Source organism: Rutidosis leptorrhynchoides, chromosome 11 (assembly GCF_046630445.1).
Source record: "Rutidosis leptorrhynchoides isolate AG116_Rl617_1_P2 chromosome 11, CSIRO_AGI_Rlap_v1, whole genome shotgun sequence".
Lineage (NCBI taxonomy): Eukaryota > Viridiplantae > Streptophyta > Magnoliopsida > Asterales > Asteraceae > Rutidosis > Rutidosis leptorrhynchoides.
Genome location: NC_092343.1, coordinates 302,793,450 through 302,865,538, shown reverse-complemented (window position 1 = coordinate 302,865,538; position 72,089 = coordinate 302,793,450). Strand labels below are relative to the sequence as shown.

General features: G+C 33.2%; 3 protein-coding genes and 1 long non-coding RNA gene across 4 annotated transcripts; 1 reads left to right on the top strand and 3 right to left on the bottom strand.

Annotated features, from left to right (window-relative positions):
- Positions 1 to 6,080: 6,080 nt before the first annotated feature.
- On the bottom strand, positions 6,081 to 8,123 carry LOC139875617 (uncharacterized). Its single transcript, XM_071862942.1, has 4 exons — positions 7,977 to 8,123; positions 7,327 to 7,726; positions 6,453 to 6,546; positions 6,081 to 6,225 (listed from the first exon to the last, which is right to left on the bottom strand). The coding sequence occupies exons 1-4, from the start codon at positions 8,121 to 8,123 to the stop codon at positions 6,081 to 6,083; spliced, it is 786 nt and encodes a 261-aa protein (XP_071719043.1).
- A 1,572-nt stretch (positions 8,124 to 9,695) lies between these two features.
- Positions 9,696 to 11,658, top strand: LOC139875616 (transcription factor TGA2.1-like). The gene is made up of 6 exons (XM_071862941.1): positions 9,696 to 9,707; positions 9,816 to 9,875; positions 9,965 to 10,045; positions 10,952 to 11,059; positions 11,173 to 11,421; positions 11,512 to 11,658. Exons 1-6 carry the CDS (start codon positions 9,696 to 9,698, stop codon positions 11,656 to 11,658), a joined length of 657 nt encoding a protein of 218 aa, XP_071719042.1.
- Positions 11,659 to 58,139: 46,481 nt separating this feature from the next.
- On the bottom strand, positions 58,140 to 66,020 carry LOC139877765 (uncharacterized). The gene is made up of 3 exons (XR_011768766.1): positions 65,782 to 66,020; positions 59,304 to 59,361; positions 58,140 to 58,427 (listed from the first exon to the last, which is right to left on the bottom strand). It is a non-coding gene; the product is annotated as an uncharacterized lncRNA (long non-coding RNA).
- A 2,875-nt stretch (positions 66,021 to 68,895) lies between these two features.
- Positions 68,896 to 71,187, bottom strand: LOC139875615 (uncharacterized). The gene is made up of 2 exons (XM_071862940.1): positions 71,119 to 71,187; positions 68,896 to 71,037 (listed from the first exon to the last, which is right to left on the bottom strand). The coding sequence occupies exons 1-2, from the start codon at positions 71,185 to 71,187 to the stop codon at positions 68,896 to 68,898; spliced, it is 2,211 nt and encodes a 736-aa protein (XP_071719041.1).
- Positions 71,188 to 72,089: the final 902 nt, after the last annotated feature.

The window sequence follows — 72,089 nt, the reverse complement described above, 5'->3', positions numbered from 1 at the left end:
GCTGTAGATGGAATGTGGAGTGACTCACTCTAGTGAGAGAGTATATATATATATATATATATATATATATATATATATATATATATATATATATATATATTGGTAGGATCAAGAGGTAAGTAACCAATTGGAGAGCGGGGGGAAGCAAATTTTTTTTTTTAAAAAAAAAAACTTTGTTCACGGATGTTATATATTGTATGAAAATATGAACATTTAATAAAGAAACTTTGTGATAAATGTTTTTATTTTGGCGGAAAAACGCTCGAAGAATTAATATATAACAATTATCGTGTTTTTCGAGCGTATTTTAAGGTTTTAGATATTAGGGTTTAGATATTAGGGTTTAGATATTTAGGGTTTAGGGTTTAGATTTAGGGTTTAAATGTAGGATTTTAATTGAGTTTTTAACACGAACGGTTTAGAGTTTAGGGTTTAGAGTTTAGAGTTGTGGGTTTTGGGTTTAAGGACTAAACCCAAAACACTAAACCCTAAACCCTAAACTCTAAATCAGGCTAAATTTTGACAAAAAATACTTCACAAAACATGGAGAAAAAAAAACGTTAACATTCTTCCTGATCAATATTATCTTGAATGTTATTTTTGTCGATCGTTTTTTCGCCTAAATAATAACATTCATCACGAAGTGTCTTTATTAAATGTTCATATTTGCGTGTGATCTTATTGCCTGAAAAAATTCCGTAAAAAAGAAAAAAAAAATTTTGCTTCCCCCAAATTGAGTTTCTAACGAAATTAGATATATATATATATATATATATATGTGTGTGTGTGTGTGTGTGTGTGTGTGTGTGTGTGTGTGTGAACGTTCTCATTTTTATTTTTTTTGTGAGAACAGATCTAGACTACATATCTAATTTTGTTAACTTTCAATTGAATTATAATTGTAAACAAATGGTATAGGTGTAATAGCCAACAGTATTAATGATCCGCTACGAAAACGATACACGACGGCTTCCTAAGGATATGAGTTGTATTTGGGGTTTGCGGTTGGTACGTGACACGATATAGATACGTAAAGAAACAAAAAGTTATATGAAACATATTTGTACGTAGGGTATGCAGTGAAACAAGAAGGTATGGAAACTTTTATTTGTCTCTCAACAAACGTTGGCTACTTTAGGCACATGCTTTCTTTTCTTATTTTGATTCTCTCTACGATTACAAACGGAAGAGTAAAAGCAGAGGCATATGAATTCCCTATTTGATTACGTACCTATCTCTATTTATATAGAACCAAAACAACTAATGCTATGACTCCTAAATTATTGGGACTCCTAAATTATTAGGACTCTTAATATGGTTATGACTCTTAAAACGAATAGAAGTAAGCTTGAATTTGAATCAAATCCTTATTCCTTGTTTCTCGGATTTGGTTACGGATCATTTCTCTCCTTCTCCGCCGAAAACGACTCGCTCCTACTAGTCCTTTATTTTTGTTGATGAATACTCTCTCCAATTGCAACAACCATACGTTGTAATTCTTGTTAAAACATTCTGGTTGCTTATTTGAGGCTTGCTTAGCTTTTTTCTGTTGAAAAAATTTGTTGAGAAAAGTGTGTTTTTACTAACTTTGGACAAAATTTAATATATGATAGATTGTTATACATTAATGTCTAGTTAGTGGGTTTTGTAGCCTTTGACGAGGGCTTTACAATGAACCAACGTGTGTCCAAAATGAAATAAAGGTGAATGAGATATCGAATATCAAAGTTGCTAGTTTAGTGCAAAATCTGAAATGTTTAGCACTTGTCCCACATCGGTAGTGAGAGCAAACCTAAGGTCTTTGTTTTCATTATAAATAGATAGCTTTAGGTTTTGTAGAAGACACGCCAAACATCATATAAGCATTCTTATATGATTAGAGTTTCCTCCCAGCCGCAACAAGATCTCCCCGTTTCGGTTTCCTTTCAGGCAAGTGTTCAAGTCTGGCAGTACGTTGCTTCGGACCGGTGTACCCTAGGAACGGACGTCGAATCTGTTAAAGAGAATTGTATCAAACACAAGCCCGGTTCGACCTAATATCGGTTAGATCATTTTTAATCTTCTCTTTTTGATTATTTATTAGTAATCTGATTATTATTTTTGTGATAACATGTTTAGTTATTTCAGTTTCGTATAGTATATTTCTACAAATTTAAACAGATCTTTGTTCTGACATACGAAACTGATTTTACATCTACAGTTATGTGCTGTTGTGATTTAGATTAATAGATTAAACTGCGATTAAATCTTCTGAGATTATCTTAATTGCAATATGATTAATTTGTAATCGTATGATACATCGTGTTTAAACTGCTGCTATAGTTTGTTAAATAATTTGGTTAATATGTTCAAATCTATTTTAGTATATTATAATATACATCCATGGTGGACTTTTGGGAATATTATATACGGAGTATCTACTGTGATTATTATAACACCACTTTTCTTCAAATCAAATATTTGAATCGCAAACTTCGTATAATGCTGTTCGATGTGTAAACCAACAAGGTGTGTTGCACGAATGGGATTGAATTTAAGAACGAAAAAACGGTACCTGTTTATACTTGCTCTTATTAGTTTGGGTTTGAGTCCAAATTTAGTTGGGTTTTATGTTGGTGGATTGGACCAAAAAATGGGCCATTAGATTTATATTAGATTTATAGTGAAAGGGATATACAAATAAAAAAAGGGTCGATCACCAAAATACCCATTTTTTTGGTCTTTTCTGAGCTGGTACCCAAAAAAAAAAACCTTGACAAAATGTCCGCGCAAGGCGCAAGAGACCTTGCGACCTTGCGACTTGCGTCCTTGCGCCTTGCGTCCTTGTGTTAAAAAATTAGGTCAAATATAGAAATCAGACACCACATACACACACACACCCCGACACTCAGCTCTTGCGACCGACGGCGATTACAAAGAACCTTGCACTTGCGACCCCCTTGCGACCCGTCTACCCTTGCGACCTTTCTTCTGAGACTCACCACATCACCACCACCACCACCACCATCGCCAGCACCACCGCCATCAGTACATCTCACCACCATTACCATCACCGCCTCCATTAGCATCACCATCACCACCACGATTGAGAAAAAGGAAGAGAAAAAAAACCGACAAAAAACGTGATCAAGATGTCACAAGAACAGGTAAGTGTTTCCTTTCAACTATCTCCGTTCGATTACTCCATTTCTATGTCGAAAATGATATATAATTTTTGTTGCACACCAAGTGTTCGATGAAATGCTTCAACGAGCTTGGTGATGCAAAACTCACTTATAGTGTTGCTAGATTTGTTAAAGTTACAGTATTTGGAAGCTAACATTTTATAAAAACTGGAACACGATTGTTTTAGGGCTTAAAACTAGAATCTGGTATAGGCGCAAGGAAAGTCTTGCGTCCTTGCGTTTGTCCGTAGTAGCTGGCGCAAGGCACGTCTTGCGTCCTTGCGCCTGTGTGATAAACGAGACGCAAGGTGCGACTTGCGTCCTTGCGCCTGTATTTTTCTTCTGAAAAACTGTCTGTTTCAGGGATATGTTGAGGCGAAGTTGACGATGAAGAATATGCTGAATGTTATACCTCAACTAAAGGCATCAATGACTGAGAATCAACAAAAATTTTTTAGGGGAACTTGTTTTGGTCCTTGGCTAGATCTTTCTTACACCGGCAATGATCCGGGCCTTGTACATGCAATGCTCCAAAGAAAGAGTGAGCGACCGATAGGAATAGATGAAAAGTACCCTGCTGATGATGAGGAAATATGGTTTAGTTTCCGTCCGAATTTCAAAATTAGATTTAGTAGGCGGGAATTTTGTCTCATCACGGGGTTTAAGTTTAGTCGTCGCACGGACATGGCACATTACATTCCCAGAAGTTATGATGTAGAAACACCACCGATTAGACGACGTTGTTTCCCAAATCGTAAAGATAATTCAAACATTACAATTACCGATATCCAAAAGCTTTTATATGATGGTGCTGATTTTGTGGTTAGTGATGATGATGTCGTGCGACTAGCCATTATTTTGATTGTGGAGAGAGCGTTTATGGGTAAGCAAGGGATTCATGTGGTGAGCAAAAAATACCTATGGCTAGTCGAAGACTTTGCTAAATTGAATGACTACCCGTGGGGTAATCGTATTTGGGATGCCACTTACCCCGTAGTTAAAGATGGATTTCAAGCTCGGGAAAGTCAGTTAGAGGTGGGAAAGGGTTATACTTTGGTCGGTTTTATGTGGTCATTTAAGGTAAAAATAAACAAGTTTGGTAGATTTGGTTAATACCTCTACATTTGAATCGTATATTATTTTTTTATGCGTCCTTATTTATTTAACTAATTTTGTAGATTTGGATTCTCGAGGCATATCGACGAACAATTAAAAGTTTTGCCCACAAGACAGACAAAAATGGAGTACCGAGGGCCTTATTTTGGAAACGTTCATCGGCTGAGACTTTTTCAGTCACTGATTACCTGCATCTACTAAACGTTATGGTAAGTGTTGTTTTTAACATAAAAGTTTTGTTGGTGCTGGAAGAATACAGAGTAAGGATTTAGGATAAAATGGGTTCTGTGATGGGCGCAAGATATATCTTGCGTCCTTGCGTGACCAAGGCGCAAGGTTCGTTCTTGTGACCTTGCGCCTGCACCTTACATCATATGGCCAACGCAAGAGTAGTCTTGCGTCATCAGTAATTAGGCGCAAGGACGCAAGACCAACCTTGCGCTTGGTTACTGATGACGCAACACGCAAGGTTCACGGCTTGCGTGTTTGTTTACGGGACGCAAGGTTTGTCCTTGGGTCCTTGCGCCTTCAGCTAACGTCTTATGGTCAACGCAAGAGTAGTCTTGCGTCATCATTTACGAGGCGCAAGGTTGGTCTTGCGTCCTTGTGCCTCGATGTGATGAAGACGCAAGATTTATCTTGCGTCCTTGCGCCTTTGGATTTAACTTTTGCTGCTGTTGTACAGGATGATTGTCCGAAGAATAAACGACCTTTTCGTACTCTGCATCCTACTGATGTTGAGAGTGGATGTCAATGGTGGTTAAAAAGTTGCCAATACTTTGATGGGACGGAAGTGGATGAGGAAGTTGAAGAACCTGTTGAAGATGAACCTGTCAATGAGGAACATGGTGGTGGAGAACAGTCTCAATCTCAATCTCAATCTCAGTCTCAATCTCAGACTCAATCAAACTTATCTACTGATGCAAAGGAATTATACATGTCTTTGGTGAAACGGATGGATAGGCAAGAGAAGGAGCTGCAAGAGTGTAGAACGCAAATAAATGATCACGAGAGACGTATATCTGAACAAGAGAAACGAATATCAGAACAAGAGCAAAATCAAGATGAGGAGTTACTTGGTCGATCCTTCTCAGACAATGAAAACGACAAATCAGCTCAACGGATTAGACGTGGAATGAGAGATCGACGACCAACGCGTGTCTTGCGTCCTTGCGCCTATTACAGTTTAGCTAATATTGTGTATGTTTTTTGCAGATTTTGATCCCCGTTCACTTTTACGATGCTCAACACTTTATTCTGATTGTGTTGAACTTGGAGGAACAGAAGATATTGGTGTACGATAGTTTGCCCGGTCATGTTGATCAAGAAATTGTCAAGCTCACCAAAGATCTGGGAGATCAATTGCCTGTATACTTAAGAGCAATTGATTACTTTAACCAAAAGCAAGACTCCCAGATTGTTGACTACTTGGAAAACAAGGAGAGCATCGAGTTCATGACCGAGGCAGCACCAGTCGTGCCGGTGCAAGGTGGAAGTAATGGGGACTGTGGTGTTTGGGTCTGCATCCATATGGAGAGGGTGATCTTTGGGTGGGATGAAATCCCAAACATTGGAGATCCTAAAAAGGCCGCAGAAGACTACAGAGTGAGAATGGCCAAGACCTTCTTTCGTGCACGCTTTGATACCCAGGAACCCCCACCAAAAGAGAAAGCAAAAGTTGGTAACTGAGGTTTTATTTTGAAAACTGTAGTTAATTATGTAATTTGTGTATAAAACTGTAAATGTTGTAAACTGTGAACAGGTCCGTAACTGTATTTTTGAAGGCGCAAAGGTGTGTAATCAGACCTTGCGTCCCGTAATAGCCGTAGACGCAAGGTCCTTCTTGCGGCCTTGCGCCTCGTATTTAGCAGCAGGCGCAAGGTGATTCTTGCGTCTTTGCGCCTTTTTATTAAGCAGGCGCAAGGTGCTTCTTGCGTCCTTGCGCCTATTTTTGAAACATACGCAAGGTTCATCTTGCGACCTTGCGCCACAACATTTTTATTATTCTTGTAACACTAGCTTGTGCATTCAATATTATAACATATGAAGTAACACACGAAACCACATCATAAAATACTAATTAAAAAATATTACAACAATGGAAGACATCACACCTTAATTTGTTCCTGAAAATAAACGTATTCTAGGAACTAATTACTACCTAAATTGTACGTTGGATAAAACTGAGATTGATAAGCTTGAGATGGTTCGACTGTCTCTTTCGCCTTTGAGGTTGTGTTTCTTGCCCGTTGAGAAGTTGATTCACCTGTTCGGTCATAAGTAGCTGGGCATGTTGATCGAGAATGACCTGGTTCTTTGCAACGACTACAAGTTCTTACTTTTTTTGAAGTTTCTTCACCTTTTGAAGGAATGCGTTTTTTACCTTTAGGACGTCCAGGTTGTCTTTTCTTTAGAACTGGGGGGTGTACAAGTTGCAAAATCCCGGGACCCGGATCCGACCATTCAGACCGATGGGGGAGAGGAAGAATGTATTCGGAATACGTATTTATGTATGTTTGAGTGCTGAACCAATGTGATACATAACAACTAATATCCTCCACTCTGAAGTGTCGTGCTGATGCAATCACATGACCGCAGGGTATGCCTGATAATTGCCATTGACCACATGAACAAGTTCTATCTTTTAGATTAACCAACCCATTTTTTCGTCCATCATGTACCTCTATTAGATCATTTGTCGATGGAAATGCTCGCCATCTTCTTGATTTGTCCGTCCTCTTAGCTAGCTTACGTTCAACATATGGAGTAACCGGTGAAGTAAGACTAACTGATTTGTTGCGATGTTTGAAATACCAATCCTGTATTGAACAACGAAAAAATTCGAACAACATGCAAACGGGTAGTTTACGAGCATGTCTTGATAGAGAGTTTATAGACTCTACACTGTTGCTTGTAAGGTATGAATACCTAATATGAGTAGATTGACTTCTGGACCATCTATTGATACCATCCTCACATAGAACTTTATAAGACGCTTTCAATCTCCTTCGAAATACATCTAGATGATCATGAAAATCCGACGCACGGTACGCCTTAACCATTTTCCAAAAGTGCCATTCGAAGAATTTCATCTTGTTAGATTTAGTTTTGATGTTCATGAATAAATGACGTGCACAATGAGCGTGAAACGCTTCCGGAAACACGTTTGCAATGCCGTGTGCTATTGAAGCAGCACGATCAGAAATAAAAGTAATCTCTGACATACGATCAACCATACCATAACTCATTAAATGATCTCTTAGGTTACCAAAAAACCATGACCAAACACTGTTTGTCTCGCCTTCACCAATTCCATAAGCCAATGGCAAAATTCCATTATTGCCATCCATCGCAACAGCAACTAAATTAGTACCCAGGTACCCACCCTTTAAATGTGCAGCATCGACGATGATTATCGGGCGGACATGTTGCACAAATGATCGAATCTGCATGAAATTTTCACAGTAAATCAAATATTATTAATAAAGACCTCATACACCATACGCAAGGCGCAAGGAACACTCTTCTGTCTTGCGCCCACGAAGCGCAAGTAAAGCCTTGCGTCCTTGCGTCTTTAATGCCAGGCGCAAGGTTTTTATTGCGTCCTTGCGTATTCGTTGGCGCAAGGTGACCCTTGCGCCTTTGCGTATGGTGTACATATTAAAAGGTGGTTTTTGCTAATATATATTTACTTACAACTACTCCAATGGACATGTAACACATCACAAATTTATTTTCTTTATCGGTAACCAAATTGGTGATGGTCCCCGGGTTGTGGATCTTAAGGTTATGAAGGTAAATGGGAAGCATTCTAAAGGAGTCATCACTACTGCCACGTAACATCTCTATTGCTTGACACTTGGCCCTCCATGCTTGATTGTATGATACGCTCACTCTAAACCGATTAGCTACATCATCACGTATATCTTTTGGTTTATACTCTCGATTAGCAGCCTTGAACGAATCCATAAGAATACTACCCAACACCTTTTTAGTAGCATGTTTATTGTTTCCCATAATTTGTGTGCGTGAGCAAGTGTGTACGTCATGCAACTTTTTAACCATAAAGTTATCAGTGTGTCTTATTTTGTATGCACTACATTTCCACTCACAATTTGGCAACACACATTTAGCGGTGTACCGAGATTTGTCTGACTTTACAGGCTTTATTTGAAAGTTTTCTTCAAGGCATTTTGTAAATAGCTGGTTTAGGAATTCTTCCTTGTTCGAAAACGTTTGACGAACTTTGACCAAATCAGATACCTGATACGTGGTTGGAATTGGGGTCGTAAATTCTGGGTTTTCTTCATCTTGCTGACTGTGTAGAGTTGGCATATTCCAGAATACATCTTGTTTTTCTTCATCTTCTTCATCTTCATCTTCCTCGTCACTTGCTTCATCCGATTCACTAGACCCAACAACAGGTATAAACGGGTTCTCTACTTTTTTTATTTTACACACGTTCTCGGCGCCATGGTTGAAGAAGTCAAATTCTTCTGTGTTTGGAGGTGGTATTTCAGCCTGTTTTTCTTCCGAATAGTGTGTTTCGAGGTTTGGTTCGGAATTGTGTATTTCATCCTGTTCTTTTTGCAGATGGTGAGTTTGTTTGTTTGGTTGAGACTCGAGAATCCGGAGGTTTTGTTGGAGATGGTGTGTTTGTGGATTTTGTTGGGGCTGGTGTGTTTGTGAATTTTGTCCGGGTTGAAGCATTCTAACTTTGTCGACAACATAAATATCAATAGGCTCGTTTGTGACAGCGTGTTTTAAAAACTCAAAAAAATCTTCATGATCATCAGTAATATCAAAAATATGATTATTATCAATATATCTTAGCGAAACAGGTGCATTAGGTGGCAATTCAATTTTTTTGAGAATTTTCCTTAACAATACTCTTCGATTTATTGGTTTTTGTGGAGCAAGTGGTAGTTTTAATCTGGTTCTAAAACAGTCAAGAGGCAGATACATAGGTATGTTGTTAACAAATTCAAAATTACCCCCACAACATACATGAACAACAAATGCTTCATCATTACTACAGCTCATTAAGACACAAATTAGTGAAAAAATAGATAAAAGTTGGTACCTTAACGATGCTCTAATGACTTGATCTTTTTGAAAATGAAGTGAAATAAAATGATTAATCTGGAGTTCTAGCCTCCTTAAATAGACAGGTACATAATCTTATCCGTAAAGGTACAAAGAATCCAAAAAAATCTTATCCAGAAATCAGGAAAAATCCATTCTGATAAGACGCAAGGCGCAAGGACGCAAGGACGCAAGTCCTTATCCTTGCGCCTTGCGTTTACACGCAAAGGCGCAAGCCGCAAGGTCGCAAGGTCTAAAGATACTTGCGCCTTGCGCGGGCAAATTCTCAAAAAAAAAAAAAGGGGGTTCCAGCTCAGAAAAGGCCAAAAAATGGGTATTTTGGTGATTGACCCATAAAAAAAACATGTATAAAGATCCAATAGAAAAAAACTTTAACATATATACTCACAATATTCATTATATAAATATAACATTTTGGGTGTTTTACAGCTACAAGATAAAAAGGCAAAGCAAAGAGAAGCTGATAAGAGGCACAGGCTAAAGAAAAAGGTTAACTTTTTAATTAATAAATATATAATATAATTACTCTCTATGATTGTATAATTAACAAATGGTTATGATTATGTAAATAAATGTAGTTATTATACTTAAATAAGTTGGAACTAAAAGTCCAACAACTAAACAAGGAACTACACCTAAAAAATGAGCTTCTTCATAAGGTATTATTCCGAAACTTGTGTTTGTTATACATTTTGCGTTTCACCTTAAACGTAACATTATATATTTGAGAGGAATATTCATTTGAGTCCATAAATTAAGTTGAGATTCAAGGGACCAATGAGAGCGCGACACGTGTCGCGAAAATCACATGTGATTGAAAAAAAATTCAAAAATTTTTTTTTGAAAAAAAAATTTTTAAATTTTTTTTCGAAATTTAAAAAAAAAAATTTAATTTTTTTTTACACTGCACAATCACATGTGATTGAATTGTACAATCACATGTGATTAGATTTGCCATGCATAATCACATGTGATTGGGTTTACAATCACATGTGATTGACATGCATAATCACATATGATTTTTTTTTTTTTAAAATTTCGAAATAAAAATTTTCGGAAAAAAAATTTGAAAATTTTTTTTTCGAAAAACAAATTAAAAAAAAAAAATTTCGATTTTTTTTTTTTTCAATCACATGTGATTTTCGCGCCACATGTCGCCATCTCATTGGTCCCTTTGTTTTCAAGCAAATTTATTGATGCAAGTGATTACAACTCTATATATTTGATTATTTACTTTTTTTTCTTGTGTTATAAAACATCTACAGGCTAACGAGAACCCCAATACCAATCGTGGTAAATTTTTATTTTTTTACTTGTCATAAACATTACTCGGTACATTATAACGTTAAAAATAATAAAAAAGGGGTATCTAAATCTTTTAACATTCTTTAATCTTTTTTTGAAGATCCTATCAATCTCAAGAAAAAATATCATGATTGGTTAACGGAACATCATCAAAATATATTAAATCTCCGTAGACATTTGATTGGAGAATTTGTTGAGGATAACATTAAACCGATCATGAAATTTTTTCACATTTTCTTCATCAATTCAAAATAAAAAAGGAAGCTGCAAATGTGGATGTTTTTAGTATTGTTTATGGGACGTGGATGTCACTGGCTGATCGCTTAACAATGTGGGTTGGTGGTTTTCGTCCTACTCATATACTTCAGGCAAGTTTATATATGATAGTAACTTCAATGAATCACTGTTTTTCCATAATAGAACATAAACAAGTTGATTGTGCAGATGTATTAATCGTTTATTTTTGTTCTTGTTAATGCAGCTAATAACTAACCACGTTGAGATTATGGGTTCTATGAGAATTGAAAAAATGGAATGTTTAAAAGATGCTATGATAAATGAAGAAAATGAACTAAGCAATGAGGTTCACAAGTTAGAAGCCATTATATCAAACATTTTAATTGGAAATTCATTTGTCAATAAAGGTGACGAGGCTGCTATTTCAAATTACGCAAATTGTATGTCATCTTTAGTTGGAAAGCTTACTATACTGCACAACTTTATCAATCAAGTAAACAATTCTCATCTCTTTACAACTCTTAATTTTTAGTATACTTTACTTGCCTTTGAATAAACATTTAATATAAATATCTATTCACAGGCTGACCAATTACGTGAAAAGACTATAACGGAGATACAAAAGATACTAACCACAAAACAACAAGTTATGGCATTATATGCAATTCATGACCACCTACAAAGATTAGTGACGTTGACAAATTTGTGGGAAAGTATGCCGAAGATTTGAGATCAACATTCAACTATTAGCATGAAAAGTCGTTTCATGTAAAACACTTGGCGAGCTATTTTTTACAGTTTAAGCACTTATCATTATTTTTAATACCTTTTACTTTTGTGTAACAGCTCAAAATTGAGTTTTTGAGAAACTATTGTTACAATGTAATTGTTTATTCAAAACAATAGTTCAACATAAATCACTACATTCATAATGATCATTCATATTACATCATAGTGCCCTATATACATATCTTATTGAATATTCAATTGTGTGCGCCGTCATATTAAATATAAGACAACATTTAAAATATCAAAATTTAATAAAACCCGCGAAGTCGCGGGTATTTAACTAGTTTTAGTATATTATAATATACATCCATGGTGGACTTTTGGGAATATTATATACGGAGTATCTACTGTGATTATTATAATATCATGAGCATTGTTATAATATTAGGCTTTAATGAATAGTCAATTTTGTACAAATCATATTCAATATTGGATATCTATTGTATAGTGTTTTTTGTATTATAAATGGGAAGTGATATATACACAACCCAAAATTGTTATGTACACAACCATTATGCTGTACAGTGCTGTACAGTACAGTACTGTAAAGCATGATGGTTGTGTACGTAATAATTTTGGGTTGTGTACATATCATTACCCATTATAAATACCCATGTATGTAAGCTAAAAAACTTGCACCCTCCATTATACTTACAAGAATTATTTCTCTCATTAGTATAATACTCCTTCATTACTAGAATTTTGTAGTAAGTTTAGGCTACCAATGTTGTTATAAACAACTAAATTACAACACGTTATTAGCACGAAGTGCTCCGTATAATCAAGGTAAGAAATTCTTTAACGATATCTTCTATTATTTATTAGTAAGGTAAATATTATTATCATCATAAGTAAAATTATATTTCTGTAATCTAACTTTTATTAACTTCACTAACATTTATATTTATGTTATTTAAGTTATATATGGTCGGTTATACCGCCTGAATTATATTTCTGTAATCTAACTTTTATTAACTTCACTAATATTTATATTTATGTTATTTAAGTTATATATGGTCGGTTATACCGCCTGAATTATATTTCTGTAAAATAACTTTTATTAACTTCACTAACATTTATATTTATGTTATTTAAGTTATATATGATCGGTTATACCGCCTGAATTATATTTCTGTAATCTAACTCTTATTAACTTCACTAACATTTATATTTATGTTATCTAACATTTATGATTACTTATGCAATTAATCATTATTTATTTCATGCATACTAATGTTTATTCTTAAATTTATTATTTATGCATAATATGTTTATTCTCTTAATCTTCGTATTTATACTAAACATATTTATACTAAATGTATTTATAGTAATCGTATTTATACTAATAAAATTCTTTTATTAAAATTATTATTAATACAACGAGTACATAACAGTCGTTAACGTCAACTAACGACGTTACAACGGTCATATATACATAACGGTTGTTAACTTCAACTGACGACGTTACAACGACTATATTTTTCAAATATAAAATAAACATCTCCGTTTTCACATTTTCACAAATCAATCTTCATTTTCTCATATTACCACTCTCAAAAAGTTTTTTTTGTAAAGATGATTCACACAAGGATGATTTTTTCTATTGTATTGGTCATACTAACTATCATCATTGTTGCTAATATACCACCGGGTGAACCTATATTCTATCATGCCCTTGTGGTTTTATCATTTGTAATCATGTCATTATTCTGTTGTTTGCTACTTATGAATTTAAAATGATTCTAATTTCATTTTTTTATTTTGTCTATGAATAGAAGTTGATTATGATTATGATTTATGTTGTTCATCTTTTGATAATAAAAAATGTCGAATTTGAAAAGGCTTAAATTTGCTCCTTTAGAATCAAGTGGGAACAACTAATTAACATGTGTTATGAATGTAGAAAAACATCTCGAATCAATCGGTATTTTAGAAACCCTGAATGAAAATAAAAATTGTTCCGAACAAGAGAAAGCAATAGCAAGTCTTTTTCTTAGCAAACATATTGACGAGTCCTTAGAATTTACATATTATATGATCGAAGATCCAAGTGTATTATGGAAAATACTCAAAGATAGATACGATATTAATTATCAAAAAATAACGGTGATCCATGAAAGAATAAAATTGAAGATGTTAGTAGACGCTCTTATAAGAATCTCGGAGATTCTTATTAATGATCTGGTAACGTGGATCATCAGTCTAGTATTTATTGAATACATGAATATCTTGTTTAGCTCTACAAATAAGTCCCAAAAGAAAAGAAAACGAGAGTGAATATGTTGAAAAATCTTGATTAAATAAACCCTGAGCTACCTTGAGACTTGAAAGGTTTGATTTTCTAAGATGTCTAGCTTGTTATGTATCACTCATAAATAAATGGTTTTAGACCATAACACATATGTTTTATTAAGTGCTATCTTTTATGTACTTCAGATTGTAACTTATTTACAGGTAATATAATTTGATTATCTTGCTGAAATATAACTCATTATTTGCTTATCTTATTTGAAGTTTTAGTATAAATTCTGCTGAAATACAACATCAATTAAATTGTAAAGACCTATGTATTGCAGATAGTGGTAACATACACACTATGATTAAATTCAAGAAATATTTCATTGATTTAAATCAAATGAAGGAATTATAAATACTATATCAGGTCTTGCAAACTTGATATAAGGAACGAAAAAGGTAAAAATTCATATTACCAAATGGTACGAATTTTCTGATAAAAAATGCCTTGTTTTCTCCCAAATCAAAGAGAAATTTGTTAAGTTTCTCTGATATATATCATAATGGATATGATTATCAGTCAATGATAATCGGAAATGAGAAATATCTATGTAGCACCGAAAAGTGCATATGATGAAAAGCACATATAATGAATAGCGCAGCACATATGATTAAAAGTGCATATGATAAAAAGCGCATATGATGAAAAGCGCATATGATGAAAAGCGCAACGAATATGATTAAAAGTGCATATGATAAAAAACGCATATGATGAAAAGCGCATATGATGAAAAGCGCATATGATGAAAAGCGCATCTAATGAAAAGTGCAGCGCATATGATTAAAAGTGCATATGATAAAAAGCGCATATGATGAAAAAGCATATGATGAAAAGCGCAACGAATATGATTAAAAGCGCATATGATGAAAAGCGCAGCACATATGATTAAAAGCACATATGGAGAAAAGGATATATGATGAAAAGCGCATATGGTGATTAATGAAAAAGCACATATGGTAATTAATGAAAAGCACATATGGTGATTAATGAAAAAGCACATATGGTGATTAATGAAAAGCACATATGGTGATTAATGAAATGAATATTGAGAAAGAATCACCAATATTTCTTGAAAGAATTCAAGGTTATATATATGGACCAATTCATCCATCATGTGGTTCATTTTGATATTTCATGGTTCTAATAGACGTATCTAGCGGATGGTCTCATGTTTGTGTATTATCAAGCCGTAATATGACATTTGCAAAGTTTCTTGCACAAATTATTAAATTGAGAACACATTATTCTGATTACACCATTAAAAGGATGAGACTTGATAATACTGGTGAGTTAACATCTCAAGCATTTAATGATTATTATGTGTCTACAGGGATTGTTGTTGAACATCCAGTTGCTCATGTGTATACACAGAATTGGTTTAGCTGAATCAATAGATAAACGCTTACAGCTAATAACTAGACAATTGAAAATGAGTAAAAAAAACTCTCAATATTTATATGGGAACATGTAAATTTACATGATGCGACATTAATTCGCATTAAACCAAGTGCAAGTCATAAATATTCTCCATTACCAACTTAATTTTGGTCGAGAGCCAAATATTTTCCATCTTAGAACATTTAGTTGTACAGTGTATTTTTAATTGCACCATCACAACAAATGGTTCATCAAAAAAGGATAGAAATATATGTTGGATCTGAAACATCTTCAATCATAAGATATATTGAATTCATGACGGGTGATGTTTTTACAGCACATTTTGCTGATTGTCATTATAATGAAAAATTGCTCCCTATATTAGGAGAAGAAATGAAAAATAAAGAAAAAGATGTTTCATGATGTGAACATAAATTAATGTATCTTGATCATCGCACAAAAGAATACGAAAAGAAAGTTCAAAAATAATATATATGCAAGAACTTGCAAATAAATTACCTAATGTATTTACAGATATAAAAAGGAGTGACTAAATCATATATAGTAGCAGTAAATGCTTCAGTTAGGATTGAAATTCTAAAAGCTGGCAATAATGTCACTCATGAGTCTTTGTCACGCCAGAAACGTGGGAGACCAATTGGTTCCAAAGATAAAAATCCTCGAAAAAGAAAATCAGCTGATAATGAGGTAAAAGAAAGTGTTCAAGAAGAACCACAAATCAATACTCCTTCTGCAGAGGAGATTGATGATGTCAATTTGAAAATTGCAATCAATTATGCACATTCAAAAAATATTATGGAACCGAAATGACATGAAAAATTTTGATGAGATATTTTCATATAATGTTGCATATGACATCATGAATGATGATGATGATCCAGAACTAAAATCTGTCATGGAAAAATAGACACGATTGAGATCATTGGAAAAGAGCAATACGAGCTGAATTTGAATCGCTCAATAAAAGAAAAGTTTTCGGATCTATCATTCTCACACCTAAAGATGTGAAACATGTGGAGTATAGATGGATTTTTATGCGAAAATGAAACGAGAAAAATGAAGTTACAAGGTATAAAGCTAGACTTGTAACTCAAGATTTTTCTCAAAGACCGGAAATTGATTATGATGAAACTTATTACTCTGTTATGGATGCAATTACTTTTAGATACGTAATCAGCCTGTCAGTTTCTAAAAATCTAGAAATGCATCTCATGGATATTATTACTGTTGATCTTTATGGATCACTTGATAGTGATATATATATATATATATATATATATATATATATATATGAAGATACCTGAAGGATTTAAGGTATCAGAAGCATCAAATGCAAAACACAAAGAAATGTACTCAATTAAATTACAAAGGTCTTTATATGGGTTGAAACAATCGGATCGCATATGGTATACTTGATGTGCGTAGAGGGTATACAAAATAGTTATATTTTTACTACAAAATACAATTAAATACGATACAATTTTACACAAGTTATTTATTTATTTATAGAGTGGATATACCAAAACCTTGCTACAACACTTATAGGCAGTGTACCTAATCGTACAGTAGTGTAGTTTTTAGTAAGTCCGGTTCGTTCCACAGGGATCTTTAGCCAAGTTTAACGCTATATTTTTAAAACTATATTTGTATAAATATAAATATATATAAGTAGTATTATTATTAAAAAAGGGGGGTTTTTACCGTTTAATGACCGGTTTGTCGATTTTAAAACTTTAGTCGCAGTTAAAACCTAATGTAAAATATAAATATAACTTAATTTTAAGCGTAAACTAAATAACGATGATGAAATTGCGATAAATAAAATGACGATAAATAAAATTGCGATAATTAAAAAGTACGATAATTAAAAGTGCAATTAAATATGAAATGACATTAAATAAAAGTGCGATAATTAAAAGTGCAATTAAATATGAAATATATAAATTATACTTATTTAAACTTCCGTAATCATGATGTTTGACGTGTTGATTTTAGTTTATTCTCATGGGTTAATTGTCCTTTATCCTGGATTATTCAATATGTCCGTCTGGTTTTTGTCCATAACAGTCCATCAGTCATAAATATAAAGTGCGAGTGTCCACGTCAAATTATCCTTATATCCGAAGTCAAATATTCCAACTAATTGGGGACTTAAACTGTAACAAGGTTTTAATATTTTGTTTAATAATTACACCAGGATATCGACTGCGTGTAACCCAAGATTTTAATACTTTGTTAACAATTACGCCAAGTGTCCTTGTACATAATTCACCCTTGTTTTAATAAGTCCATTAACTATTAATTCATTCCCGTGTCCGGTTAAATGAACGATTATTAGTACTTATAAATATCCCGCCCATCGTGTCCGATCGAGTGTATGTGGTTATTTATAAGTACGTCCAATTGTAAATCTTTATATTAAATTAACGAACTATCATTCAATTAAACAAATATAAAGCCCATTAATAGCCCATAGTCTAATTTCCACAAGTGTCGTTCTTTTGTCCAAACCCCAATTATGGTACAAAGCCCAATTACCCAATCTTTAATATTTTAGCCCAACATCACGATTACTTCGGCTTAAATAAGCATAATAATAACTTAGCTACGAGACATTAATTTAAAAAGGTTGAACATAACTTACAATGATTAAAAATAGCGTAGCGTTACACGGACATAATTTCGACTTACACCCTTACAACATTCGCTAACATACCCTTATTATTAAAATTAAAATTAAAATTAAAATTATAATATATATATATATATATATATATATATATATATATATATATATATATATATATATTATACGTTGAGAGATAGGAAGAGAAAAAGATAATGAAATCGATCGAATGCGTTGCCTTTTATAGGCCCCATTTCTGTTTTGGTGTGCTCCGCGATCTCGATGGAATTCTTCTTCACAGCTTCGCGATCACGGAGTGTTGGATTCCAGCTCACCAACTTTGGCTCCTAGCTTGCCGACGGTTTATAAATATATATATAATATATATAATTTTAAGAATTATTTATATATTATATTATATTTATGTGCATAGTTGACTTGTAATTTTAACTCCGTTGCGTCGCGCGTTGAAAGTTGGTTCATGTCCCGTTTTCGGATTTTCGAACGTCCTTGCGTACAATTTAATATCTTATATTTTCCGTTTTGCGTCTTGTACTCTTGTAATTTTGAGACGTTTCTCATCAATAATTTGAACCACTTTGATTGTACTTTGTACTTTTGAGCTTTTTGGTCATTTGTGTCTTCAATTCGTCGAATCTGTCTTTTGTCTTCACCTTTTATTATTTAAACGAATATCACTTGTAAATAGAACAATTGCAACTAAAACTTGTCTTTCTTGAGGAATAATGCTATGAAATATATGTTCGTTTTTAGCATTATCAAATATTCCCACACTTGAGCGTTGCTTATCCTCAAGCAATACAGTCTTAAAATAAAAATACTAGAATCACTTCTTTATTCTTCACACTTTGTACGTCAGTGATTTCTATACGGTGGTATAAACAATGGTAGTAACGTTGTGGTTTACAGTCCCACATGACTATGAAAATTTAGATCCTTTAGGAAATTGGATCTTTTGAAAACATTTGATCTTTTGAAAATACAATCTAGCTTTTACCCTAGATAAGTTTTCCGGAATAACCATTCACCGGTGTTTGCAAATTGTTTTTGTGGGTTTTGTGGGTTTCAGATTTGAAAATTTTAGCTCAAAACTTATGGTTTTGTGTCACCCACTTGCTAACCTTGTATTAGAAAAGCAACACGTCCAGTATACTTGCTCCGTATATTACCTTTCGGTAAACTACCGTCCGGTTGTAAAGGAAAGCGTTGAACAAGCAACTGTTAAGGCAATGTCCCGTGACATGCTTTTGATTATGGTCTATATCGTGTCGGATGCTAGTACTATCCCTTGTAGGAGCAATAGTAAGATTGTGAAGACCCGTTCTAATCCATCCGGACGAAGTCCATATCGATTATAAACGATTCACAACAGTTGATTACATCGCGAGGTACTTGACCTCTATATGATACATTTTACAAACATTGCATTCGTTTTTGAAAAGACAAACTTTCATTACATCGAAAGTTGATAGGCATGCATACCATTTCATAATATATCCAACTATAATTGACTTGATAATAATCTTGATGAACTCGACGACTCGAATGCAACGTCTTTTGAAATATGCCATGAATGACTCCAAGTAATATCTATAAAATGAGCAAATACACAGCGGAAGATTTCTTTCGTACCTGAGAATAAACATGCTTTAAAGTGTCAACCAAAAGGTTGGTGAGTTCATTAGTTTAACTTAAACAATCGTTTCCATCATTTTAATAGACCACAAGATTTCAGATTTCCATTTCTCATAAACATACGTCCCATGCATAGAGACAAAAATATCATTCATATGGATTGAACACCTGGTAACCGACATTAACAATATGCACATATAAGAATATCCCCATCATTCCGGGATCCTCCTTCGGACATGATATAAATTTCGAAGTACTAAAACATCCGGTACTTTGGATGGGGCTTGTTGGGCCCGATAGATCTATCTTTAGGATTCGCGTCAATTAGGGTGTCTGTTCCCTAATAATAGTAATGTCTATAATACTTTCAAATATGATAACAAGTATGATACTAATAATAACAATAACAATAACAATCAAAACAATCACAATAATAATAATAATACTAATAATAATTAATATATAATAACAATAATAAAATTAGAAAAGAAAACTACCTCACATGAAAAGAGTTTCAAAAAAAAAAAGAAACTACCGTCCTCTGGACTCGATCTCGTGACCACATGCTCACACGCAAACACTCTCGACCATCCCACCAATTCTGATTCTCTGTACTAATATCGAATTTAAATTTTATATATAAACTGTTTTTCTTCTATTCCTCTTCTTCTCCACAAGTCTCATGGATTCAACAAAACATCAATAACCAAAAAAAAAAAAAAAATCGGGGTTCCCTTTAAAGCTTCAAAACATTACAGAAAAAATAATAATTTGGGTTCTACAATAAAAAAAAAAATACTAAAGGCCTACTGCAGCGTCGGTTCTTGGAACAAAACAAAAAAAATTGATTTCGTAATAGATAACATTATAGATAATGTTTATAACACGAAATAGTTTTCTAAACATGTATAAAAACTACTGGAATCGTCAATTTGATCAGAAACATATACACGAACGCGAATTTGTCTCAAGAACAATTGTTTACTTTTTTTAAACTAAACTTTGACTTCAAAATTCAAGATCGATATAAAGATTTGAGAGTTGAGATTTTGCAGATAGATTCAAAGAAAGATTTCTAACCTTTCTGCATTTTTAGATTTTGAAACTTTATTCGAAATTGAATTAAGAGAAAAAAAAAATTGGAGCGTGCAGAGAAGAAGAAAAAAATATCGCTGTGCTCTTTAATCCCATTGGATTTCCTTTTTATTTGATTTGCAATTATACATAATCATGTTGTAATAATAGAGATCGGTTGATAAAAAATGGAGAAAATGTCAACACAGGTTCACGAGTTGGGAGCAGGAAAGAAACAAAAAAAATAATAATAATAGAGATAAAGGATACAGAGGTCACGCGTATAATATAGATCCCTACTGTTTTTTTTTAATTAATAATAATAATATATAATAACAATACTATTAATATCTAATAATATTAATAAAATTAATAATAATGATAAATATAATATTAATGATAATAATAATTGTAAAAATGATAATAATAATAATAATAATAATACCATACTAATTATGATAATATTAATATTTTATCGATAATAATAATATTAGTAATAATAATCTAATTTATACATCCAATTTCATCTTTATATGATATAAAGTGATATTATGAATACAAATATTGATATTTGACGATACAAATAACATTACTACAACAACTATATTTGTATTTAAATTTAATTTATTAATATCATCTATTATTATGTAATATTTAATAATTATGTAATATGTATTGTAACATATACTGAATATTATATATTTATGCATTTTAATATAAATATATTATAATATTTATTTACATACTAATTATATTATACTTATGTATGTAATTATGAAAAATATAAATGTTTTATATACGTAAGTATTATATATATTTATTAAAATAGTACATTATTTCATCATAGATATATTATAAATTTCTACATATACATAATATAATAATTATGTATAAAATCATATATATATAGTTATATTTATGTATATATGTATACTACCATATATATAAAATCATGTTTTAAATGTTGAGTAGATGATTAATTATGTATATTAAACAATTAACTACAAAGTATAACATTGTACATTTAATATTTTGATAACGTTGGTAAAATATGTTTGAATCATTTATATACAATATACTATATATATTCAAAATGAAAATCTTTAGTTATTAAATGTTATCTTTTATAATAACAAAATTACTTAATAGTTCATTAATACTAATATAATTAGTTTTATATATAATTATTTATATTTACATTCTTAGTTACAATTAAAGGTTCGTGAATCGTCGGAAATAGTTAAAGGTCAAATGTTATCATGAAATAGTTCAAACATAATGAGACTCGGTTTAATAGACTTTGCTTATCGAGTCGAATCATATAAGATTATGTTTAAATTTGGTCGGAAATTCCCGGGTCATCACAGTACCTACCCGTTAAAGAAATTTCGTCCCGAAATTTGAGTGAGGTCGTCATAGCTAACAATAAATATGTTTTCCTGACGAATATGAGTTGATAACTTGAGTTTTATCATCATTGAGTAATATGGATAAAAATAATTCGATTATTCGAAGAGTGCGAATGAAGCTATTCACAAAAGGATGAAATGAGAAACAAAGATTTGTTTTTAACTTTTGACGTAGTCAGGTTTGAATTTAGAAAATAAGGCGCGTCTTAACTTTTGACATTGCCTTGGTTGAATTCCGGAATTTAAGGGATTTAAAGAAAATCTTGAAGATCTATAAAATCTAATTCTTCGGGATTTATGGAAATTAAGATCTCTTTAATTAAATACGGTGATCTGCCCCGATTACTACGTCTGATATTTCCAGTATAAATTAAGCTCTTCCTTTCCATTATTCTCACCATTCTTATACTTTCTTTCTTAGTTCATACATCCAAAAGATTCTGAAAATGATTAATCCAGTTCTGATCCTTGTCCTCATCCTTACTATCGCAACAATCATTCTCCTTTTCCAACTTCCACCAGAGGAATCTGCTTTCTTCTACTTCGCCCTCGGGATTATAATGTTTTTAATTCTCCCGTGTCTTTATGTTGCGATAAACATTGATATACACGGTTTGTAATTTATGTGTTGTTATCGGACTTTATATTCTCCCTTATATTTCAAAGCTCTATGCTTTTGTTTTCTCTTCCCGACTTCAAGTCAAGCGAATAATGGTCCAGAATTTATAGATATAGAGTTTCGAATGATTATAATGTTCTAAGCATGAAGGAACGTGATAGCACGATTTGATTTTCAAATTTATCAACATCACGGAAGATAGAACCATCAAGAATACATTTTCTTGATTTGTTACGGAGTTAAGTAGGATGAAAGAGTTATGTAACATGGCACATGATGACGTTATGATCTGTGAATCATCATGTTTCATTTAGAAACTCAGCATGACTTACTGTAATATAATCACGTTGATCAAGTGTCATTATATTATACTAACTCATGCATCAGTTCCCATCATTACTACAATAACATTCATATTTTAAGCTTGAAAATTTACAGAATATAGAAACTAACAGTTTCTATATGATGTAATACTGATAGCACGAAAAGATTAATGATTTCAGATAAGAATAGTTATAAAAATATCTCCAGAAATATGGAGGATATTTATAATGAAAGGTACGATAATATCTCAGAATATCTAAGATCAGAGGATGATAGAAACTATTGTCTGTAAGGGTTTAGAGTAAGGAGCAAGTTATTCACTATAGACTTTAGCAGACATTGAATTATTTGGATTCTTTGAAGTCAAACTTATTCTTTGTGATTTATCCACGGCTTTCTTCATAGTTTCGCATAATCTGCTTTTCGGTACTATATTTTCTATTGAATGTTTCCAATATATTGATACACAGGAAGCACGAAGAGGTATATAATTTCGGACGAGAATATTTATGAAAATATCCTCAGAAATATCAAAGATATTGATGATGATATTTTGGAATTTCTAAGTTCGACGGTTGATGGAGAAAGATTTTCCGCAAGATTTTAACATGACTTCGGAGCAAGATATTCTCTAAAGATTTCAACGGATCCAGAATTACCTGAATCCTTTGAATATAGGATTTGGTCCTTGTATTTGTCCTTGGTCTCCTTCATGGGTAACTCAATCTATTTTTCAATACCCAATTTTCTATCGAGCGTTCCTAACACTCCTTTCTTTATCATCAAACTTTTGTCCGTTTAGACCATCTACCATTTTTCTGTTTCCTCTGCATTTAATGCTATGATATCTGAATCATCGGTTATTAATCCGAGGTGGTTTCAGGAGAATTGTGTTTTTAGATGATTAAACGCTGATGGTAATATGATGGAATATGAAAGGTTACCTGGTAACAATAAAAGAGCACGCGTATATATAAACGTTATAATAAGGTTGTTTCGTACGAAAAGTCGAAGTTGACTTGTTGGAGCTGTGACAAAATTGGCTAATTTTGAAAAGGGATCGCAAAGTTGTTTTTGTTAATAAATGCCAAAGGATCTGACGCGGCTACGTGTTGAACTTTTACTCAATTGCCGAGAGTTTCTCAGGTGCATAACTATATGCATAAATCTTTCCTTCCGTAGATGAAGTGCGGTTGATTCATCCTATCGATTGAGGTGTTTTCAAGAATCATGAAAGGTTTGAACGCATAATGTAATCGTGAAGATACAAATGAGGTTTAAGACGAAATCAAGTGGCAAACTTGAAGAATTGTTTAGTTTCATATGTTATATTCAATATTTTAATTCATTTTAATTGTCCAATGTTATTAGTCCACAGTCGATAGTCCACAGTTGACAGTGCAATCATTCATATATAGTTTAATATATAATATTTGAATTAATTAATACGTATCGTGACCCGTGTACATGTCTCAGACTCGATCACAACTCAAAGTATATATATTATTATAGAATCAACCTCAACCCTGTATAGAGAACTCGATCATTACTGCATATAGAGTGTCTATGGTGATTCCAAATAATATATATAGATGTGTCGATATGATATGTCAAAACCTTGTATACGTGTCCCGATATTTAAAGTGCGTAAAATAAATAACAGAAATTAAATGACGATAAATAAAGTGCGTAAAGTAAATAACAGAAATTAAATGACAATAAATAAAATTGCGAGAATATAAATTGCGATAAATAAATTGCGATAAATAAAATGTAATACGGAATTAACAGTTAGCTAGGAACAGTTAGCTAGGATTTTGTTAGCGTGGTTTCTTAATAAAATTTAATATTGTTAATTAGTCTGTTTCTAATCAATTTTTATTGTGTCCATTATTTCTTCATTATGCCACTTGTTGGATTCTGATAGGTCAAAATTCAAATATGAAATTGAATTTGAATGAAAATAGTTATTCTTTGGTGAATGGATAAGTATCTCGGTGGTTGTAAATAGGATAGTGAATAACTGTTGAATCAGATTCGAAGAATATACAGTGTAACTTATTAATGTGAAATTTAAATATTCCTCGGGTATTACCTACCCGTTAAAATATTTTTATTATTAACAGTTTGTACACAAGAATTTTTAATTACAATCTTTATGAAAACATATATACATATATATTTTCTTCAAATGTAATCATGAATTTAATGAGTTAACATGATATTAAACTCATTTAGTTTTCAGTTGGAACTAGAATAAATAATCTCTAAAACATTAGAGATTACATAATCACCATGTCGAACGAAGATAACTGATGTAGAATGTCATGTAGAATGATGATTATACTCGAGGTATAGATTGAGATGTTGAGGCATGTGATATTGAAATTTGGGTTGTTGGTGGTACTGTTGGTGCCGGTGATTTGGATGAAGCTGGTACGTTTTGTACCATATTTTCCAAGACTACAACTTATGCGCGAAGTTCGTTAACTTCTTCTATTACACCGGGATGATTGTCGGTTCGGACGAGCGGATGAATGAGGTTTAGAATCTGAGATAGTATATGATCGTGATGAGATACTTTGGAAATGAGAGAGAAAATGGTGTCTCGAACAGGTTCGCCGGTAAACGTTTTAGGTTCATTGTCAAGAGGTGAATTTGGTTAGTGGAAATGATCGCCTTCTTCGCGTTTCCATTGATTAAGTCGACTACGAACCCATCTCCAATTCATTCAGAATAGATGATGGCTAATTGATCGATTCATTCCGGTTACTCTGCTTTCGGAGCTCGAGTGGAAATCCATATCGAAATAGCTGTCGGAATAACTATCGAAATAGCTATCGAAATCTGATGGACTCGAACTGGTTGAGGGATTCATCTCGTACGATCAGATGAAGGATTTTCGATAAGAAATAGATTATAGGATGTAGATTAGTACCCTGCAATACATAATTTACATATGCATATATAATACTAAAATCCCATAAGCTACGGAGGAATCTACGGAAGCTGTCAGGCAAAGGTAACAATAACAGATACGCTAATATATGAATTTAACTATACACTGTCTATGCAATAAAGGAAGTAAGACGTGTCTTAGACTTTAAGGATGATAAGCAAATAATTTTTCGATACTAAATGATAAGCAAAACTTTTGACATGCAAACACGGTCGAAGTCCAGACTCATTAATGCATTCTAACGACTATCAGTTAGACTCACTAATGCAAGACCTGGTTCGCTAAGACCACCGCTCTGATACCAACTGTGAAGACCCGTCATAATCCATCCGGACGAAGTCCATATCGATTATAAACGATTCACAACAGTTAATTACATCGCGAGGTACTTGACCTCTATATGATACATTTTACAAACATTGCATTCGTTTTTGAAAAGACAAACTTTCATTACATCGAAAGTTGACAGGCATGCATACCATTTCATAATATATCCAACTATAATTGACTTGATAATAATCTTGATGAACTCGACGACTCGAATGCAACGTCTTTTGAAATATGCCATGAATGACTCCAAGTAATATCTATAAAATGAGCAAATACACAGCGGAAGATTTCTTTCGTACCTGAGAATAAACATGCTTTAAAGTGTCAACCAAAAGGTTGGTGAGTTCATTAGTTTAACTTAAACAATCGTTTCCATCATTTTAATAGACCACAAGATTTCAGATTTCCATTTCTCATAAACATACGTCCCATGCATAGAGACAAAAATATCATTCATATGGATTGAACACCTGGTAACCGACATTAACAATATGCACATATAAGAATATCCCCATCATTCCGGGATCCTCCTTCGGACATGATATAAATTTCGAAGTACTAAAACATCCGGTACTTTGGATGGGGCTTGTTGGGCCCGATAGATCTATCTTTAGGATTCGCGTCAATTAGGGTGTCTGTTCCCTAATTCTTAGATTACCAGACTTAATAAAAAGGGGCATATTCGACTTCGATAATCCAACCATAGAATGTAGTTTCACGTACTTGTGTCAATTTCGTAAAACAGTTATAAAAGTTGCGCATGTATTCTCAGCCCAAAAATATAAAGGGTAAAAAGGCAAATGAAACTCACGATACTGTATTTTGTAGTAAAAATACATATGACGTCATTTAACAATGCAGGGTTGGCCTCGGATTCACGAACCTATATCAATTGTGTATATATTAATACGTATAATGTAAGTTACAAAATTTTATTTATTAATATGTATTATTTATATATTATAGTTTTGTAGAATTTATTCTAACCTTTATTTTAAAACGTATACTTATATTATATTTTAAGTTATATTTTATATATATATATCTATTTTATGTATATATATCTATAATGATTTACGTTTATATAAATAGTGACATTAATATATTTATATACATATATTTGTGGTTAGTATTGTATTTATGAAATTTTATTAGTTTGTTATGTGAATTATTAATACAATCCTAGTATATACCATAAGTATATATATAGTGTACAAAAGATTTATTTGTTAAAATAATAATTTAGATAACAATGATTTACTAATAATAATAATAATTTTATTAATAATGATAATACTAATAGCAAAAAAAATAAAAATGATAACTGTTAATGATACTAATAATAATAACTCTAAAATAATATTAATACTAATACCATACTTATGTTAATAATAAGGGTTCTAATATTTATAAAATGATAAATGATAATCATAATAATACTAGTAAATATTAATGATGATACTGATAAATATGATATTATTAATTGTAAATGTACTGATGATACTATTATTTATAAACCGGTACAAATTCTAATATTGATGATAATAATATATTTTTATTTCCTTCATAATAATAATAATGATAATGATAATCATAATCCTAATGATGATAAAATACTAAAATGATAAGTTTATTACTAATAATAATATTATTAATACCTATCATAATAATAATAGTAATGTCTATAATACTTTCAAATATGATAACAAGTATGATACTAATAATAACAATAACAATAACAATCAAAACAATCACAATAATAATAATAATACTAATAATAATTAATATATAATAACAATAATAAAATTAGAAAAGAAAACTACCTCACATGAAAAGAGTTTCAAAAAAAAAAAGAAACTACCGTCCTCTGGACTCGATCTCGTGACCACATGCTCACACGCAAACACTCTCGACCATCCCACCAATTCTGATTCTCTGTACTAATATCGAATTTAAATTTTATATATAAACTGTTTTTCTTCTATTCATCTTCTTCTCCACAAGTCTCATGGATTCAACAAAACATCAATAACCAAAAAAAAAAAAAAAAATCGGGGTTCCCTTTAAAGCTTCAAAACATTACAGAAAAAATAATAATTTGGGTTCTACAATAAAAAAAAAATACTAAAGGCCTACTGCAGCGTCGGTTCTTGGAAGAAAACAAAAAAAATTGATTTCGTAATAGATAACATTATAGATAATGTTTATAACACGAAATAGTTTTCTAAACATGTATAAAAACTACTGGAATCGTCAATTTGATCAGAAACATATACACGAACGCGAATTTGTCTCAAGAACAATTGTTTACTTTTTTTAAACTAAACTTTGACTTCAAAATTCAAGATCGATATAAAGATTTGAGAGTTGAGATTTTGCAGATAGATTCAAAGAAAGATTTCTAACCTTTCTGCATTTTTAGATTTTGAAACTTTATTCGAAATTGAATTAAGAGAAAAAAAAAATTGGAGCGTGCAGAGAAGAAGAAAAAAATATCGCTGTGCTCTTTAATCCCATTGGATTTCCTTTTTATTTGATTTTCAATTATACATAATCATGTTGTAATAATAGAGATCGGTTGATAAAAAATGGAGAAAATGTCAACACAGGTTCACGAGTTGGGAGCAGGAAAGAAACAAAAAAAATAATAATAATAGAGATAAAGGATACAGAGGTCACGCGTATAATATAGATCCCTACTGTTTTTTTTTAATTAATAATAATAATATATAATAACAATACTATTAATATCTAATAATATTAATAAAATTAATAATAATGATAAATATAATATTAATGATAATAATAATTGTAAAAATGATAATAATAATAATAATAATACCATACTAATTATGATAATATTAATATTTTATCGATAATAATAATATTAGTAATAATAATCTAATTTATACATCCAATTTCATCTTTATATGATATAAAGTGATATTATGAATACAAATATTGATATTTGACGATACAAATAACATTACTACAACAACTATATTTGTATTTAAATTTAATTTATTAATATCATCTATTATTATGTAATATTTAATAATTATGTAATATGTATTGTAACATATACTGAATATTATATATTTATGCATTTTAATATAAATATATTATAATATTTATTTACATACTAATTATATTATACTTATGTATGTAATTATGAAAAATATAAATGTTTTATATACGTAAGTATTATATATATTTATTAAAATAGTACATTATTTCATCATAGATATATTATAAATTTTTACATATACATAATATAATAATTATGTATAAAATCATATATATATAGTTATATTTATGTATATATGTATACTACCATATATATAAAATCATGTTTTAAATGTTGAGTAGATGATTAATTATGTATATTAAACAATTAACTACAAAGTATAACATTGTACATTTAATATTTTGATAACGTTGGTAAAATATGTTTGAATCATTTATATACAATATACTATATATATTCAAAATGAAAATCTTTAGTTATTAAATGTTATCTTTTATAATAACAAAATTACTTAATAGTTCATTAATACTAATATAATTAGTTTTATATATAATTATTTATATTTACATTCTTAGTTACAATTAAAGGTTCGTGAATCGTCGGAAATAGTTAAAGGTCAAATGTTATCATGAAATAGTTCAAACATAATGAGACTCGGTTTAATAGACTTTGCTTATCGAGTCGAATCATATAAGATTATGTTTAAATTTGGTCGGAAATTCCCGGGTCATCACAAAGATCATCCTATAATTTTTTGGTCTGGCACAAGGTCCTGTCTTCGACCATGTTATGCAACCACCGTTCTTACGGTTGACACCCGATTTGGTTCAGGTGACCTAATGAATTCCAGGTGAATTCCTAGGATTTTACGTTCAATGGTAATGAACGCATTAAAAATGAGTTTTCAGAAAATAAATCGGTTTGTAATTTTGATCAAAATATTTTCTCGTTCAAGCTCGAGTTTAGATATCATCGAATTCCATGAGTTTGAATTCTCAATCTTTAAAAGTCAATCTCAAGGATTGAGTAATATCAGTCTTAAAGGCTGATTTTTGATCTTTTAAGGAGATTGTCCTTTCTGGGGATCTGATTCATTAGTCTTATCAAGCTAATTTGCACGGCGCCCTCCCCATTTTACGAGATAGATCCTCTCATAGTTAGGATAAGTCTGACACTTGGCGACCCTGTTTGATGCTGAGGTCCGTGGATTTCCAGCTGATTTTCGAGAAAACTTTTCAAGGTTTTTCGTAGACTCTACAACTGGTCTGGACGACAACTTCCTGACCTAAATCAAGAAGCGCGTGTCTTTTTCGAAAGACTTTACTTCCTTTTAATGATGGAATTGATTCATCGTGTAGATCCATCTTTTCTTTCAAATATATTATAAGAAATTGGGTAAAACTGATAAAATTGTCCAAAACAAAAGTATCTTCAGTTATTTGTACAAAAATATGTGATATATGTTTTAAATAACTTGGTAAATTTTTCCCACACTTGGCTTTTATTTTCCTTTCTTTGCCTTTTTATTGTCCTCTATTCCATTTTAAATGAATTCTAACATTTTGGGTTGTTTCTCAATTTATGTCCTTTCCGAGGTAACAATAATTTCGGTGTTAACACCTAGTTTTATCGTTCATAAGTATGTATAAACATGATTTTGAATTCATTTAATTGAAAATTTTGAAATTTTTTTACTAGAATTGGGTAGTCAGTATATAAGACTAGGGCTGTTCTTTATTATCAGAGAGCACTAGATTCTAATACAACTACTGCGTTACTAGTATTTTTAATGGTAATCAAGTGTATAAGTCATAAATTTTAAAAATTCGAAAGAATTTAACCCTTTCCCACACTTAAGATCTTGCAATGCCCTCATTTGCAAGAAATCAGTAACAATTTAAATTATTGAGGGTGATTAACGTAGAAAAATGATTAAATTTTACCAAAGTTTCCAAACATATTGGCGTTTGTTTGTTGAATCATAAATGGTGCATATCATTTGTTCATTCCTGCAGTTGTTATTTCACATATATTTTGCATCTTGTCGTCAAAATTAGTTACTTTTGCTGAACTTAATGCCAGTCTTTGAAAATGCGCTGTTTTACCCTGTTTTGTACATGAGATAAACTACAAGCATATATATACATATTTTTGAAGTTGGGTATATCACCCCACATTCAAAAATTAATAAAATCTAATAATAAAAGTTAGAAAATTATAAAAACTATTACAATATCAACATAAGTATTAAATGTAGCAACATTACGAATAATAAAATAAATAAAACTAAGGAAACTAGGGTTGATGCTGAAACCAGTAGGGGTTCCATTCATAGCTGTAAATGCTGTTGAATGCTTGAGCTGGGTTATATGTAGGGTATGGTGGTCGGCTCTCTATAGTCCAGGGAGGAAATATGGGCATTGGAGTTGGAATGTAATTTCAACTTACATGTGTACAATGACTTATGATTTGGCTTTGATGATACTGCCAATTTTGAAATGCTCGTTGTCTAGCCATTTCAGACTCATGTTGAGCCATAAACCTTTCCATTTCTGTCATCTGATTTCCCCCTCCCACATTACCTTGTTGTTGACCTCTTTCTACCTGTGGATGATTCCCTTGATATGGTTGTGCAACATTATTTCTTTTCAATAAAACCTTTGCACCAGCATATACCCGCATATCAATCTGATCACGAGGAAGGGGTACTTGTACTAACTCCCTTCCCCGAGTAATATCCACACCGAGGTACTCGGCAATTAAAGTCACAAAAATACCACCTCCTATAATACTATTGTTTCGCATTCCCTTTATCATTTCCGACAAATAATAACCCACACAATAAGGAATATTTACAAAGCTCTGTGGGTCTCTAATACACATCAGATAAAATAAATCATTTTCAGTCACTTTATCTTTATTTCTACCCCTTTGTGTAATAGAGTTGGAAATGAATCTATGGATTACCCTAAGCTCAGCTCTATGTATATCAGTATAAGAATAATGACCTCCACGAAAATGATTATGGCTAGTCATTCTACTCCACAACTCATTCTTATCAAAATCAGGATTAACCCTTCTATCATTACTTATTAACTGTCTACAATCATCATTTAATAGTTCTTCAGGCGTATAAATACACAATGCTTCAGCCATATCTAATAAAGACATAAGGCGCATCACACCTCCTAATAAAAATCTAATAAAACTTTTATCCGTTAACCTAGTTACTTCATCATTTAGTTCAATAGTACTTACTAACTCAACGCACCATTCCTTATATACAGGTCTACGTATGGTGAATAGATTAATCCAATCATTGAAAGTAGAATTACCATACCTTTGTGTAAGTAATTCTCTTATTGGTTCGGCCAATCCCACTGTCTCTAATAGTGCCCAATCTATCACCCTGGACACTTCAACATCTTTGGGACAAAGAATGCTCAAGTTCCTCTGATATTTTGGATTGTCTATCCAAAATCTGTCAAATCGTAAGTTAGGGTGTAGATTTGCTTCAACTGCTCGTGACAATGGAATAAAAGGGTGCGGTTGATTTTGTTTGTATTGTTCACTGAGATCTTGATCCTCGTCACTTTCATTATAAGTATTCAAGTTTTGTGGCGCGGATGAAGATTCACCTCGTTCATTCTGCTAGACACATTAAACAAAAAGGAATTTGCGCATCCAAAAATGCATTGGTATTAGCAAAATAACAATTAAAAATAGCTAACATGACATGTTTAATTAGAATCAAATTTATACACATTTTCATATTTTTTATCAAATCTATACTTTTTCAAATAAACAAATATGAGAATGTATACAATGTTCATAAGTATGTAACTTCTAAAACATGTCAAAAAGAGTCATTATAACAATTAAATGAGTTCCAATTGGCATTCATATCAAATTAAGCAAGTTCATTCAACTTTTACTTAAAAAGTCAACAAATTGTCTCAAAAAATTATGTTTGTAATCAAAGTTTGGATCATTTAACACATCAAACATGTTACACTATTTAATTTAGCATCAATTCATAACAAAAATCAGGCATAACTCATTTATATCAAAAATCCCCAATTTTACTCAAGAACACAAACCCTAGATTTCTAAAAAATTTGAAGTTTTTGGCTTCAAATTATGTTAAATAGCATCAATCTAGGCTATACATGCATAATATATCATCAATTTAACTCTAATTACACTAGAAATTAACAAAATCAAATTAGGTAAATTTAGTTCAAGAACACACACAAAAAATCGAATTTAAGAGTGTCTGGATGTAGGAATTACCATTCTTCTTGAAAGGGATCTAGGTAGGAATCTCCACATCAATATATAGCAACAAATTTGATGAAAAACGGTGTAAAATGGCGATTTTTGTGTGTTTTTTTGTGGGTTTTTCGCAGAAAAAAATGAATTGGGGATGGAGACTGGTCTGTCTCGACCAGTTTATCCTTTCTGTATTTTTGTTGCTCCGCGATCTCGAAGGTGGATACCTTCCTAGCTCCGCGATCTCGAAGCTCTTTTTTTTTATATAAAAAAAATCTTAACTTATAAAAACAAATAAGTAATTAATTTTAAAAATTTGTTTCTATTTAGGAATGAGGGCGTTTCGGTACGTTGACCTAGTTCGTCCCTCGACAAAATTTTAAAATTTGTCTTTTTTTTAAGCGTTGTTTTAAAAGCAAAGATTTTTAGGTTTTTTTTTAAATGTTTTTGGCATACTTTAAATCAATAAGATTAAAAATAATGATAATAAAATTTCTCGTCCTGCCCTTGGGTAAAGCAATTCCGGTTCAACGACCTAGTTTTCAACTCACGACGAATTTTAAAACTCACATTTTTAACTGTATGAAATAAAGTAAATTTTTGTTTTTAAATTCACACCAAACTTAAATTGAAAATGCATAAAATTAAAAATTCATTTTATTAAAATTAAAAATTCACACTAAATTTATATTATATTTTTGTTTTTATACATACAAACTTATATTAAAAATATTAATTTTTCAAATATTTACAAACTTAAATATATTGATTTTAAAAAGTTTATAATATTAATTTAATATTTATATATTAATTTTAAAAATATGGTAAAAATTAAAAATCAAAAATCTTTTTGGTCTTTTATCCCACTTTAATCAATCAAATATTATCAAAAATATACGCCCCTCTTTTCGGTAAAGTAATTTCGGTTCAACGACCTAGTTTTACTCCTGATGAATTTTTGAAATATTTTGGTTTGATTAATTAAAGATATTTATACCTTAAGAATAAACGGTAAATTTCGCAGTGATGTAATAAATTTTTGTATGATATCAATAATTTTGGTTACGCATACCTAATTTTATTGAATACCAATTTAATACTTTATAGCGAACGATTCAGCGTTTATTATCAAAAGGTTAAAAGTAATAAAAAAAATAAAAACTGTACATACTTACCTGTGAGAAAGAATTCTCAGAGACCTGCTTTAGTCGACTCATAGGAGGGTCGTGTGATTTGGTTTTCCATAGCTACGTAAGCATAACCTCGATTCTTCAATATCTTTTCTTCTAAACATATGAACGGTCCTTCTCTGCATAGAGTAACAAATTCGGTATTTGAATATGTTTGATCGTTTGAACATTTACCTTCGTGTGACCATTTTCCGCATTTATAACATCTTTCAAGGTGTCGTGCTCTTCTTTTTGTTGCGGATTTTGATTTTCCTTTACCAAAATATATCTTATGATGATCTTTTCTGAGTTCTTTTCTTACTCCGTCCATTTTGGCTCTTATGAATGATACCAGTTCACTTGGAAGTGTGTCATTATTATGTTTAGTAATCATAGCATGTAGCATTAGACCATGGTTCAGATCAAATGAATTCTTCATCTCGTAAAACCTAAAAAAAAAAAAAATTCCAGAATGGGGGAAGAAGACTAGTTCTTTAGGGTCTGCTAGGGAAAGACCATTCGAATTCCATTCTCGAGAACTATATGAAAATAGAATATCTAACTCTAACAGAAATATATATTACCCTAAAAAGATTCGAACCTTCCCACACTTAGTTAGCTGTGGTGTCGAAATTGTGATTAACTTCATCTTCAACTTTCATTAAATTATCTATGTAATATTTAACTCTGTGACTATTAACCTTAAATTCAATCCCATTTAAATTTATTAATTCTACTGTTCCGTATGGGAAAACTCTTTTGACTATGAATGGTCCAGACCATCTTGATTTCAATTTTTCAGGAAATAGCTTGAATCGTGAATTGAAAAGAAGAACTCTGTCTCCTTCTTTAAATTCTTTTGAACTTCTGATTCTTTTATCATGCCATTTCTTCGTTCTTTCTTTATAGATTAACGAATTTTCATATGCTTCATGTCCTAATTTTTCTAATTCGTTTAGTTGGCTTAACCGTAGACGTCCGGCTTCATGTAAATCAAGATTACATGTCTTTAAAGCCCAAAATGCTTTGTGTTCAATTTCTACTGGAAGGTGACATGCTTTTCCGTAAACGAGTCTAAAAGGTGTGGTTCCAATTGGAGTTTTGTAGACTGTTCTAAAAGCCCAGAGTGCGTCCTCCAATTTCATGGACCATTCCTTCGGATTTGATCCTACGATTTTCTCTAGAATACGTTTTAATGCTTGGTTGGTATTTTCAACTTGTCCACTTGTTTGTGGATGATAAGCCGTTGAGATTTTATGAGTTACTCCATATCTTTTGAGAACTTTCTCAAGTTGATTATTACAAAAATGAGTACCCCGATTACTTATTAAAGCTTTTGGTGTTCCGAACCTTGTAAAAAGACATATAAAGAAGTTGACTACAACTCGTGCATCGTTAGTTGGGAGAGCTTGTGCTTCCGCTCATTTAGATACATAATCAATGGCAACGAGAATGTAGAGATTATTATGAGATTTTGGAAATGGACCCATAAAGTTAATACCCCAAATGTCAAATACTTCACATACTTGAATGACATTTTGTGGCATTTCATCACGTTAACTTATTTTTTCGGCCCTTTGACAAGCATCACAGGATTTGTAAAGAAGGTGTGCGTCTTTGAAAATTGTAGGCCAATAGAATCCAGCGTCGTAAACTTTTCTTGCTGTGAATTGAGGCCCATAATGCCCTCCTGTTGGTCCTGTGTGACAATGATTTAAGATTTGACTAGCTTCAACTCCGAATACACATCGGCGTATTATTCCACCGGGAAAACTTTTAAATAAATGTGGATCTTCCCAGAAATAGTGTTTTATATCACTGAAGAATTTCTTTCGTTTTTGGTACGACAACCCTTTTTCAAGGAATCCACATACTAAGTAGTTTGCATAGTCTGCAAACCATAAAATTTCACTATAATCTATCTTCAATAGATATTCATCAGGAAAGTTATCTTGTATGACCGATTCATTGAGAACTTCTAATTCAGGATTTTCAAGACGAGAAAGATGATCAGCGGTGAGATTTTCTGCTCCCTTTTTATCTCGAATTTCAATATCAAACTCTTGTAAGAGTAAGATCCAACGGATTAATCGTGGTTTAGCATCATGTTTCAAAAATAGGTATCTAAGAGCAGAATGTTCAGTATAGACCACCGTTTTAGCTAGAACGAAATATGAACGAAATTTGTCAAAAGCAAAGACAATAGCAAGGAGTTCTTTTTCAGTAGTTGTGTAGTTCGTTTGTGCTCCTTGTAACGTCTTACTAGCATATTAAATAGGTTGAAATCGTTTTTCAATCCTTTGTCCTAAAACGGCTCCCATTGCAAAATCACTTGCATCGCACATAAGTTCAAACGGTAGATTCCAATTTGGAGTTATCATGATCGGTGCATTAGTAAGTTTTTCTTTAAGAATATTAAAAGATTTTATGCATTCATCTGAAAAGATGAATGGAGCATCCTTTTCTAGGAGTTTATTCATAGGAGTGGCAATTTTATAAAAATCTTTTATGAAACGTCGGTAAAAACCGGCATGCCCTAGAAAACTCCTAACTCCTCTAACATTGGTGGGATGTGAAAGTTTAGCAATTACATCTACTTTAGCTCTATCCACTTCAATTCCTTCATTTGAAATTTTATGTCCAAGAACGATGCCTTCTTTAACCATGAAATGGCATTTCTCCCAATTAAGTACTAGATTTGATTGTTCGCATCTAATAAGCATTCGTTCAAGATTAACTAGACATGTTTCAAAAGTATCACCAAAGACTAAAAAGTCATCCATGAAAACTTCCATGCATTCTTCTATCATGTCGTGAAAAATCGCCATCATGCACCTTTGAAAGATTGCAAGGGCGTTGCAAAGTCCAAATGGCATGCGTTTATAAGCAAAAGTACCATAAGGGCACGTGAATGTGGTTTTCTCTTGGTCCTCGGGTGCTATTGGAAGTTGAAAGTATCAGGAAAAACTGTCAAGAAAACAATAGTAACTATTTCCGGCTAATCTTTCTAACATTTGATCAATGAAATTTAAGGGAAAGTGATCTTTTCTGGTGGCGTCATTTAATTTTCTATAATCAATACAAACACGCCATCCTGTTACAGTCCTAGTAGGAATAAGCTCATTTTTTTCATTTGTGATGACAGTCATGCCACCCTTCTTAGGTACGCATTGAACTGGGCTTACCCATGGACTATCAGAAATTGGATAGATTAAACCTACATCTAGCAGTTTAATTATTTTTTTCTTAACAACATCTTGCATATTAGGATTTAGTCTTCGTTGTCGTTGCACATACGTTTTATGACCTTCTTCTATAAGGATTTTATGTGTGCAATACGAAGGACTTATACCTTTAATGTCATAAATCTTGCATGCAATAGCTGGTTTATTAGGTTTTAGCACAGAAATGAGTTGAGATTTTTCATTTTTAGTAAGAGAAGACGATATTATTACAGGTAATTCAGATTCACCATGTAAATAAGCATATTCCAAATAGTTTGGAAGTGGTTTTAACTCTAATGTCGGTGGTTCTTCTATCGATGATTTGTATCAATATCTGTCTTCTTCTTTTAGCATTTGAATTTCTTCTGTTGTTGGTTCATATCCATTAGCCATAAGCGTAGCTAACATTTCAGTTTCATCAATTGGTTCAGTTCCTTCTCCTAAAGAACATTCTCCTGTTCCTTGTAATTCTGGAAATTCTTCTAACAATTCTGCATGTGAATCTATAGTTTGAATATAATAACATGTATCATCTGCAGATTGCAGTTGTTGCATGGCTCTATTCACAGAAAAGGTAACACTCTCGTCCTCTATACTTAGGGTCAGTTTCTTACCGAACACGTCTATTATTTCTTTAGCCGTGTTTAAGAATGGTCTTCCTAATATGAGAGGAACTCGAGAATCTTCTTCTATGTCCAGAATAACAAAAACTACTGGAAATACTAAAGTACCAACTTTAAGTAGCATGTTTTCCATTATCCCTCTAGGATATTTTACTGATCGATCGGCTAGTTGTATGCTTATTCGTGTTGGTTTCAATTCTCCAAGGTCTAGTTTAGCGTATAGTGAATACGGCATTAAATTTATACTAGCACCTAAGTCTGCCAATGCTTCTATCGAACTAAGACTACCCAGAAAACATGGAATTGTGAAACTTCCTGGATCTAATAGTTTTTCTGGTATCTTATTCAACAGCACTGCAGAACAATTAGCATTCATAGTAACAGCCGAAAGTTCTTCCATTTTCTTTCTATTTGTGATTAGATCAATCAAAAATTTAGCATATCTAGGCATTCCAGAAATTACATCACTGAAAGGAAGATTTACATTTATTTGTTTAAACATATCCAAGAATTTGGATTGCTCGGCTTCAAGTCTCTCTTTTCTCATTTTACTCGGGTAAGGAAGTGGTGGTTGGTACGGTTTAACATAAGGTTTAGCTTTAACTGTGTTATCTTAATTAACCTTTTCAACTACCAGTTATGTTTCCTTATCTTGTTCAGGTTGTGATTCTTGTGGAGTAGGAATAGCGTCATCAGAAATTATAGGTATTTCAGGTGGTTTAAGTGTAATACCACTTCTTGTGGTAATGGCTTTTGCTGTTTCATTCCGGGGGTTAGCATTTGTATCACTAGGTAGACTTCCCGGTTTTCTTTCACCTATTAACCTTGCTAGGTTACTTACTTCTTGTTTCAAATTTTGAATATAAGCTTGTTGATTTCTAAATGCTTGAGCATTTTGTTCGTTGGTTTGTTTCTGAGATGTGAAAAACTGCGTTTGAGATTCAACTAGCTTCGACATCATATATTCTAAATTTGGCTTTTTATCATCGGTTTGTGGTGGTTTATTTTGAAAAATAGGTCTTTGCTGATTGTATGTATTATTGGATACTTGCTGATTACTAGGACCTTGTTGGTTGTTGTATGGAATATTTCGATTATAATTCTGGTTTTGATTGTAGATCGGTCTTGGCGGTTGATAATTATTCTGATAATTATTTCCAGGCCTTTGGTTCATGTATGAAACATTCTCTCTTTGTTCCATTGTTGGTTCAATACTAAGACAATCTTTTGTTAAATGTGGTCCTCCACACTGCTCACAACTAATTCGTATTGAGTGAATATCCTTAGTCATCTTTTCCATTCGTCTCTCGACAACATCTATCTTTGCAGAAATGGAACCAAAGTCATGGCTAGAATCGGCTCTAGCCGCTTTAGATGATCTAACGAAATTTTTTTCTTGGTGCCACTCATGTGAGTGGGAAGCAGTGTTATCAATAATTTTGTAAGCGTCAGTTGCGATTTTCTTCATAATGGAACCACCAGCTGCTATATCGATATCTTTTCGTGTAGTGATGTCGCATCCTTGGTAGAATATTTGTACTATTTGACAAGTGTCTAAACCATGTTGCGGACATCCTCTCAACAACTTTCCAAATCTTGTCCATGCCTCATATAGAGTTTCATTTGGCTTTTGTGTGAACGTAATAATTTCTCCTTGAAGTCTCACGGCTTTAGATACCGGAAAGAATTGTTTAAGAAATTTTTCAACTAAGACGTCCCATGTATCAATCGCCCCTTCAGGTAATGATTCTAACCAATCTTTGGCTTCTCCCTTTAAAGTCCAGGGAAATAACATGAGATATATCTGTTCATCCTCCACTTCTCTTATTTTAAATAGTGTACAGATCCTATTAAAAGTACGAAGATGTTAGTTTGGATCTTCCTTCGGTGCACCACTAAATTGGCATTGATTAGTCACCATGTGTAGGATTTGTCCTTTGATTTCATAATCTGGCGCATTAATGTCTGGTTGAGTAATTGCGTGACCTTGGCCAGTGCGTTTAGCTCTCATTCGGTCTTCCATATTTAAAGGTTCCAGATTCTCCATGATTGTATTTGTTGAATCTGAATCACTAAGGGATTCTGATTTAATGGGTTGTTCCTCAACAATCTCTGTTTGAATGATTGGTGGTTCTGGAGGAAAGATTAATGGTTCAGGATCTCTGATTTATCCCAGAATATCCTCTGGATTCTCAATTGTGAGGTCGGGTTCAAAAAATGGATTATCGGAAATTTGATTTGGAGTACTTGATCGACTAGATGACGATTCTAAAGAAAAATCAACGGCGACAATATTGGCTAGATGTCTTGATCGAGTTACTGGTGGTGAACGTATAAAAGGTGGTGAACGTTTTGCTCGGTGCATTCACTGAATATCCTATTAGTTATAAAAATAAAAATTATATAAGTTATCTAATTAATAGACTTTTCTGATTTTGTCCACGTTTCGAATAGCCAATAGATGCAGAAGGTAGCCAGGATCCTTTAAATCGGAAGCCCACAACTCGCCACTAACAAATCCAACTATTACTACGAACCAGAAAATTTTGATGTCTATCAATTTAACCACTTAAAATAATTTTTCGTTGAAGTTTAAAGAAATTTTAGAGAAGAAATAGAAAAAAATTCTAAGTCCTAAAAAAACTAGAGCGTCGAGAAATAAGAAAGAAAAAGAGTGCGTCGAAAAACGTCGAAAAAATAAAAGGTCGAAAAATAATAGGCGTCGAAAAATAAAAATAAGAAAGTAGCGCATCGAAATTTAAAAGGAACTAAAAACTAAGAATTAAAAGTTGCGTCTAAAAATATTAAAGCTTAAAAGAAATACTATATCCAAAACGACAATAACTTAAAAAGGTACTAAAACTTATAAAACGGCGTCGCAAAATTCTAAAGCACCTAAATCTTAGTCTAAAGAAAAAGTACTTAAGGGATTTTACGGCAAAGCCTAAAAACCTAGAAATAAAAATAACTATGGTAAAAACTATATTTTAAAATTAATTACGAGCGATAAACATACAATTTACGAATAAACGATTAAAAAGATACGAAATATAAAAAGATATAAAAAGTGATAAAAATATTATTTTTATATTTATTTTGTAAAAGTATTAATTTTTATATATTAATATAACTAATTAAACTAAAAAAAATAAACTAAATAATAAAATTAAACTAAATAAATAAACTAACCCTAATTAGGGTTTAGAATAATAATAATAATAATTAATACTTTGTAATTAATGCGAAATTAAGTCAAACCAGACGTGTCAGAATAGGCTACGTGATCTCGTAGCTTTTTGCCTTGTCTCCTCCGAGATCGCGGAGCTCAATAGTACAGGACTCAGTATTGGGCTAAAACAGTTCGGCCCGATTCGAAATTTAATTAAAAACAGTTTTGAGCTTCGTATTAATCTGGCCCAGTTCAATTTTTATTATTATTTTTTTCTTTTTTTTATTTATATAAAATATTTATATAAATTGAATAAAAACTTATATTTAAAAACTAAAATGGAAATAAAAATACTTTTTAAATTTATATATTTTAAACAAATTCTTAAAAATAAATATATAGATATTTTTCTTTTTATATTTTTTTAATATTTAAAACGTATATTTTTATACAAAGAACTTAATAAATTTTTTTTTATATAGCGTTTCGCTTTCGGCGTTTAAGCAGTTCCCCGGCAGCGGCGCCAAAAATACATGATGTGCGTAGAGGTGTATACAAAATAGTTATATTTTTACTACAAAATACTATTAAATACGATACAATTTTACACAAGTTATTTATTTATTTATAGAGTGGATATACCTAAACCTTGCTACAACACTTATAGGCAGTGTACCTAATCGTACAGTAGTTTAGTTTTTAGTAAGTTCGGTTCGTTCCACAGGGATCTTTAGCCAAGTTTAACGCTATATTTTTAAAACTATATTTGTATAAATATAAATATATATAAGTAGTATTATTATTAAAAAAGGGGGTTTTTACCGTTTAATGACCGGTTTGTCGATTTTAAAACTTTAGTCGCAGTTAAAACCTAATGTAAAATATAAATATAACTTAATTTTAAGCGTAAAGTAAATAACGATAATGAAATTGCGATAAATAAAATGACGATAAATAAAATTGCGATAATTAAAAAGTACGATAATTAAAAGTGCAATTAAATATGAAATGACAGTAAATAAAAGTGCGATAATTAAAAGTGCAATTAAATATGAAATATATAAATTATGCTTATTTAAACTTTCGTAATCATGATGTTTGACGTGTTGATTTTAGTTTATTCCCATGGGTTAATTGTCCTTTGTCCTGGATTATTCAATATGTCCGTCTGGTTTTTTTCCATGGCAGTCCATCAGTCATAAATATAAAGTGCGAGTGTCCTCGTCAAATTATCCTTATATCCGAAGTCAAATATTCCAACTAATTGGGGACTTAAACTGTAACAAGGTTTTAATATTTTGTTTAATAATTACACCAGGATATCGACTACGTGTAACCCAAGGTTTTAATACTTTGTTAACAATTACGCCAAGTGTCGTTGTACATAATTCACCCCTGTTTTAATAAATCCATTAACTATTAATCTATTCCCATGTCCGGTTAAATGAACGATTATTAGTACTTATAAATATCCCGCCGATCGTGTCCGATCGAGTGTATGTGGTTATTTATAGGTACGTTCAATTGTAAATCTTTATATTAAATTAACGAACTATCATTCAATTAAACAAATATAAAGCCCATTAATAGCCCATAGTCTAATTTCCACAAGTGTCGTTCTTTTGTCCAAACCCCAATTATGGTACAAAGCCCAATTACTCAATCTTTAATATTTTAGCCCAACATCACGATTACTTCGGCTTAAATAAGCATAATAATAACTTAGCTACGAGACATTAATTTAAAAAGGTTGAACATAACTTACAATGATTAAAAATAGCGTAGCGTTACATGGACAGAATTTCGACTTACACCCTTACAACATTCGCTAACATACCCTTATTATTAAAATTAAAATTATATAATATATATATTATACGTTGAGAGATAGGAAGAGAAAAAGATAATGAAATCGATCGAATGCGTTGCCTTTTATAGGCCCCATTTCTGTTTTGGTGTGCCCCGCGATCTCGATGGAATTCTTCTTCACAGCTCCGCGATCACGGAGTGTTGGATTCCAGCTCACCAACTTTGGCTCCTAGCTTGCCGACGGTTTATAAATATATATATAATATATATATAATTTTAAAAATTATTTATATATTATATTATATTTATGTGCATAGTTGACTTGTAATTTTAACTCCGTTGCGTCGCGCGTTGAAAGTTGGTTCATGTCCCGTTTTCGGATTTTCGAACGTTCTTGCGTACAATTTAATATCTTGTATTTTGCGTTTTGCGTCTTGTACTCTTGTAATTTTGAGACGTTTCTCATCAATAATTTGAACCACTTTGATTGTACTTTGTACTTTTGAGCTTTTTGGTCGTTTGCGTCTTCAATTCGTCGAATCTATCTTTTGTCTTCACCTTTTATTATTTAAACGAATATCACTTGTAAATAGAACAATTGCAACTAAAAGCTTGTCTTTCTTGAGGAATAATGCTATGAAATATATGTTCGTTTTTAGCATTATCAATACCCGATTAAGTGATTACTTGATAAGAAAAGGTGTATACAAATAATCTTATTTGCACATGTGTTTTTATTGTGAAAACAATGACCGGATATATATCGTAGTTATTTATGTCAATGGTCTTAACATCATATGAACAAATAAAGAGATCTATGAAATCACTCAACTTCTAAAGAATTAATTTGAAATGAAAGATCTTGAAAAACCAAGTATTACCTTGGATTGCAAATTGAGCATATTGTAAAGACCCGTCCTAATCCATCCGGACGAGGTCCATATTGATTATAAACGATTCTCAATAGTTGATTACATCGCGAGTTACTTGACTTCTATATGATACATTTTACAAACATTTCATTCGTTTTTAAAAGACAAACTTGCTTTACATCGAAAGTTGACGACATGCACATCATTTCATAATATATTCAACTATAATTGACTTAAATATAATCTTGATGAACTCAACGACTCGAATGCAACATCTTTTGAAATATGTCATGAATGACTCCAAGTAATATCTCTAATATGAGCAAATGCCCAGCGGAAGATTTCTTTCATACCTGAGAATAAACATGCTTTAAAGTGTCAACCAAAAGGTTGGTGAGTTCATTAGTTTAACATAAATAATCATTTTCATCATTTTAATAGACCACAAGATTTCATATTTCCATTTCTCGTAAACATACGTCCCATGCATAGAGACAAAAATATCATTCATATGGATTGAACACCTGGTAACCGACATTAACAATATGCATATAAGAATATCCCCATCATTCCGGGATCCTCCTTCGGACATGATATTAATTTCGAAGTACTAAAGCATCCGGTACTTTGGATGGGGTTTGTTAGGCCCAATAGATCTATCTTTAGAGTTCGCGTCAATTAGGGTGTCTGTTCCCTAATTCTTAGATTACCAGACTTAATAAAAAGGGGCATATTCGATTTCGATCATTCAACCATATAATGTAGTTTCAATTACTTGTGTCTATTTCGTAAAACAGTTATAAAAACAGCGCATGTATTCTCAGTCCAAAAAATGTAAAGAGTAAAAGGGAATCAAATGAAACTCACGCATATAAATATTTTAAAACAGTTAATAAAGCATTTGCATGTATTCTCAGCCCAAAAACGTAAACAGTAAAAAGGGAAAAATGAAACTCACTATAATGTATTTTGTAGTAAAAATACATATGACGACATTGAACAATGCAGGGTTGGCCTCGGATTCACGAACCTATATCAATTATATATATTAACACAATTAATAACAATTAAACAAGTTTTATATAATAATATTAATATACTTAATAATTTGTATGTTATATTAATAAATGGTTTAGTTATAACTATTTATATATTTTAGTTAAATAATTAATATTCTTATATATATATATATATATGATTATATTAAATATGCTTATCTGTTATATAGAATTTAGTTGATATGCTATAAAAATAACTTTTTATTAAAATCAATATGTACTATTAGTATAGTTAGGATATATGTAAAAATATATTTTTATATAAATATCATTCGTTTATAAAAATTCTAATTATAATAATACAAAAAAAAAATATAATATTGGTAATGATAAAATAAAAAAAAATAATACTAATGATAAAACTAATAATAATAATAGTAATAATAATATTATTAATAGTCATAAAAATCTTCGTGATTAGTTCCTACCTATAGTTATAACTTTAAAAAAACATAATTCATAATCATATACATAATCGTACATGTACTAATATAATTATAATCTTTCTACATAATCTTTACTATATCATCTTTTATTAATTTCTTAATATAAATATGTTTATAGTATTTAACATGTACAAAATAATAATAATAATAATAATAATAATAATAATAATAATAACAATACTAATAATAAAAAAAATTATATAAAGAACTACCTTCTAAGACTTTTATAAAAAGACTTGCACCGAATCGAGATCGAACCCACGACCTCTCGCTCACCAGTTAACACCTTTAACCATTGAACTGTTTTCACTTTTCTGATTTAACTTTCAGGATTATATTATTTAACCCTTCTTTCTCTGCTTCTATATTTCATCTTGGCCCAATAAGTTCACTAACTAAACAAGTCCATGGCCCAAGTTAAATAGATAATAATTCGGCCCAAGTCTACAAAAAGGATTTCGGCTCTAGAAGTTAGCCCGTAAAAAAAAAAAAAAAATCCCAACTTATAACTGGAAACGAGAAAAAGGTATAGCCGGTTACGACCTTTGTTCTTCGTCATCATATCATCATTTCAGTTCACCATTCATTAATCATCATCTTCAATAACTCGCTATTAACAAGTGGTTTTGGTTTGGTGTCCTTCGGCCAGAAAACAGCAGACCCAGGGAACGATGATAATAACAATAGAAGGGTTTGGGTGGATCTTAGGTGTCGGTTTGTTGGATAGAAAACGGTAGCTAGTTGTAGTGAGTGAGCATCATTTCGGCAGAAACATGAAGGTGGATATATTGGTTCATTTTAACTGTGTTTGAACATGAAATAGAGAAGGAGAAGAAAAACAGCGCAGCAGTATAAGCTGCTGCAGTAGCAACGACAAAACATCATAGCAATCAATCCTAATCATCATTTTTATGCATCATAACAGTACCATAATAATATTCACTTAATCATTACTCATCGTCTTCAACCTCGATCATCATTGTCCCCATATCCTTATCATCGTCGTCTCTTCTCACTACCACATCATCATCATCTTACGTTCTTATAACACCCTCATCATCATATCGTGTATCCTCCTCTTGACATCGTAAATCATCATCATCGTTATCATACCATAGTCGCCTTCATCAATTATCATATTCATAATCGTATCCATATTACGATATCATTATCAAACAAACATATCATCTTTATCATCGTCATAATAATCCGTGATTATCATCGGATATATCATCAACAATTACGATCATCACAGCTCATTATCTTTATCTAACCATCATCATCGATTCGTATCTCATGAATCGAAAGGAAGAAGAGTAACAAAAATTCTGGGTTTGTAGTTTTGTTTGGAAAAAAAAATATATATATATATATAAATAACAATATAACAGGAAAGAAAGGATATGCAGCAGGTTTCGTGGAGCTTTGGGGCTGTTTCTCAGGTGAAACAGAAACTCCATAGTGGCGGTAGAAGATGGCTGTAGGTGGTGGTTTTGTGATGGTTGTTTCGGCTTTAGCAGGTGCACGAAACAGAAATATAGTAAGAGATGTGAGAGAGATGAGTGAGAGAGAAAGGTAGCGGTTTTTAAGGTGGTTGTCGAGTGGGATGGTGGACGGTGGCCATGGTGGTTGCCGAATGGTGATAGGTCAATGGTTGGAGAAGAAGAAAACTAGATACCGTGTATCTATCCTCTCCTCTATCTACATGTGTTTATATTGAAAACATTTCATATAATATATAAATATAATATAATAATAATTATAATTATAAAATAAATAAAGAAAACGTGTGGGCACTACTTACTTTCAACTATTTCCACCGACAGTTTTAGCCCGCTGTTCTATATCGTGTCCATTGCTAAACAGTTAATGTATAGATGTGTTTCTAAAAATCCCAAATTTTTAGCTTAACTATATTTAATTATTTCAGTCATTTCCTATTTAAAACCTGATCAAAAAGGTTCTATAATTATTTATTTTTCTGTTCCAATTAATATGTACGGAGTACTAATTTTTAAACTTAAAAAGATAAAAATATATTTAACAAATCTAAAATCTTTGTAATTAATTTACAGTCCAACTTTTATTTCAATCCTTCATGAACATGTACAATATCTATATTAAAACTAACAAAATGTCAACCGAGTGTTACTGAGGTTTACTGACTAAGCTCGAAATCATTTATTTTTAATATATTCTCTTTCTATATACAAACAGTTTAAAATAGCAAGTTTAATTACTAAAACAAATATATTATATATTCTCAAACAAATATATTTAATAAAGCTTTATATATTTACAAATAAAATTTATATATATAAATATATATATCTATATATAATATTAGTTATTATTACATCGCATATTATTTTACATATTTATTTCCAACAATTAAATGTATATGCTAGTTTATTAATGTTCATGTTATTATATATATTATACATATATTTATATTTGCACATATTTATATATATCCACATATTTACAAGCAATGGTTCGTGAATCATCGGGAACAGTCGAAGGTCAAATGATTTCATATAACCAGTTCAATAATTTTTGAGACTCAACATTACAGACTTTGCTTATCATGTCGAGATCATAATAAGATTAAGTTTAAATTTTGTCGGAAATTTTCGGGTCATCACAGTACCTACCCGTTAAAGAAATTTCGTCCCGAAATTTGAGTGAGGTGGTCATGGCTATCAATAAAAATGTTTTCATGACGAAAAGGAGTTGATAAATAGAGTTTTATCATTATTGATTAATATAGATAAAATGATTTGATTATGTACAGCGCACGAGTGAAACTATCACAAAAGATTGAGATAGAATTTTAACTTTTGACGTAGTCACGGTTGAATTCCGGAATTCAAGGGATTTAAAGAAAATCTTCGAAATCTAATGGATTTGATTCTTCAGCGAATAAGGGAATTAAGATCTCTATAATTAAATACGGTGATCTGCCTCGATTACTCTGTCTGATATTTCCAATATAAATTAAACTTTTTCCGTTCCATTATTTTCCATCACTCCTATACTTTGTTTCTTAGTTCATACTTCTAAAAGATTTTGAAAATGCTTAATCCAGTTCTGATCCTTGTTATTTTACTGAATATCGCTTCTGTCATTCTTGTTTTTCATTTACCACCGGAGAAATTTGTTTACGTCTATGATTATCTTGGGGTTATAGTGTTTCTAATTCTCCCGTGTCTTTATACGGCTATACGCATTGATGTTCACGGTTTGTAATTTCTGTGTTGTTGTCGAGTTCTATATCTTCCCCTATGTTTCGGAGCTCTTTGCCTTTTTATTCTCTTCTCGACCTTTAGTAAAGCGAGTAATGGTTCAGAATTCATAAGTATGGAGTTTTGAATGAACCTAATGTTCTAAATAAGAAAGAACGTATTAGCACGATTTGATTTGTCAAATTACCAGAATCACTGAGAATAGAACTATCAAGAATATACTTTCTTGATATGTTCAGATGTTAAGCAGAATGAAAGAGTTATGTAACATGACACATGATGACGTTATGAACTGTGAATCATCACGTTTCATTAGAAACTCTGCATGACTTACTGTAATATAATCACGTTGATCAAGTGTCATTATATTATACTAACTCATGCATCAGTTCCCAACACTACTTCAATAGCATTCATATCTTAAGCTCGAAAGTTTACAGAATATAGAAACTAATAGTTTCTATATGATGTAACACTAATTGCACGAAGAGATTAATGATTTTAGATAAGAATAGTTATGAAAATATCTCTAGAAATATGGAGGATATTTATAATGAAAAATACTATGATATCCTGGAATTTCTAATATTGAAGAATGATGAAGAAAATTTTCCTCACGATTTTAACATGACTTCGGAGCAAGATATTCTCTAAAGATTTCATCGGATCCAGAATTATCTGGATTCTTTGAATATAGGGTATGGTCCTTGTATTTAGCCTTGGTCTCCTTCATGGTTTGCTCAATCTGTTTTTCAGTACCAAATTTTCTATCGAGCGTTCCTAACACTCCTTTCTTTATCATCAAACTTTTGGCCGTTTAGACCATCTACCACTTTTCTGTTTCCTCTGCATTTAATGCTACGATATCTGAATCATCGGTTATCAATTCGAGGTGGTTTCAGGAGAATTTGTGTTTTTAGATGATTAAACGCTGATGGTAATATGATGGAATATGAAAGGCTCCCGGTAACAATAAAAGAGGACGCATATATATATATATATATATATATATATATATATATATATATATATATATATATATATATATATATATATATATATATATCAAAGTTATAATATGGTTGTTTCGAACGAAAAGTTGAAGTTGTCTTGCTGGAGCTGTGACAAAATTGGCTAATTTTAAAAAAAAAATCGCAATTTTTGGTAATAACAACGCCAAAGGAGCTAGCACAGATACGTGTTAAACGTTTACTCAGGTTTCAAAAGTTTTTTAGGTGCATAACTATATGCATCAATCTCTTCTTACGTAGATGAAGTGCGGTTGATTCATCCTCTCGATAAAGGTGTTTTCAAGAATCATGAAAGGTTTGAACGCAGATTGGAATCGTCAAGATGCAAATGAGGTTTAAGATGAAATCAAGTGGCAAACTTGAAGAATTATTTAGTTTCATATGTTATAAACAATATTTTAATTCATTTTAATTGTCCAATGTTATTAGTCCACAGTCGATAGTTCACAGTTGACAGTCCAATAATTCATATATAGTTTAATATATAATATTCGAATTAATTAATACGTATCGTGACCCGTATTCGTCTCAGACTCGATCACAACTCAAACTATATATATTATTGTAGAATCAACCTCAACCCTGTATAGCTAACTCCAGCATTACTACATATAAAGTGTCTATGGTTATTCCAAATAATATATATAGATGGGTCGATATGATATGTCAAAACCTTGTATACGTGTCCCGATATTTAAAGTGCGTAAAATAAGTAACAGAAATTAAATTACGATAAATTAAATGCGTAAAGTAAATAACAGAAATTAAATGACGATAAATAAAATTACGAGAATGTAAATTGCGATAATTAAATTGCAATAAATAAAATGCGATAAATAGAATGTAATCAGTTAGCTAGGAACAGTTAGCTGGAACAGTTAGCATGATTTCTTAACAAAATTCCATATTGTTAATTATTCTGTTTCTAATCAATTTTTATTGTGTCCATTATTTCTTCATTATGCCACTTGTTGGATTCTGGTAAGTAAAAATCCAAATATGAAATTGAGTTTGAATGAAAATGGTTATTCTGTGGTGAACGGATTCGTATATCGATAGATGTAGGTAGGATGGTAATCGACTGTTGAATCAGATTCGAAGACTGTACAATGTAACTTATTAATGTGAAATCTTAAATATTTCTCGGGTATTACCTACCCGTTAAAATATTTTTACCATTAACAGTTTGTACGAAAAAAAATTTTAATCACAATCTTTATGAAAATATATTTACATATATATTTTCTTCAGATATAATTATGGATTTAATGAGTCAACGTGATATTAAACTCATCAGATTTACGATTAGAACTATGATACATAATCTCTAAAACATTAGAGTTTACATAATCGTCATGTCGAACGAAGATAAATGATGTATAAAATAATTATACTCGAGGTACAGAATGAGATGTTGAGGCATGGATTGTTGAAACTTGGGTTGTTGGTGGTACTGGTGCCATTGGTGCTAAGGCTGGTGATGTTACTGGTGTTGGTGATACTGCTGGTGCTTGCAAATTGTATACCGTGTTCTCTAAAGTTAATACTAGAGCTCGGAGTTCTCTAACTTCTTCTACTAACCCTGGTTGATTATCAGTGTAAGGTAGAGGTCGGATATCTTCTCTAGTTCCGTTAATGGTAGCTTCAAGACGAAAAATTCTTGCAAATAGGGTATAAACGGTGTTGCGAACGGGTTCGCCGGTGAGCGGGTCAAGTACTCCAAGGTTAGGTGGTAGATTCAATTCATGATATGGAGTACCTTCTTCTCTTCTCCATAGGGTGAGTATGTCGCGAACCCACCCCCATTTTCTCCAGTAATCACGGTAGTTGATTGGTTGGTGTGCTCCTGTCACTCTGTCTTCGGAGTCAGAGGAACTTGGTCGATTCGTAGAGGCCATCTTACGCGATCTCGGGAAAGATTTTTGGTATGAAGAGTTTAGTGACAGCAATTGATAGTTGGATGGTATTCTCAATGCATAATTTGCATAGATATATATAGTACCAGGATCCCTTAAATTAAGGAGAAATTTACGAGAGATATCAGGCAAGGTCTACAGTAACAGATACGCTAAGATATGAATTGTCAGATACGCTAAGATATGAATTTTGTCTATACACTATTCATGCAGTCAATGCAGTAAAACGTGTCTAGACTAAGAATAATGAGTAGGTAATTTTCTAAGGATGATAAGCAGATGATTTCTGACAAAAATGATAAGCAAAACTTTTGACATGCAGACACGGTCGAAGTCCATACTCACTAATGCATCTTAATGACTATCAGTTAGACATACTAATGCAAGACCTGGTTCGCTAAGACCACCGCTCTGATACCAACTGTAAAGACCCGTCCTAATCCATCCGGACGAGGTCCATATTGATTATAAACGATTCTCAATAGTTGATTACATAGCGAGTTACTTGACTTCTATATGATACATTTTACAAACATTTCATTCGTTTTTAAAAGACAAACTTGCTTTACATCGAAAGTTGACGACATGCACATCATTTCATAATATATTCAACTATAATTGACTTAAATATAATCTTGATGAACTCAACGACTCGAATGCAGCATCTTTTGAAATATGTCATGAATGACTCCAAGTAATATCTCTAATATGAGCAAATGCCCAGCGGAAGATTTCTTTCATACCTGAGAATAAACATGCTTTAAAGTGTCAACCAAAAGGTTGGTGAGTTCATTAGTTTAACATAAATAATCATTTTCATCATTTTAATAGACCACAAGATTTCATATTTCCATTTCTCGTAAACATACGTCCCATGCATAGAGACAAAAATATCATTCATATGGATTGAACACCTGGTAACCGACATTAACAATATGCATATAAGAATATCCCCATCATTCCGGGATCCTCCTTCGGACATGATATTAATTTCGAAGTACTAAAGCATCCGGTACTTTGGATGGGGTTTGTTAGGCCCAATAGATCTATCTTTAGAGTTCGCGTCAATTAGGGTGTCTGTTCCCTAATTCTTAGATTACCAGACTTAATAAAAAGGGGCATATTCGATTTCGATCATTCAACCATATAATGTAGTTTCAATTACTTGTGTCTATTTCGTAAAACAGTTATAAAAACAGCGCATGTATTCTCAGTCCAAAAAATGTAAAGAGTAAAAGGGAATCAAATGAAACTCACGCATATAAATATTTTAAAACAGTTAATAAAGCATTTGCATGTATTCTCAGCCCAAAAACGTAAAGAGTAAAAAGGGAAAAATGAAACTCACTATAATGTATTTTGTAGTAAAAATACATATGACGACATTGAACAATGCAGGGTTGGCCTCGGATTCACGAACCTATATCAATTATATATATTAACACAATTAATAACAATTAAACAAGTTTTATATAATAATATTAATATACTTAATAATTTGTATGTTATATTAATAAATGGTTTAGTTATAACTATTTATATATTTTAGTTAAATAATTAATATTCTTATATATATATATGATTATATTAAATATGCTTATCTGTTATATACAATTTAGTTGATATGCTATAAAAATAACTTTTTATTAAAATCAATATGTACTATTAGTATAGTTAGGATATATGTAAAAATATATTTTTATATAAATATCATTCGTTTATAAAAATTCTAATTATAATAATACAAAACAAAATATAATATTGGTAATGATAAAATAAAAAAATAATAATACTAATGATAAAACTAATAATAATAATAGTAATAATAATATTATTAATAGTCATAAAAATCTTCGTGATTAGTTCCTACCTATAGTTATAACTTTAAAAAAAACATAATTCATAATCATATACATAATCGTACATGTACTAATATAATTATAATCTTTCTACATAATCTTTACTGTATCATCTTTTATTAATTTCTTAATATAAATATGTTTATAGTATTTAACATGTACAAAATAATAATAATAATAATAATAATAATAATAATAATAATAATAATAATAATAATAATAATAACAATACTAATAATAATAAAAAAATTATATAAAGAACTACCTTCTAAGACTTTTATAAAAAGACTTGCACCGAATCGAGATCGAACCCACGACCTCTCGCTCACCAGTTAACACCTTTAACCATTGAACTGTTTTCACTTTTCTGATTTAACTTTCAGGATTATATTATTTAACCCGTCTTTCTCTGCTTCTATATTTCATCTTGGCCCAATAAGTTCACTAACTAAACAAGTCCATGGCCCAAGTTAAATAGATAATAATTCGGCCCAAGTCTACAAAAAGGATTTTGGCTCTAGAAGTTAGCCCGTAAAAAAAAAAAAATCCCAACTTATAACTGGAAACGGGAAAAAGGTATAGCCGGTTACGACCTTTGTTCTTCGTCATCATATCATCATTTCAGTTCACCATTCATTAATCATCATCTTCAATAACTCGCTATTAACAAGTGGTATTGGTTTGGTGTCCTTCGGCCAGAAAACAGCAGACCCAGGGAACGATGATAATAACAATAGAAGGGTTTGGGTGGATCTTAGGTGTCGGTTTGTTGGACAGAAAACGGTAGCTAGTTGTAGTGAGTGAGCATCATTTCGTCAGAAACATGAAGGTGGATATATTGGTTCATTTTAACTGTGTTTGAACTTGAAATAGAGAAGGAGAAGAAAAACAGCGCAGCAGTATAAGCTGCTGCAGTAGCAACGGCAAAACATCATAGCAATCAATCCTAATCATCATTTTTATGCATCATAACAGTACCATAATAATATTCACTTAATCATTACTCATCGTCTTCAACCTCGATCATCATTGTCCCCATATCCTTATCATCGTCGTCTCTTCTCACTACCACATCATCATCATCTTACGTTCTCATAACACCCTCATCATCATATCGTGTATCCTCCTCTTGACATCGTAAATCATCATCATCGTTATCATACCATAGTCGCCTTCATCAATTATCATATTCATAATCGTATCCATATTACGATATCATTATCAAACAAACATATCATCTTTATCATCGTCATAATAATCCGTGATTATCATCGGATATATCATCAACAATTACGATCATCACAGCTCATTATCTTTATCTAACCATCATCATCGATTCGTATCTCATGAATCGAAAGGAAGAAGAGTAACAAAAATTCTGGGTTTGTAGTTTTGTTTGGAAAAAATATATATATATATATATATATATATATATAAATAACAATATAACAGGAAAGAAAGCATATACAGCAGGTTTCGTGGAGCTTTGGGGCTGTTTCTCAGGTGAAACAGAAACTCCATAGTGGCGGTAGAAGATGGCTGTAGGTGGTGGTTTTGTGATGGTTGTTTCGGCTTTAGCAGGTGCACGAAACAGAAATATAGTAAGAGATGTGAGAGAGATGAGTGAGAGAGAAAGGTAGCGGTTTTTAAGGTGGTTGTCGGGTGGGATGGTGGATGGTGGCCATGGTGGTTGCCGAATGGTGATAGGTCAATGGTTGGAGAAGAAGAAAACTAGATACCGTGTATCTATCCTCTCCTCTATCTACATGTGTTTATATTGAAAACATTTCATATAATATATAAATATAATATAATAATAATTATAATTATAAAATAAATAAAGAAAACGTGTGGGCACTACTTACTTTCAACTATTTCCACCGACAGTTTTAGCCCGCTGTTCTATATCGTGTCCATTGCTAAACAGTTAATGTATATATGTGTTTCTAAAAATCCCAAATTTTTAGCTTAACTATATTTAATTATTTCAGTCATTTCCTGTTTAAAACCTGATCAAAAAGGATCTATAATTATTTATTTTTCTGTTCCAATTAATATGTACGGAGTACTAATTTTTAAACTTAAAAAGATAAAAATATATTTAACAAATCTAAAATCTTTGTAATCAATTTACAGTCCAACTTTTATTTCAATCCTTCGTGAACATGTACAATATCTATATTAAAACTAACAAAATGTCAACCGAGTGTTACTGAGGTTTACTGACTAAGCTCGAAATCATTTATTTTTAATATATTCTCTTTCTATATACAAACAGTTTAAAATAGCAAGTTTAATTACTAAAACAAATATATTATATATTCTCAAACAAATATATTTAATAAAGCTTTATATATTTACAAATAAAATTTATATATATAAATATATATATCTATATATAATATTAGTTATTATTACATCGCATATTATTTTACATATTTATTTCCAACAATTAAATGTATATGCTAGTTTATTAATGTTCATGTTATTATATATATTATACATATATTTATATTTGCACATATTTATATATATCCACATATTTACAAGCAATGGTTCGTGAATCATCGGGAACAGTCGAAGGTTAAATGATTTCATATAACCAGTTCAATAATTTTTGAGACTCAACATTACAGACTTTGCTTATCATGTCGAGATCATAATAAGATTAAGTTTAAATTTTGTCGGAAATTTCTGGGTCATCACACATATGCCTAATGGTTTACTTGAACATCAAACAACTTATACCGAAAAGTTTTTAAAATATTTTTTTTAAAAGACAAAACCATTGGTTGTTAGATCACTCAATATTGACACTGATCTATTTCATCCCTGTGAAGATCATGAAGATCTTAACAGATTGGAAGTTCCATATTTTAGTGCAATTGGGATTTTTAAGTATTGTACAAGACCTGACATTTCTTTTGCAGTTAATTTGTTGGCAAGATCCAGCTCAGCTTCTACCAAATGACACTGGAATGGGATCAAACACATGTTTCGATACCCTTGAGGAACTGCTGACTTAAAATTATTTTATTCTAACAAATCGAAACGGGATTTGTTTTTGTTATACAGATGCAGGTTATTAATCTGATCCACATAAAGTTAAATCTCAAAACTGGATATGTATTCCTAAATGGAGGTACCGCAATATCATGGCATTCTCAAAAACAAACACTTGTTGCAACATCATCAAATCATGCCAAAGTGATTGCATTACATGAAGCTACTCGGGAATGTTTTTGGTTGAGATCAATAACACAACTCATTTCTAATTCTTGTGGACTAGAACGGGATAAAAGTGCAATAACTATCTATGAAGATAACGCAACTTGCATAGCACAGATGAAAGAAGGGTATATCAAAAGTGACCGAACAAAATACATACCTCCTAGATTCTTCTCATACACTCAAGACCTCATTAAGGACAACCAGATTGAAATGAGATATGTTCAATCCATCAAAAACTCTGCTGATCTTTTCACCAAAGCACTTTCAACTGCTATTTTCAGAACGCATGTTCACAATATTGGCTTGAGGCAAGTTCAAAAGATGTAACAGCTCAGCAATGTCTACTTGAGGGGGAGTCAAATATATGCTGCACTCTTTTTCCCTTGGCTAAAGTTTTTATCCCACTGGATTTTTCTTTGGCCAAGGTTTTTAACGAGGCAGTAACTTATAGTTGATCTCTAACAAAACAAAATTGGTATCCAAGGGGGAGTGTTATAATATTAGGCTTTAATGGATAGTCAATTTTGTACAAATCATAGTCAATATTGGATACCTATTGTATAGTATTTTTTGTACCATAAATACCCATGTATGCAAGCTAAAAAACTTGCACCCTCCATTATACTTACAAGAATTATTTCTCTCATTTCTCTCATTAGTATAATACTCCTTCATTACTAGAATTTTGTAGTAAGTTTAGGCTACCAATGTTGTTATAAACAACTAAATTACAACAAGCATGACTATATAGATTTATTACTGTATCTAGGAAATAATTTGGTATATAGCCATGTACTAATTAAATCAATTATCTATTTTTTATATGTAACACCCCCGCTCCAGACAAGAACAGGAGGTCACTTTTATTTTTAAATATTCAAAGTCATAATAAGGTCTTATTTAAATACATAACCGATGTCTTACACAACCATTAATATGTTTTTAATAATAACTTGGGATTTTGAAATATAAATATATAAGTCCAGACTAAGGCATTAGATAGGTAGGTATCTAAGGCATCTTCATATCTTGAAGCTCTCACGCTCATCACATCTTAACCTGATTACCTGCCGCAAGAAAAGAAAATGCGGCTGAGCTACTAGCTCAGTGCGCAGATGTTGACAGATATAAACAATAATATAATAATAACAGTAATATTTTAAAGAATAAGAATGAACGGAATAATAAATATTTTTATTTTATAAAATTCTCCATCGATTAACCCCACAACACCAGAGTAATGAAATAAAGGCTGAAGCAACGAAGGGTTGGGTTATTTATACAGAGTACACCTACAAAACAGAATATCAGAATCGCACCCACAGTGCCAAATAGTATCATATATCGCGCAAAACACACTGGTCATGACTCCAGGTGGTTCTCCTAATCAGAAGGTGTGTATGGCACTACACAACACGACCGCTCTACACAAATCATATCATAATATATCCTAGGATGCATCCATACGCCTCTCAAATAAATCAACCGCTCTCCCACGAGCACAATATAAAGTAGAGACGCTGTGACAAATCACACCGCCACGGTTAGTGCCAAGTCACTGGTTGTCACAATGACAAGCCTGTGGTACCTCCACAGGTAGTTGACTCGGTATACCTAACTCCTGTCTACAATCTAGGGTTCTATGGTAGTACAGTGAACATACCAACCAACACCAGAATTATGTTTCACCATACATATGGAACCTAATGAAATGAATTAAGAACGCTCGAAATATATAAGTTCATCAAGTTTACCAAAAATCATTTTCGCACAACGTTTTCTTAAAAATCGTTTTACTCAAAAGTTACAACCATAATTTAAATCCCATTTAGTCCAACCCAAATATATAGAATCATAACGCACAAGAGATAACGATAGAGATAACAATATAATTAAAGAAGCGGATCAAGATAACGCTGAAAGAAAAGTACGGACATCCGTACCTTGATAAATCTCTAAGCGCACAAGGTTAGAAAGATTCTCCGATATCCTTAACAATGGCTACATGAAATAATATAACTAACTTAGCATCTAATTTCAAGGTCATAATTTTAATGTCATGATTTTAAAGTCATGATCTCCTAAGTTCCAACATTATTATATGAAGTAAATATATATCTTCATATTATGGAGTAAATATGTATCTTCATATTAGTCCATTTATTTCCCTACAACTAAGTAGTAATGTCCTTTTATTTGATTAAATAATAATAATAATAATAATAATAATAATAATAATAATAATAATAATAATAATAATAATAATAATAATAATAATAATAATAATAATAATAATAATTCATCTTTAAAAGTAGTCAATCAAATATGAGTTCTTTGTGTCACAATCCAACAATTTTATGGCCCAACCCACTAAGTTTATGGCCCAATATGTGAAAATCAAAGAAGGCCCAAGAACCTCATGGAAGTTCACTAGAACTTTCCCATGAGTTCTTCCATGGAATGGTATAGAATGTCCATGGAAATATCTAGATACATGAAGCTTCTAGTTCTTAGATCTTAGCCATCCATTGTATTTAATCCTAGCCATCCATTTTGTGATACGAGTAGTATAAATAGGGGTGGCCTCATTTGGCACAACACACCTCAAATCTCAAACATTCTCTCTTGTAAAGCATTCTCAAGCAATATAAGTATTTTCTTTAATTCCACTTGTTCTATAATATTTTCTCTTTTGGTTACTTGAATCGTTATAAGGTCCGAGTAAGGCTGACTTAGTAGAGACTAAGTGCCGCACGTGAGCTTATCGAGATAAGTCCGTGACATTTGGTATCAAGAGCAAGGTCGATTCAAGGAGATGGCAACCGAGACCGAGAAGAATGTGAGCGCAACAAGTGGTGTGATGGGTGATGAGACTCGTGGTCGGGTAGAGACTCGCCAAGGAGCCAAGAAGAACCGAGGTACGTCCAAAGGCTTTGTCGCAAACTTGGATAAGAGGATCATGGATGTAGAGACATCCATGGACGGCGTGAAAGCAAAGGTCGAAGACGTCCACCAACGTTTGGATGGTTTCGACGGGGACTTTGACGAATTGAAAGATGATTGCAAGAGTGCAATCAACGTGCTAGACGTTGACATGCGACGTGAGATCCATGACTTAAGGGGTATGCTCATGGGTGAGATTACGAAGTTGCGAGGCGAAATGGAGGGGGAGGTCTCCACTATTCACCAACGCCTCGTGGATTTACAAACCAACATGAACTCTTGTTTGAGATTCATGGCTAGTGGGGGTGGAAACACTGGATGCAATGCTCTGAAGGTGGACATTCCCAAGCCGTCACCGTTCGTGGGGAAGCGGGAAGCCCGAGCGGTTGATGATTTTATATGGGAGATGGAACAATACTTGGAGGGAGTCAACATAGTGGATGATGCAATGAAGATCAAGACGGCAACTCGTTACCTGAAGGATACCGCAGCATTATGGTGGCGTCGTCGATATGGAGATATCGAGAAAGGTACGGTTACTATTGATACTTGGGATGATTTCCTTACTGAACTTAAGAATCAATTCTACCCCAAGAATGCTCAAAAGGATGCGATGAGTCGTCTACGTAAATTACATCATTCCGGGACGATTCGGGAGTATATTAAAGAATTCACGAACCTTAGCCTGGAGGTCCCAGATATTCCCGATGATATTCTTCTCTTCTATTTTCTCGATGGTTTGCAACCTTGGGCTAAAACGGAGTTGGAGAGACGAGGAGTCCAAGACCTTGCCACCGCAATTGCTCAAGCGGAGGCACTAGTCGACCATGCTAATAGGAAAGATTCGTTCAAGTCAAAAGATAAGAAGGTGAGCCATGAGAAAGGTGGGGGAGATAAGTCCGCCCAATCAAGGAATGATAATACACGTAAGCCACCAATCGAGAATAACAAGAGCATAAAAACTTCTTACAAGAATGATGGATGTTTCATATGTGATGGACCGCATAGAGCCCGAGATTGTCCGAAGAAAGCTAGCCTTCATGCTATGGAAGCTCAAAAGGCGGGTTGTCAGGATGAGGAGCGGTGCATAGGATCAATGCATATCCTCAACGCAATCAAGGCCAAGACGGAGATACCCAAGGTAGTGGCTAAAGGACTCCAATTCGTAGATATTAACATTTGTGGAGATCGGGTACGAGCTTTGGTGGATACGGGAGCAACTCATAACTTTATCTCCACCGATGAAGCCAAAAGGCTAGGACTTAAGGAAACAAAAGAGAGTGGCATGATGAAGACGGTGAACACGAGTGCCAGGCCGATTAGTGGGGTGGCTAAAGACGTATATGTGAAGATTGGAGAATGGGAAGGAATGATTGATCTCTCAGTCGTGCCTATGGACGACTTCAAGTTGGTACTTGGGATGGAGTTCCTAGATAAGGTACGCGGTTTCCCTATACCGTTCGCTAACTCACTGTGTATCTTGGATGGTGAGAAGACTTGTATGGTGTCAACCGAACGTGGAAGCAAGAGTGCATCCAAGTCACTTTCGGCCATGCAATTCAAGAAGGGGTACAACAAGAATGAGACATGCTATTTAGCGGTAGCAAAGCAAGAGACGGTCGAAGATAAGGGAAAACTAGAGGTACCCAAGGAAATTGAGAAGGTCCTTGATGAGTTCAAGGATGTCATGCCCAAGGAGTTACCAAAGAAGTTACCACCTAGGAGGGAGGTTGACCATGTGATCGAGTTGGAGCCGGGATCAAAACCACCTTCCAAAGCCCCATACCGAATGCCACCACCCGAGTTGGAGGAGTTGCGAAGACAACTTAAGGAGTTGCTGGATGCGGGATACATCCGACCGTCAAAATCCCCGTATGGTGCTCCGGTGCTATTTCAAAGAAAGAAGGATGGGTCCTTGCGGATGTGTATAGATTACCGAGCACTCAACAAGGTAACTATCAAGAACAAATACCCAATCCCACTTATTGCTGATTTGTTCGATCAACTTGGGAAGGCGAGATACTTCTCCAAGTTAGACTTGAGATCGGGATATTATCAAGTCCGAATTGCCGAAGGAGATGAGGCTAAGACCACATGCGTGACGAGGTATGGCGCTTATGAATTCCTAGTCATGCCCTTTGGTTTAACCAATGCCCCTGCCACATTCTGTACTTTGATGAACAAATTATTCCACCCGTTCCTCGACAAGTTCGTCGTGGTGTACTTGGATGACATAGTCGTGTATAGCGACACCATGGAAGATCATGTGAGGCACTTGAAGCAAGTATTTCAAGTACTAAGGGACAACGAGTTGTATGTGAAGCTAGAGAAATGTTCATTCGGATTAGAGGAGGTGGATTTTCTTGGACATAGAATTAAAAATGGGAAGTTACTCATGGATGGGGCTAAGGTCAAGGCAATTCAAGAGTGGGAGGCACTAACGAAGGTGACTGATTTACGATCTTTCCTTGGTTTAGTAAACTACTATCGTCGTTTTATCAAGGGATACTCGGCGAAAGCGGCTCCATTGACAGAATTATTAAAGAAGAATAAAGCTTGGTTGTGGGATGAGAAATGTCAAGCAGCATTCGAGGAGTTAAAAGGAGCTGTCATGGAAGAACCGGTGTTGAGACTTCCGGATGTGACCATTCCATTCGAGTTACACAAAGACGCATCGGACTTTGCTATTGGAGGAGTTCTAATGCAATAAGGTCACCCAATCGCGTTCGAAAGTCGAAAACTTAACGAGGCGGAAAGGAAGTACACTGTGCAAGAGAAAGAGATGACAGCGATTATTCATTGTTTGAGGACATGGAGGCATTATCTTTTGGGATCAAGGTTCGTGATCAAGACGGATAATGTGGCAACGAGTTATTTTCAAACCCAAAAGAAGTTGAGTCCCAAACAAGCTCGTTGGCAAGACTTCTTAGCCGAAATTGACTATGTGTTGGAGTATAAGCCTGGGAAAGCCAATGTGGTAGCTGATGCCCTAAGTCGTAAGGCGGAGTTTGCAGCGATCACAAAACCACAATTCTTCCTTCAAGATCATATAAAGGAGGGATTAGAGCATGATTCTATAGCCAAAAACCTTGTTGGATTGGCTCGAGATGAGAAAACGCGAAGGTTTTGGCTCAAGGGTGATCTATTATTCACCAAAGGAGACCGGTTATATGTGCCTAGGTGGGGTGATCTTAGACGGACAATCTTGAAGGAGTGTCATGATTCAAAGTGGGCTGGTCATCCAGGTATCAAGAGGACACTGGCATTAGTAGAAGGCACTTATTATTGGCCAAGGATGGAAGACGACGTAGAGACGTACGTGCGGACATACCTAATATGCCGACAAGACAAGATAGAGCAACGCCAACCAGGAGGACTATTACACCCGCTACCTACACCGAAAGGACCATGGGAGAGTGTTTCCATGGACTTCATTACTTGCTTACCCAAGTCGGAAGGGTGTGGGAGTATTATAGTCGTGGTAGACCGGTTTTCTAAGTATGGTACCTTCATAGCCGCATCATCCGAAGTTACTGCGGATGAAACCGTAAAACTATTTTTCAAGAATGTGGTGAAGTATTGGGGGATACCACATGTGATAGTAAGTGATCGAGATCCGAGGTTCACAGGGCGTTTTTGGACAGAGTTGTTCAAGATCATGGGGACGGACTTGAATTTCTCCACGAGTTTTCATCCCCAAACGGACGGACAAACAGAAAGGGTGAATGCACTATTGGAGCTCTATCTTCGACACTATGTAAGTGCAAATCAACATGATTGGGCTAAGCTCCTTGATATTGCTCAGTTCTCTTATAACATGCAAAGGAGTGAGTCCACGGGGAAGAGTCCTTTTGAGTTGGTGACAGGACGCCAACCTTTGACCCCAAATGCTTTGGCCGCTTCATATGATGGAAGCAGCCCAGCCGCTTATAGAACGATGAAGGAGTGGCACGAACAAGCCGACTTGGTCCGAGCATCACTAGATAAGGCGGCCAAGAAAATGAAGAAATGGGCGGATGAGAAAAGGCGACATGTTGAGTTCAAAGTTGGGGACCAAGTGATGGTGAAGCTTTTACCTCAACAATTCAAAACATTTAGGAAGGTGCACAAAGGATTGATCCGGAGATATGAAGGCCCATTCCCAGTAATTGGACGTGTTGGGAACGTATCTTATCGAGTCCAACTACCGCCCAAGTTAAAGATTCATCCAGTCTTCCACGTAAGTTTTCTAAAACCTTATCATGGGGACAAGGAAGAACCAGAACGAGGAGTTTCCAAACGAGCACCAATGGCAGTTGCGACTTCGTTTGATCGTGAGGTGGAAGATATCTTGTTACATCGAACGGTACGAAGACGAGGTGTGCCGAGCTATAGAGAATACCTAGTTAAGTGGCGTAACTTACCCGATAGTGAAGCAAGCTGGGAGGCCGAAGACCTATTGTGGCAGTTCACAGACAAAATCAAGAAGTATCACGAGGATCACACGACGAGGACGTCGTGAGCTTAGGTGGGGGAGAATGTCACAATCCAACAATTTTATGGCCCAACCCACTAAGTTTATGGCCCAATATGTGAAAATCAAAGAAGGCCCAAGAACCTCATGGAAGTTCACTAGAACTTTCCCATGAGTTCTTCCATGGAATGGTATAGAATGTCCATGGAAATATCTAGATACATGAAGCTTCTAGTTCTTAGATCTTAGCCATCCATTGTATTTAATCCTAGCCATCCATTTTGTGATACGAGTAGTATAAATAGGGGTGGCCTCATTTGGCACAACACACCTCAAATCTCAAACATTCTCTCTTGTAAAGCATTCTCAAGCAATATAAGTATTTTCTTTAATTCCACTTGTTCTATAATATTTTCTCTTTTGGTTACTTGAATCGTTATAAGGTCCGAGTAAGGCTGACTTAGTAGAGACTAAGTGCCGCACGTGAGCTTATCGAGATAAGTCCGTGACATTTGTCTCACTTTTTAAGTCAACAAACAAGTTACTCCGTATTAATTTATTTTAGCAACATTTATGGGTATCAAGGGGCGATATGTAAATCTATGAATATAAAAAAAAATCATATTTGTAAATGTAGATACAGTTTAGGGACCAAATTTATAACATGATAATTAGATTATAATGCTTGCTTCGCCTTTTTTCGGTTTCATGCGAACAAAACCCAGCTCTATTTATGTTTTAATATGTCTTCTTGACTTATTTTGTTTGATTGCTATTCTATGGCTTAAGTAGTTTAAGGAAACTAATCTTAATACACTCAAAAGGTATTAGCCTAAATTTGTACGTCCCGAATTGTAAGAAAAGTTATCGATTTTACGACGTGAACTTCCCGTATCATCATCATCATCATCGTATATAATATCGACTAACGTTTGAATTTGGTTTTACGAATTGAAACATATATTTACGAAAATTTTGATTAACAACAACTAATATACAACTACTCTTTTTAGTTTGGAATTTACCTTAGTTCTTCAAAGATTTGAAACACCAAATATATTTGCTAACTCCCGGCTTCCGAATGCCTTTTTGTGTTATTCTACTCTAAGTTTGCTTTACTTATTATTAGTTTCTTTGAATATTTTCTTTTATGTGGAAAGAATACAAACATATATGCTATATATATAGAGTATAGAATAGATAGGATGGTGGGATGGTGGGATGGGGGAGGGTATGAGGGATAAGAGTTGGAGGGTTGTAGTGGTGGGGAGAGTTACACATAGCCAAAAACCAAATCAAAAATCAACTGCATTTTTTCTTATAATCTACATTAGTGCTCCGTATTTATTTTATTCTACTTATTCATTGTGATTTAAATCATTTAGTTTCAATGCTAATAATATTATTTATATAAGTTAATTAGTAATGGTATATGATTATAAATTTATAAGTATACTTTTGTTCGAGTTATTATAACATATCCCCCTAAATATGATTTCGTTCCCGAAATCGATCATCGTAAAGTTTATTTATATATCCTTAAATTTTTAAATGTTTTTTTGTTGTTGATATAATAGATCTAACCTTACGTAAATAGAGAAGGGTAACGTTCCCGAATGGAATCTTCAAGCTCCCATGTGGCTTCACGTTCCGAGTGATTTTTCCACAACACCTTGACATAAGGAATTACTTTATTTCGAAGTACTCTTTCCTCACGAGCTAGAATTTCTTGTGCATCTTCTTCACATGACAAGTCTTTTCGGATCTTATGAAGTGGATATTGAACGATATGAAGTGGAGAGTAATTATAGCCTCGTAAAGTAGACACATGATGACATGAAACACATTATGCACATGAGACAACACTGGGGGTAATGCAAGACGATACGAGACTTCACCAACTCTTCCCAACACCTCAAAAGGACCAATGAATCTCGGACTAAGTTTTCCTTTACGGCCAAAACGACGAACACCTTTACAAGGTGAAACTTTAAGAAATACATGTTCACCGACTTTAAACTCAAGTGCTCTGCGATGCTTGTCAGCATAACTTTTCTGACGTGTACGAGCCTCTTTCAACTTATTTTTCGCCACATCTTTTCATTAGTAACTCGTACTAACTCGGGTCCTTCGATTACTTTTTCACCGGGTTCATTCCAGCAAATAGGGGCTCTACATTTTCGTCCATATAACATCTCGAAGGGTGCCATACCAATACTTGCATGCCCACTGTTATTATACGCAAATTCAACCAAGCAAAGATAATCGTCCCAACTTCCTGTCCACTCTAAAGCACATGCCCTCAACATATCTTCTAAGGTCTGAATAGTCCTTTCTGACTGGCCATCTGTCTGTGGGTGAAATGCAGTGCTATATTTTAACTTCGTGCCAAAAAGCTTTCTGAAACCCTTTCCAAAATTGCGAGTTAAAACGAGGATCTCTGTCTGAAACAATTAACACCGGAGTGCCATGAAGTCTGACAATCTCTTTCTGGAAAATCTCCGCCAACTGACCAGCAGAGTACGTCTCACGAATAGCCAAGAAGTGAGCTGACTTTCTGAGACGGTCTACTACAACCCAAATTGCATCATTCTTTCTCAACGTTTTTGGTAGGCCCGTCACTAAATCCATAGTAATGTCATCCCACTTCCATACAGGAATATCTAGTTGTTGTAACAGGGCACTAGCTCTCTGATGCTCTATCTTCACTTGCTGACATGTAGGCATTTTGCTACGAACTCTGCAGCATCTTTCTTCATTCCATTCCACCAAAAATGTTTCTTCAAATCCCGGTACATCTTTGCAGAACCAGGATGAATATAAAATGGAGAACTATGAGCTTCTACCAATAGTGCGTCTCGAATCTCTATATCATTAGGAACACATAATCTGTCACCTTGCCAAATAACTTCATGTTGATCAACTCGGAACTCGTGTTGTTTATTGTTCTCCAAGTTTTGCACAATAGCCAACAAGTCCCCGTCTTCTTTCTGAGCTTCTTTAATTCTTGTCACTAAGGTAGGTTCGACGGTCAAACGGGCGATGCTGCCACCTATCTGATTAGTGTATATGTCTACCTCAAGGCGTTCTAAGTCAAAGATGATTTCTTGTTGAGCAGTAAGACATGATAATTTTCCCGAACTCTTCCTTTTAAGTGCATATGCTACAACGTTTTCCTTGCTAGGATGATACTCAATGTTGGCATCGTAATCCTTAAGAAGATCTAACCATCTTCTCTGTCTCATGTTAAGCTCTTTTAGTGTGAAAATGTACTTAAGGTTTTTGTGATCAGTGAATATATCACAAGTCTCACCGTACAAGTAGTGTCTCCAAATCTTCAGAGCGAAAACAACTGAAGCAAGTTCTAAGTCGTGTGTAGGGTAGTTCTTCTCATAAGGCTTAAGTTGTCTTGAAGCGTAGGCGATCACTTTTCCATGTTGCATAAGAACACAACCCAAACCTTTATTAGAAGCATCACTGTATATCTGAAAACCACCAGCCCCTTTTGGCACAACAAGGATCGGTTCAGTCACTAATCTCTTCTTTAATTCTTCGAAACATTTTTCACGTTCATCATTCCATTCAAATTTCACACCCTTTCTAATCAATTGTGTTAAAGGCGATGCTAACGTTGAGAATCCTTCCACAAAGCGACGATAATATCCAGCCAAACCCAGAAAACTCCTTACTTCGGTGACTGAGTTAGGTCTTGGCCAATTCGTAATTGCCTCAATCTTTGCAGGGTCAACTTCAATTCCATTTCCAGACACTACATGACCAAGAAAGGAAACACACTCCAACCAGAATTCACATTTAGAAAATTTGGCGAATAGCTTCTTCTCTCGAAGTATTCCCAACATGATACGTAGGTGATATTCGTGTTCTTCTTTTGACTTCGAGTACACCAAGATGTCATCAATGAAGACAACCACATGTTTATCAAGATAGTCGTGAAACACACGGTTCATTAAATCCATAAAGACAGCAGGAGCATTCATCAATCCAAAAGGCATCACCAAGAATTCATAATGCCCATAACGAGTGCGAAATGCCGTCTTAGGAATATCTTCTGACTTCATTTTTAACTGATGATAACCCGATCTCAAATCAATCTTCGAGAAGTACTTCGCTCCTTGAAGCTAATCAAACAAGTCATCTATGCGAGGTAATGGATATCTGTTTCTGATAGTAACTCGGTTGAGTTCTCTATAATCGATGCACAACCTCATAGACCCATCTTTCTTCTTCACAAACAATACAGGAGTACCCCATGGCGATACACTTGGCCTTATGAATCCCCGATCTAACAATTCTCGTAACTGCTCTTTTAATTCCAGAAACTCTAAAGGTGCCATTCGATAAGGTTCTTTAGAAATTGGCTCTACACCTAGAATAAAGTCAATTGTGAATTCAACCTCTCTGTTTGGTGGAAATCCCGGCAGTTCCTCCGGAAATACATCTAGGAATTCTTTAACTACTGGAAGATCATCAATGTTGAATTCTTTCTTTGATTTATCATGAATAGCTGCCAGATACCCTTCACAACCACTACTTATTAGTTTCCTTGCCTTCATAACAGAAATAACTTTCACGAGCCCACTCGGTGAGGTTCCTTGATACACAAACTTCGATTTAGTGGCATCTCCAAACATTATTCGTTTACCATGACAGTCAACATGGGCGTAGTGTGGTGACAACCAATCCATTCCCAAGATGATATCAAAATCATGCATCTCCATAGGAAGTAATTGGGCTTGAAGAACATTATTTTCAATTGATATAGGACAATCAAGATATACACTAGCAATAGTCACCGAATTTCCTAAAGGGGTCGAAATACATATAGGTGGGTCTAATACAGAAGCAGACAGATTAAGACGTCGAGCAAATGATGGCGGTATAACTGAGTGAGTAGCACCCGTATCAAATAAAACATGAGCCTTAATTCCATGTATAGTAAGATGTCCAGAAATGGTACCTTGAGCTCTTGCTGCCTGACGTGTAGTCATTGTGAATACCCTGCCATTTGTTGCTCGTTGGTTATTTCCCACATTCTTCTGATTATTGTTTTGGTTAGAAGTACAATTCTTAGCCATATGCCCTAGCTTACCACACTTGAAACACGCTCCCGTTTCTTTGTAACAAGTCTTGCCTAGATGATTAGCCCCACATTTTGAGCATACCGGAAGTGGAATCCTGTTTGGGTTTCCATCAGCTGAACCAATTTGCCTTCCTGATCCATGAAGTGCTTGACCATGATTATTTCCTTGGTTCTGAAAAGACCTATGCGTTTTCCACTGTCCTTGACTAGTATTGTTAACCTTGTTCTGATATGACTTATCACCTTGCAACTTTCTAGACTGGTTCCCACGAGATTGATCCCCAACATCACGACGATGTCCTGAATTAAACTTACCATAACGGTCAGAACTTAGGGCACTGTAGTCGTCATCTCTATTTCTATTTCCACCATTAGCACCCTTATGTGCTAAAAAGTCAGCTCTTTCCAGCTCTAGGTTTTTAGCAGCATTAGCCACTTCGGATACAGTGAGAAATTTTGTGTTGATAAGTGCCCTTCGATGTTCATAAAGTAATACCCATTTGAATTTCTCCGCTTGCTCCTCTGCAGTTCCGACAGAACTTCCAGTGATTCCTGCCACTCTATTGAAACGCTCCATAAAAGTATTTATAGATTCACGAGGATCCTGTCGGATATTAAGATACTCTCTTTTATATGCCTCCCTGTCAGCAATAGGGAAGTAGTGCTTATAAAACACATCAAGGAAATCACGCCACGCTAAAGCCTCTGCGTATCCATCCCCTTCAGCCGACTTCACCGCGTTCCACCAACGGTTTGCGTCACCCTCCAACTTATAAGTTTCCATGCAAACTTTTTGATTTTCAGTACAATCAAAGACTTCAAAAATCTTCTCTAAGTGTTTAATCAAGTTTTCAACATCTAGAGGTGTTTTGCCACCAGAAAATGACTCAAGCTTCTGTTTCTGAAATTTCTCTAGCAAAGAATACATAGGCATGGTACCTATAGTTCCATTACCCGAGTTATTATTATTACCAAGAGAATTTCCTTCGACTGCGCCACTACTGTTTCCTAGTGGATTTGCCTGAATTGCAGCAGCAACAACTTGTGGGACTACTTCAGCAATAGCAGCAGCCACCGCCTGATTCACGGCCGTGAGTCTAGCGGGGTCAAGGTTTTGAGCACGATTACTAACATTAGTTGTTCGATTTAAATTGTTCGGAATCCTTCTTCTAGGAGGCATCTATAACGAAAGACAATAAGAAAATATAGGAAAAAATGAATGACGGTAGAGTCCAAAATAGAGAAAATAGAATCTTATTACTTGATCTACCCAAAACTCACAGGTCAAACCTAAGGCAACTACAAGAGGGGACCTAAGCTTTGATACCATTAGACGTAACACCCCCGCTCCAGACAAGAACGGAAGGTCACTTTTATTTCTAAATATTCAAAGTCATAATAAGGTCTTATTTAAATACATAACCGATGTCTTACACAACCATTAATATGTTTTTAATAATAACTTGGGATTTTGAAACATAAATATATAAGTCCAGACTAAGGCATTAGTGTGACGACCCGGAAAATTTCGACTAAATTTAAATCAAACTCTCGATATTATTTAATATATTTGACATGATAAGCAACGTCTATAATGTTGAGTCTCAAAAATTTTGAACTGTACATATGGACTCAGTTAATCTTTGATTATTGATAATGCTAAAAATGAACATATATTTCATAGCATTATCCCTCAAGAAAGACAAGCTTTTGGTTGCAATTGTTCTATTTACAAGTGATATTCGTTTAAATAATAAAAGGTGAAGGCAAAAGATAGATTCCACGAATTGAAGACGCAAACGACCAAAAAACTTAAAAGTACCAAGTACAATAAAAGTGGTTCAAATTATTGATGAGAAACGTCTCAAAATTACAAGAGTACAAGACGCGAAACGCAAAATACAAGATATTAAATTGTATGCAAGGACATTCGAAAATCCGGAACCGGGACCAGAGTCAACTCTCAACGCGCGACGCAACGGAGCGAAAATTACAAGTGAACTATGCACATGAATATAATATAATATATAATTAATTCTTAAAATTATATATATATTATATTATTATATAAAACCGTCGACAAGAAAGCAAACAAAAGTATGTGAGCTGGATCCTACCTCCATGCGATCGCATGGCCTGGAGGCTTAATTTCCATGCGATCGCATGGCCCCAATTTGAGGGTCAGGTCCCATAAATTTCGCAGTTTTGGTTGAACAAATAGACATCTTTTTC

What these genes read in the sequence shown, in the direction of transcription:
- LOC139875617 (XM_071862942.1), bottom strand. Translation starts at nt 8,123, where the DNA reads ATGTTACGTGGCAGTAGTGATGACTCCTTTAGAATGCTTCCCATTTAC. An exon ending in ACATGTCCATTGGAGTAGTT is followed by an intron (nt 7,727 to 7,976) that starts GTAAGTAAATAT and finishes AATTTCATGCAG; the next exon opens with ATTCGATCATTTGTGCAACA. An exon ending in CAATCTCAGTTTTATCCAAC is followed by an intron (nt 6,226 to 6,452) that starts GTACAATTTAGG and finishes TTTCAAAAATAG; the next exon opens with GCGCAAGGACGCAAGAAGCA.
- LOC139875616 (XM_071862941.1), top strand. An exon ending in GTCCTACTCATATACTTCAG is followed by an intron (nt 11,060 to 11,172) that starts GCAAGTTTATAT and finishes TTGTTAATGCAG; the next exon opens with CTAATAACTAACCACGTTGA. An exon ending in TGCACAACTTTATCAATCAA is followed by an intron (nt 11,422 to 11,511) that starts GTAAACAATTCT and finishes ATCTATTCACAG; the next exon opens with GCTGACCAATTACGTGAAAA.
- LOC139875615 (XM_071862940.1), bottom strand. Translation starts at nt 71,187, where the DNA reads ATGGTATCAAAGCTTAGGTCCCCTCTTGTAGTTGCCTTAGGTTTGACC. An exon ending in GTGAGTTTTGGGTAGATCAA is followed by an intron (nt 71,038 to 71,118) that starts GTAATAAGATTC and finishes CTTTCGTTATAG; the next exon opens with ATGCCTCCTAGAAGAAGGAT.